Source organism: Vigna umbellata, chromosome 2 (assembly GCF_029865625.1).
Source record: "Vigna umbellata cultivar VRB3 chromosome 2, Vumbellata_1.0, whole genome shotgun sequence".
NCBI classification, from domain to species: domain Eukaryota; kingdom Viridiplantae; phylum Streptophyta; class Magnoliopsida; order Fabales; family Fabaceae; genus Vigna; species Vigna umbellata.
In genome coordinates this window covers 46,601,052-46,654,066 of record NC_142166.1, presented here as the reverse complement: position 1 = coordinate 46,654,066, position 53,015 = coordinate 46,601,052, and the positions used below count along the sequence as shown (strand labels likewise).

The 53,015-nt window shown below is 31.2% G+C and overlaps 4 protein-coding genes and 1 non-coding gene across 8 annotated transcripts; 2 read left to right on the top strand and 3 right to left on the bottom strand.

The window, feature by feature from the left end:
- The first annotated feature begins 5,980 nt into the window (after nt 1-5,980).
- LOC124845159 (ethylene-responsive transcription factor SHINE 2-like) lies at nt 5,981-6,997 on the top strand. Its single transcript, XM_047322225.2, has 2 exons — nt 5,981-6,139; nt 6,225-6,997. Exons 1-2 carry the CDS (start codon nt 6,060-6,062, stop codon nt 6,742-6,744), a joined length of 600 nt encoding a protein of 199 aa, XP_047178181.2. The 5' UTR covers nt 5,981-6,059; the 3' UTR covers nt 6,745-6,997.
- Nucleotides 6,998-20,315: 13,318 nt separating this feature from the next.
- Nucleotides 20,316-26,246, bottom strand: RDR6 (RNA-dependent RNA polymerase 6). Of its 3 annotated transcripts, none has more exons than XM_047322219.2 (3): nt 26,117-26,246; nt 21,931-24,665; nt 20,316-21,550 (listed from the first exon to the last, which is right to left on the bottom strand). In XM_047322219.2, the coding sequence occupies exons 2-3, from the start codon at nt 24,643-24,645 to the stop codon at nt 20,651-20,653; spliced, it is 3,615 nt and encodes a 1,204-aa protein (XP_047178175.2). In that variant the 5' UTR covers nt 24,646-24,665; nt 26,117-26,246; the 3' UTR covers nt 20,316-20,650. The 3 variants fall into 3 exon arrangements, with proteins under 3 accessions (XP_047178175.2, XP_047178176.2, XP_087963248.1); XM_047322220.2 differs by having other exon boundaries at nt 21,931-24,656; nt 26,117-26,192; XM_088107122.1 differs by lacking the exon at nt 26,117-26,246 and adding an exon at nt 25,966-26,074.
- An 8,274-nt stretch (nt 26,247-34,520) lies between these two features.
- On the bottom strand, nt 34,521-34,624 carry LOC124845160 (small nucleolar RNA Z279/snoR105/snoR108). The gene has a single exon (XR_007029436.1). It is a non-coding gene; the product is annotated as a small nucleolar RNA Z279/snoR105/snoR108 (small nucleolar RNA).
- Nucleotides 34,625-36,167: 1,543 nt separating this feature from the next.
- LOC124845155 (protein BUNDLE SHEATH DEFECTIVE 2, chloroplastic-like) lies at nt 36,168-37,548 on the bottom strand. Its single transcript, XM_088107121.1, has 5 exons — nt 37,348-37,548; nt 37,146-37,252; nt 36,908-36,971; nt 36,614-36,710; nt 36,168-36,458 (listed from the first exon to the last, which is right to left on the bottom strand). Exons 1-5 carry the CDS (start codon nt 37,394-37,396, stop codon nt 36,380-36,382), a joined length of 396 nt encoding a protein of 131 aa, XP_087963247.1. The 5' UTR covers nt 37,397-37,548; the 3' UTR covers nt 36,168-36,379.
- Nucleotides 37,549-43,722: 6,174 nt separating this feature from the next.
- Nucleotides 43,723-52,458, top strand: LOC124845158 (DEAD-box ATP-dependent RNA helicase 15). Of its 2 annotated transcripts, XM_047322221.2 has the most exons (12): nt 43,726-43,912; nt 44,036-44,151; nt 44,250-44,350; nt 44,804-44,976; nt 45,065-45,296; nt 45,382-45,500; nt 46,080-46,136; nt 46,231-46,415; nt 50,393-50,537; nt 50,644-50,727; nt 50,810-50,873; nt 52,144-52,458. In XM_047322221.2, the coding sequence occupies exons 2-12, from the start codon at nt 44,039-44,041 to the stop codon at nt 52,152-52,154; spliced, it is 1,284 nt and encodes a 427-aa protein (XP_047178177.2). In that variant the 5' UTR covers nt 43,726-43,912; nt 44,036-44,038; the 3' UTR covers nt 52,155-52,458. The 2 variants fall into 2 exon arrangements, with proteins under 2 accessions (XP_087963246.1, XP_047178177.2); XM_088107120.1 differs by lacking the exon at nt 52,144-52,458 and having other exon boundaries at nt 43,723-43,912; nt 50,810-52,126.
- The last annotated feature ends 557 nt before the right edge of the window (nt 52,459-53,015 follow it).

Here is a 53,015-nt window from a genome sequence, read left to right as displayed (position 1 = left end):
TAAAATATATAACTCAATTATTTGTACTAATTTATATTTTTATATCTAATTTAAAATAATTATATATTATGTTAAACAAAATTATTATCATTTGAGTAGTAAGTAAGAAGGTATTAATCTAAAATTCATACTGAAATACAAATTTGAGACATTATAATAAATTGATTATGTTCATTTTGCGTATTGTCAAATTTTCATTAACTTTGAGTATTTTTTATATGTAACTCTCTTACTCGATCAGACCCTAGTGAATGTAAAAAAAAATTGATCTTTGCTTAAAGTGAAATTAAAAAGAAGAGTTGACATCGACCTACAAACCTAAACAACAAGTATCATAATATGTTTAATTTATATTTTTATATTTATTTTTGCATGTTAAGAATGAAATATAATGATATTTTTATTCTAACATATTATATTTATTTAATTATAATTATTATTATAAAAAACAATTTAATTTTAAGTTGATTATGATGTGTATATATTTGGAGAGAAACATGGAAAGAGAATTCAGGGAGTGTATGTTTGGAGAGAGAGAGAGATGTGTCCGGAGAAAATCTAAAATAATAATACTTAAAATGGATTAGGAGTCCATTTTGACAGATATATGCAATTAATTGCGATTAGTCTCAATAATGACATTTGTATTTACTGCGTTATTGTCTAGCTAGTTGTATTTCTACAGACTCTGTACACGAAATTAAGCTTAGAAAATAAAAAAGTTTATTTCGATACAGTTTCGGTTAAAATGCTTTCATTGTACATTTGTTAACTCTAATTAAAATGCTTGATCATAAAATTGAAGTCGTTGAAGATTTAACGACGTCAGAAAAATTAACTACTCTATTTTAAAATATTTCATTATTAAATATACTTTTTTTTAACGATTTTAGGTTTTTTTATTTAATTTTTTTAAAATAAAGAAGACCTAAGAAAAAATAAATTAATTACCATGGATTACTTTACAAAGTTTATATTATATACTTGAGGATGATGATTAAAGAGGAATGCCAAATGGTCCATTACAAGTTTAAGTCAAGTATAAAAAAAGATTACAAATTTTGACACTAGTCCAAATAGGATAATGATATTTTAACAACATTTTTTTGATAATATTTTAACATCATGGTTCAAAATTACTCCATACTCAATAATAATAATTATAAACACTAACATATACTAATCACAGAATGACACGTAGATAGTGTTAAAATATTGTCAAAAAAATATTGTCAAAGTATCACTATTCGTCCAAATAGTACCAAAATTAGAATGATATGTTCAGAACTTAGTTCATTCGTTGAACTTGTGGTGAGTCAACTTATCTTACCAATCTACTCTAAAATTTAAATTATATTAAGAAAACAAAACCCTAAATTTAAACTTTTATAGTGAATTTATCTATTTAAGACTTTAATATTATAGATGTATAAGTGACACCAATGTTTTGATATTGTTGTATAAAATTTTGTTTTATATTATTGTGTCTTTTTAATATTAAATAATTTGTTTTGATAATACTAAATTTACCACTTTGAACTTATAATAAAATGGTTCTCATAAAAAATATGCTAAACTACAAGGTGGTTAGAACTTAAAATAAATATTGAAAGAAATAAAGATAAGATGTTATTTTGTTATAATTGAGAAATTAATGTGGCACCCTAGAAAATTTGCCAAAAAGTTTAATTGGTGGCTAAGAGACCAATAAGGATCTGGGACTTTTCTCAAATATTGAAATGGTAACAGCCTCCTTCTTTATTATTCATGGCCCATACGCATTTTGTATGTCTCCACTGTCGCTATCACATTATTTCAACAACAGTAGGTGAAACCCACCTAATATTGCAGGGGGTTATGACCAGATATTTAATAAAAATGCTTTTAAGAAATTAAAAAAAATAAAGAATGTAATTAAAGCTTCCAATTTTTAATTATTACATATTGTAACAAAATAAAAAATAAAAAGGAAATTTTGTAGAAGGCCCCTACAATAAATAGCTCCAACGATGAAGAGACATTTGGCTTTGTTTGTTAAACAATAAATTAAGAACCTTCTACTAACGCCAAAAGATGACGATGACTAAGTCAATTTCCATCTATGAAATTTCACACTTTTCTCAGTATTATAGTGTACATCATTATATATCCATAAATGGTACATTATGCCTTAAATCACACGTATAAAGTGGTTACCATACTCATTAATCTATGTATCGTTTTTAAAATTTTAGATAATGTTAATGACTTTTGGTCAATTGTACTTTTCCTTTCTATCCAATACTTACTAATTTCTACTTGTACAGCTTTTATGAAGTAAAAATAATGAGGTAAACTAAGAAATCCAATGCATTATTAGAATAAAGAAAGTTTGCGATATTCATGGATCTTTATGTATAATCCTTAAAAGGTATAAAAAAGGATAAATTATTTTTTTACTTCTTTACGTTTTTTAGTTTCTTTTTGCATTTAAAAGTCTTAAATTTAATACTTTATGTTAAAATAAATGCTTACCTTGCCTTTATTTTAGCGGAAAATAGAGAAAATAGGTGTATACATCTCTTTTAAGTGTTAATGTGAAGTATCAACTTTTAATTTTAACTCTTAGAGAAAAGAATAATTTTAATCGGAGAAAGAGAAGATGTCACAGTTATTCTTTTTGTATTAAAATATAATAAAAGTTTGGTTTTATAAGTAATTAAACGTAATTAAGATTTGAAATAAATAAATAGTTAATATTTTTTATTTTAGTCTATTTTATATATTTAATTCTTCAAAATATTTTTTATAAGTCATGAAATCGAAGATGTTAAATACTTGTTCAATAAGCAACCATGAATTCTCACACAATCAACAAAATATTACTTTTAAAAAGATAATTTAACTGTTTTAGTTTATCATGTATGAAGTTTGGTCGTACATATTAAATTTTGCATTAAATGCATCTACAAAGACACTTTCTTTGCATCAGATTTTCAAAAGAAGACGAAGCAAATTAAAAAAGCTCTCAAAACATCAAATTGAAGTTTTTATGTTTTTTATCTGTTCAATGTTGTGTCCAATAAATATGTTTTTCTATTGAAACTTTTTCACATACCAAAATTTCACATTTGGTTTGATACTTGTAAAATAAAATAATATTATTTGCATTATTTAACTTCCTTCTCTATCGTATTAACATAAAATTCTAACTTATATGTTTGAGGCAGTCTTATTAAACTCATATCAAATCGGTGGTGTAATGGGGTTAACAGGAAACTAATACATATAATCAATAACCTCTTCAATTTGATTATGAACTTGACTAGGTATGAGAACATTGTGCAAGCACCTTTTCTGCTCTGAATTTAGAAAGTTTCAACTTGAGAAACTTAGAAAAATAATGGTACTTGGGTTTTGAATCACACCATTGGGGCAAGCTTAAAATAAACTAAAAATATAAGGACTTATGGTTTTGTGTAATAAATAATTGCATGAAACTATTCAATAAATGATAATTAAATTTTATGTATATTAAAAATTTTATATATAATATACCTATAGGACCATATATAAGAAATATAATTTTTTTTTTCATATGCCAACATCATATACCAACACTGACATCCTAAAAACTCTAAACTTATCAAATCTAGAGAGTTAATGTTTCCGAGGATACTTGACACTTGAATTATAATATTATACTCTAGTAAACTTTGAACAATTACTTGATAATCATGGATAATTCAATATGTGTGGACTTTATGAAATATATAAAATAAGTATTTTTGAATTCAATATAGTTTTTTTTTAAGTTATCGATTTTTAAAACTATTTTGTTTTGTTCCTTTCTGTTTTTAGTGAGGTAAGAAATGTGTTAGATGCATGTGCTTTGTTTGGTTGTGGTTTTGTAATTGTGATATTTTACTTATTTTAGATAATTTGATGAGATATTGAGTGATGAAGTGATGATGGATTTCAAATCAATTATAAGATTATAAATTAATTATCAACTAAACTCATTAATCTACATGGGAGTAGTTAACCAAATCAATTATCTCAATTGGCTAATCAAATGGACTATAGACAAGACTAAATCATTTATCATTTTGAAAAATAAATTATTGCTGTAGGCAAATAATGTACCTAGAAATAACAAAATGGATTGGATATATTAAATTGAGAATGTTTCAGTAATTTGTTATTCTCTCTCTAACTTGCATGTCCATCATTTTATTTTATTAAAAAAATATTTATTTTTTAAATACTTAGGTTTAGAGTTCCTAATACATGATATTTTGTTTTTAAAAAAATTAAAAACTATACATGTATTATTGTTATTAATATATTATGTGTTCGTACAATGTGGAGATGTACAACTAGATTTTTATGTTTATTATATTTTTAACATGTTTTCTCATATTTTTTGTTGGAACCTTTTAGTTTTGATCTAATCGATATAAGTTTTTCACCCTCGTTCGACCTCTTTTTATTTATTTGGTTGATTTGTCTTTGATGTTTAAGTTAACAAGAAGTAAAAAACAATAAATACAATAATAATCGAATAATAAGATGTCATATATCATGAAGAAAATATCTTTTTATAGTATTTTATGGGTCTCTTAATTACATGGACCTAGGTTGGGTAGATGTGTCTAGGTTTAGAGTTTCCTAATCCTTGACACAACTCACAGTTGCTAATTAATTACTTTCATTTTTTTCTAGTGTTATAAACTGGTTTTTCGTGGCTTGATATTACTATTGTACAGGTGTGTCAAAGTCTATGTCGTCTCTATGATGATGACATATTTCAAACTCCAGCACATTATGTAAACTCTATTATTTAAGCATTTTAAAAAAATATTTAATCAATATTGACTAAGTTATTAATACATTACAAGTCATTTAATTAAATTTGTTGATTTAAATTAATTTTATAAAGCAAGAAATTTTAATTTTAATTTATATATTTTTACAAATTACAAATTACAATATATTAAGTTTGTACTCATCTAAGTATAGATCTCACCTAAATTCATATTTGGAAAAAAAAATTCTATTATCAAATTTCAAATAAATTTATCATCAATTTTGTATTGCCGAATAATACTTTACATGGATTGCGATTTAAATTGTTCCAACAATTTTTCAATAAATATATAATGTATCATATGATTTTTAATTTCCATAACTATATAACTCCTAATATTTCATACTATTGTTAATATTTTATATTACATTACTCATAATATTGTATAAATCTGTATTCCAATTAAATCTGTACAAACATTTTAAATAAAAATGCGAATAAGTAAGAGTATAATGCAGGGATAATAGGATTTTGAAATTCTCCATTACTCTTAAGGGCTGATCTGTCCATCACATGACATAATATAATAGACAAGGAAGAAGAAAACAGGGATCAGATTATCGTACTTGGGCAGCTATGAAAAATAGGAGATCATGGCTGCATTTCAGGTAGAAAAGTTTTGTAACAGATATTAGGAATTAGTTGACTCCTTGGCAAAAATATTGGTTGACGTAAGTGTGAATAAGACAATCCATGATAAAAGGTGTTAAGTTGTGGAAAATTTAAAAAAAGAATTTGATTGTGGAGAGAAAAACGAAAGATTTTCCATTAGAATTCACGTGATGAGAAAAGGGGGTTGTTTTGTGATGGTTTTGTGAGAGAGTTTGAAGATATATATGGAAGGAGTGAGCTGAAAAGGTGAAATTACAGGGTAATATTTTTTGACATTCCGTGTTGCGTGGAAAAAGGAAGTGTGGAGAAATGGAACACAGCTTGTGATGGCATAATGTTTGTGGGCAGAAGGAGGCCTACAAGGTGGTCATTAATTTGAGTTGTTAAGGAACCATGGATTTATCAAAGTTGTGCAGGTGAAACTTTTATTGCATGTGTACTGTTCACTTCAACTTTCCGTCCAATCCTCACCGACAACCCACATAAATTTCGTTAACACTCGTTAAATACTTACACTACTCTTCTTATTAATCCCTATTAATTCCCTTCACCTCTCTTCTTCTCTCTCTCACTTTCTCACGCGCCATTTAACAAAGATATGGTACAAGCCAAGAAGTTCAGAGGAGTCAGGCAACGCCAGTGGGGCTCCTGGGTGTCAGAAATTCGCCATCCTTTACTGTAATCATCTCATTAATCTCCAAACCAAACCAACACAATGCTGCTTCTGTTTCTCTCTTTATTTATTTATTTCTTCTCACTGCAGGAAGAGAAGGGTCTGGCTAGGCACGTTTGAGACAGCTGAGGCTGCTGCAAGGGCTTATGATCAAGCAGCCATTTTGATGAATGGCCAGAATGCCAAGACTAACTTCCCCAAGAACCAGGCTCAGCCTGATGCCACCACTTCCACCGCCCCTTCTGCTGCTTCTGCTTCTGCTTCTGATCATGACAACGCTTTCTTATCTCCCAAAGCTCTTTCAGAACTCCTCAGCACTAAGCTCAGAAAGTACTGCAAAGACCCTGCTCCTTCTCTCACTTGTCTCAGGCTCGATGCCGATAACTCCCACATTGGAGTCTGGCAGAAAGGTGCAGGACCACATTCTGGCTCCAATTGGGTCATGAGGGTGGAGCTTGGGAAGAAGCAGACACAGAGTGAATCAGCATGGTCGCCCAGCAGTAGTGCTAATGACACTGCTGGAAACAATGGAGTAGTAGTAGTAGAAGAAGAGGAGGAGGAGGATAGACTCGCTTTGCAGATGATCGAGGAGCTACTCAATTGGAACTAGAAATAATCCTTCTGCAGCTTCAACTTCTTCTTCGGGTAACCCCACAAGGAAAAAAAGGAACCTTAATCCGTGTCATATATAGTTCTTGAATAGTACTACCTCCCTTTTCTCATTCCATCTATATATATATATCTATATCCCTTTCAATTCGTTTACTTTTGTGTTTCTGTAAAAATGTTGTCAAAAGTGCTGATATGACGATGGCCAGTTTGATAGTTACTTAATACACTTTGCAATATTATGATTGGTGATATTTAAGCATCCGAATTCATCAAATTGGGATCAAAGAAAAGGAACTCGGTGTATGTAAGTGTCAATTTTAACTATTCCTTTGAAGTAACACATCGCCTGGGAAAGAATCATGGACATCATCCCAGTAACCATATATATACATGCACGGGTTTACCGCCTAACAGGTTTGGAATTTCCTAATCATAATTAAATTGAAGCAATTATTGTTAGAAGTAAATCTATTTTCAAAACAGTGACGAATATTTTGATCTTGGTCATCTGTATTTTTTTTTCTATTTTTCATTTGTAGTTCTCTGTCTGTTTCCAGAATCATATTATATTGGAATTTCTATTTTACCTGCAAGTGTTTTCACACAGTCATGCAGCTGTATGTCAAATATTTTACTAACAACTATTATTTTTTTTCTTCTTTCTTTTATCACATAATATTCAAAATGTATATCAAACTTTTTTTTCTAGTGAGTTTGATGAATAATCCAATGTGTACGGTTTTTATTGTATATTGAATGTAGATAGATAAATAGTTAATGAGTTTGTTCTTGCTCCTTATTTTCAAGGAGTAACAATATGACACGTTTCAAATCCGCTTATAAATAATATAAAAATATTAAGATTACAAATAATATAAATCTTAAATATTACATTTTTTAGAACATTTACTATGATTATGCAAATATGCAGTTTCAAATCCGCTTATAAATAATATAAAAATATTAAGATTACAAATAATATAAATCTTAAATAACATTTACTATGATTATGCAAATATGCAGACGCATATATTTTTTCTGGTCTCATTTTGAATTTTTATTCATATTATTTTATTTTGATTTCCATCTCTTCATTTCCCTTTCTTCTTAAAATACATATTTGACAAACTGTTTTGGCATTCATTTCTACTTAATAGGAATATGCTAATAGCATATAAAAAAATGCTCCCAAGTATAAATATGAAATGATTTGTTCACATTTCTAATTATATTATTTTATTGGATGAAATTTAAAGATCAATTTTAAATTTTAATAATATAAAAAATAAAATGGAAGTTGACGCATAAAACTTATAAAAATAGTATTTAAAATTGACGGATTCAATATTATTAACTATTCGTGTTATTATAAATTATGAAAAGAACATTTTCAAAACTAAAATTGTAAGGTCTTATTTAAATATTTAAATGCATCCTAGGAAAGATAAAATATTTTAACTGTTTTATCAATGAGAAAAATATTTCTGGAATTGATTACTATATAAATAAATTTAGCACCTAATTTTTCATAAAAAAAATAATTAAAATTATTTTTAAATATTTTCAATATATCATGCAATATTAAAATGTTCTAATGTAATTTTTACATTGTAGATAAATTGTTGTCATCTAAATCATTTTTAATTTCTTCTGTATATATACACTTTAACTTTTATCTGTTTCTCCTTACTTTTAGATATAAGATCACTCTCTATGCTATCTATGCTCCTTCTTGAGTTTCTATTGGTGTTCCTTGCATGTACTCAAACTACCGAAAATATTTTTTTTTTCTACAGCAGATGTTATGTCAACTTTCTTTCAAACACATTTATTTCTATTCTTATTAAATAAATCTATTTATCTATAGCAACATTCTCTCATATCTATCAAATGCATTAAATTTATTCTCTTGCTCATTTTTTCACCACCCAACAGATTCAAGAACAAAATTGTACTTCTATAGAGTGAAAATTTATTTAGTGGTACTGTCTCGATTAATAATTATAAACTCATTTTATTATTATTTTTTAACGAAATGGGAATATGAACATGGTCCTTTTTTCTAAATTTTGCAATGAAGGAATTAATATTTTTACTTTATGCAATAGTTTAAATAATATATATATATATATATATATATATATATATATATATATATATATAAAATAAAGGACATTGCTTGGAAAAATAATCTTAAAAATCTCTCTGAAATTTAATAATATTAGAAGAAGAGGAGGAAAAGTCTATGCATCAACACTGTACTTTTTACACTACCATTCAATAAAACTCAAATTGTATAAGAAACTTATTATAACATGACTATATCTTATAAACTTTAAGATATATGACACACTCAATTTATCTAGATCAAGCTTAATTTTTTTTATTAAAAATAAAGTTTAACTAACAGCAAAATTTTACAAAATATAAAATGTTTTAGTAGGGCATAAAATACATCAGCATATACCTATATTATAAAAGGAAGAACTTTGGTTTAGAATAATCTAAGAAAATCCTTGGTTTTGAAAGTTCCTTGCCTCTGAGGGTTTGGTTTAGAAATCTTGAGGAAAGTTCTTCTTCCTTATTATAAAAGGCAGAAGTTAATGTCGGAAAGGGATGCACAAAGGAAAATAACATGCATAAGGACCAAATTATAGCAAGTTTTATAGTACAAAGATAATGTTGTAATGACGTGTATTTTTCTGCTTGGTTTTGAGTTTTATGAAACCTGCATATCATTTTCATTTGCAAACCTATGCTCCAACTTTTTTTCTAAAAATTTGTTTTAAACATATTTACAAGTTAATTTTAATTTATAAAAAAATTATTTAATATTTCTTCTTATAAATATTTATAAACAAGTTTATTAAAAAGTTCTTTTGTCTAAATTACTTTGACCTGTAATCTCGTGCACAGACTGTACATGTTTATGAGTGGAAGTTCTTACGACAACGTTAAAAATTCGACTATGAAAATAATAGAAACTTTTCAACCATAAAATCACATGGCAGACTCCATTTTTGTCTAAAAGTAACTGTGATAACAATTATATTGATGTATCTAACTTCCAAGTTGAGCCATGATGGAAAGGCTGTGGGCCTTTCTTTCAAAGTATCATAAGTGTTAGTGAGTCAATGCAATGTAATACACTATAAAAATGTTATTTCATTTTCTAAAATCATCAAACCTATCTTTTCTTTAATATAATATGTATTATGATATCTCAGCAAAGACACTAAATTAAGATTTTTTTGTTTTATCTTTGCGTTGTGTTTTTAATTATGGTAAGGGTTAAATATATGTTTGTCTTTTAACTTAAAATAAAAATTGAAATTAGTCTCTTTTCAAAATTTTGAACTATTTTACTCTTTCGTGTTTAAAATTTAGTAAATTTAGTCATTTTAACTAAATTTTATTAATTTTATTTAAAGTCAAAAGCATTTCATAATCTCAACTAACATTAAAAAAAATGTGTTAAATAGTGCAAACAAATCACATATTTCATGTGTTTGAAATATCAAATAAATTTAACAAAATTTGGTTAAAAAGTTAAATCTGCACATTTTTAAAGTTGAAAGACTAAATTAGGTCAAAATTTCAAACAAAGATTAATTCTAATTTTTACTAAAATTTAAAGAACAGAAAACATATTTAACTCTTGTTTTCCTGTTTTAAAATATATTAAAAAGTTTATTAATAAATCAAAATTAATATACTTTGAAAACAAGGTATAAAAACAATATTAAAAAAGTGATAGGTCTATACAAAGATATTTATTAAAAGAATAGAATATGAACTTAAATAAGAGATTGATAATATTAAATACTAATTTTGCATATGTGAATTTTTTGTAAGGAAGAAAAAGAAATGGAAGGTACTGGTTAGAAGGCATGATCTAATTTTTGTGGCCTACATTTAGTAGAAGTTAGGAAAGAGAGATACCACTAATTTTGTAGTATATGATAAAGAAGAAATTGACATAAAGGAGGAGATGACAGAAGTAGGTGGCTAATGAATAAATGCTCCATGCATCAAGGAGCAAAGTAGTATGCACACTGTTGCCATTACTATGATAAGAAATCCTTTTATTATTTAGGGTTAAATTTCAAGGCATTGGCATTGCAGTGGTCATCATGCTATATTAATGTCATTGATTAATGGTTGTCGAAACCACCATACACGTCATCTCAAGAGTGTCTTCATGTACTTTTGTGGGGGCAACTCCTATTCAACCATTCATTTCACACAAGTTTAGTTGGTGTCCGTACATACCCATTTTCCAATCCTCTTTTTGTTCTGCAATTTCAACACACATTTTCATCTTTCTCAAATTAAATCCTTTCTGCTCAACACCACTTTATAGTTGAAGAGGATGTACAACAGTAGTTAACAGTGAAATCAATTTTCTTTCAATTTATAGGAATATATTTTAATCACTTGACAAAATCTTATAAATTAATTTTATAAGATTGAATTAAATTTAAAATTTCCTTCTTAAAATTAGAAATTTTAAAATTGAATAACAAATTATATATTTCTTGCATTGTTTTATTTTTTCAAATTATTTTGATTTTAAATTTTGCTACTTTTAGTTAGTGTTGTCAAAATATGTTAGAACCTAGCCTATCACGGGTTTGGATCGGATTAGGTTAAAATTATTTTTTAAAATTTTTTATACAGGTTAATTTTGAACTTGAGTAACTAAGAACTCGGTTTATTCAGATTGAACCTCTTGACTTGCCAATCCACCTAATTTTTCTAATAAGTACTATTTGTTGAGTTAATTATTTTATAAAATATTGAAACGAAGTTTCGTGTGAAATTATTTTTGTATGAAATAATTAGACAACATGAAAAATTAACAAATCTATGCTTAGTAACTTAATTTTTATACAAAAACAAATTTGAATCGCTATGAAACTATTAAAAATTTTGTTGAGAAAATTTTGTGATATATTTGTGTGTATGAAATCTTATGTTTAATTGATCATAAATATAATTTAAAACCCTCCCTTTTATTTATATTTGAATTAGAAAATTTTGTTTTTTTTTATTTAAAAAAATAACTTGATCCAAGATAAGAAATATCTAGTTCAAATTTTTTAGACTCGCTAATAAGTAAACTAGATTAAATTGACTTATTAAGTAACTAATCCGTGATGGATCAAACTGAAATTAATCGAGTGAACTGAAATGAACCGAGTGACTATTCTGAGTGTGATACCTTTTGTTCTTTTCTTTTTTTCTCCATAATAAACAATTTTTTTTAATAAAATGAGGTACGTTGTATCTTCCTTTTCATTTCTTATTGGAAGCGACAATACTAGGAAAGATAATAATAGGAATAATTTCAATGCATCAACATTAAATTTAAAATCCACACTGATAATCTCTTCCATGTATTTTAATTTTGCAAAATTCTTTAATAAGTATAATTCGTGATTCCTAATTTAGAAGCATATTCAAGATTCCTGGCAAAAAAATTTAAACTGTCTCGTGAATAATAAGATGGTATAGTGGGTTATTTAAAAAAAAGTTTAATGAAACCACGTATTGTTAGAGATCAAAATTTCATTCTTTTCTACACATTAAACCTTTAGCTTATGAAATATTCAATTTTTTATATTGATAATAAGTCTTTTATTCCGTTTCACAAATAATATTTTGCCACATATCTAAAAAAATTATTTTTGTGTGTGAATTTCTCATTTGAGCAAGTCAAAAAAAAAAGTCTATTAACTAAAAGGATTTCACAATACTTTGACCAAGGATGTGTTCAAAGAATAAAAAAAGTAGCAATTATTTAATGACAAAGTGTTAGGATGGGTATCGTGAGTGAGAAAACAGGTAACAAATAGATTCTTTTGTTGCGGGTCAGGTAGTGAGTAGACATTATTCATGCACGACCCGTTGTCATCCCTAGTGGCATGTATGCTCACTATCTTTAAGGACTTATTCACAATATGTTATGCAAGTCCCTCATGATATAACATGAACTTCTCAATTATTTTTTAGGAACTCAACTAGCAAGAAATCTCAAACAAATAAATAAACCCAGGATAATAAAAGAATAAAAAGAGAGAAGAGAAGGGGATAGGGGATAAGCGAATGATGTCTCTTTAGAGGAGATGGAAATGATCTATACATAGAGAGAGATATAAGACTCCAAACCAACCAAGAGAGCCAAAGACTTACGGAAAAGGTTCCTCTACAAATATTAGAAGAAGTCATATCTTAAGGAAGAGGAAGCATACAACATTCCTGCAACAACGAATGGATCGTAATGCGTAATGCTGAAATTCTATCGAGAAGGAAGCAACCAACGCCAAAAGCTTTCATGGTTACAGACAACGATTTCAGAGAAAAAAGCGAGTCTTGTGACACAAATCTACAACAATCATAAAGCCTTTTACAACACTCTAGTTTTTTTGTAACAAAAATGTCAGGACCCTTAAAATCCCATGTTAGTGGAAGACAGGTGTAGGTGCAAGGGTTTCTGAAATTCAGAAAGTGGAAGACAGGTGTAGATTGCATAGTGGACGATCGGTTTTGACGATAGTAAATAAGTCAAGTTTTCAAATTTCGTGCCACTTGTCTGCATGCACCATTCATCTTCAACCTTCTGAGTTTTTCATTTTCTCCTCCTTCTCTCTACAAAATCTTACCCTTTTTCTTCTTCCGATCATCATTCAGGCATCGCATGAGTCTTCCTGGAGTTAAGGGTTTCAAGTTGCACCGATCAAGTTGTTGGTTTGAATTGGTAAGTTCATTCTTCTCTTAGCATGGTTGTTTCTGTCACATGCAAACCAAGATTCTGGTTGCATGAGATTATCATCTTCTTCTATGAAATTCTGATAGCGATTCTGGTCTTTTATTTGGTCTAGTTTCGTAATCGGGGAACTCTAAGTGTATAAGATTAGTAGTGGTGAACTAGATACTGCAACTGTGAGCGTTCGGCTGAGTTGAGAGGTAAGGAAGCTTGTAATTTAATTATGATTCTCTGATGATGAATGGTTGCATGTTTGAACGATGATCTGTATAGTTATTTGATTGATCTAAACTATCCATGTTAATGTATGTTCGTTGGTATGCAGTGATGTTTTATAAATGGTGTGAACTGGGTAGGAATAGGGTTTGATCTTAAAATCTGTAGTATTCTATGCAATTCTGTAATTGTTGCCGAGAGTCATTCTTGACCGTTCGGGTTTTCTTTTGGGCATTCGGTCTGGACTGGATTCTTCTTCTGTATAGAATTTCAGTTAATGACCGATCGGTTTTTCTATTAGTATACTTGTAAATAAGCGTTCTGTCTAAGTATAGGTTCTTATTTTTACTTAGTAATCAGCCTAGTTAAAGTACCCAATATAACTTAAGTATTAGACACTATATTTATCCTCAGTTGTAAATAAGTATTTCATAGTTGTACGATAGATCTATTTATTCATTCTGTATAAGCTTAGTAGTGCTCGGTCTTGAACCAAGCGCTCGGTCTCAGTACTGTTTAGTCTTGTACTAAGCACTCGGTCTCGTCATATTACCAGACTATATACTTGTATTTGATACCAATAGTATTCGACCTAATTCAATAGTGGTCGGTCTAAGCTAGTAGTGTTTGGTCTAAGGTCTTAGGTTTAGGTTAAAAGCTTTTAGTATTCGGTCATGCCTAATTATAAGTATTCTATAGTGTTCGGTTCAACTAAAAATGTTTAGCCTGGTTATCACGTTCGGTTGTGTTGGTCATTAAGAATTAGTCTTCCATTCGGTCTTGTTCTTAGGAATGATGGTATCTCTTTAGGTTTTGTTCAAGGATGGGATCATATTTTATTGTTCGGTTTGAGTGTATTGATGATTAAGTATGATGGTATTTAAAATGTGATATGAATGGGATAGTATGGATATGAAAGAGTATTCCAAGGAGCAATATCTCATGGTTGGATATTGGAATGGTAGAGTATGAATGTGGTTATGCTTAGCTGGCGTTTATCCTGATATTCTGTGATTACTCATTCTCAAGTAGAGAGAAGTAAGTCATGTGTGAGAATGGCAGGAGGTCCTAGTCCATAAGGTGAACTTGGGCGGAACGGACTAACCTCGGGTGGCAGCTGTTGAGGGCATCCCAGCTACTACATCACCCGGGTGCACAAACGTCGTAGCTACACAGAATTCATACAGTCAGAGTAAAGTGGTCGGTCATTGCATGTATTGTTGTATGGTTATGGTTGGAAATGTATGATTGGTTGTTGCATGATTGACCTCTTGATTTATGTCAGATTTATGTGAATTATGTTTTACTGAATTAATTAAATTACATAAGCTTACCCCACTTTCCTGTCTTGTCATGTTGTCCGTCCGATTATTCTTCCTGTTGCAATGATCATCCTGTGGATGTGAGCAGAAGGGGACGAGTGTTTGCTGGAAGAAGCTTTGGAAGAAGTGGAAGTTAAAGTTGAACCTTAAGACCGTTCGGTCGTTATAACTAATTTTATTTTGTATAATCGTTCGGTGTAAGCATAGTTCTGGAATCGTTCGGTCTAGTTCTTCGTTTTGTAAAGTTTAAATCCTGGAGTATTGTTGTAAGGTCGTCGGCCATAAACGTACCCTTTTTCTCTCAGAACTGAACTGTACTATCATTAAGTGTGAGTATTCTATGATATGGTTTTAAACTATATTTTTGGAATGTTACACAAAAACAACTCTTACAAATTAAAAACTAAAAAATAGAATCATTATTGTGGATAATCCTTTTTCATACCTCTAATTGATGATAACCTTTAAAAACTAAAAATCGCATGAACTTGTTGAATCAAATCCAACAATGAATGGATTTCCAATTATAATTTAAAATTATACCATTGTGGATAAGAGAATTACAAAGAGTTTTTCTCTTTTATATGTATTTGTTATCATATTTTTAGCAATGAGTTTCTCCCACACATAACACAACCATAATTTTATATTTAAGTAAGTAAAATAAAGTGTTTTTATCAATAAGAATATTTGAGGTGAATGAGGGTCCTTTGGGAGGCAAATCGCTTTTCAAAAAAAGGACCAGACTCCTAACGAAACAAGAAGGGGGATTCACCTGTAAAATAATCATTGATGCAAAAGACTCTTTGATGTTTAAGTTAGTAAAAAAAATATGAATCTTATGAGTGTATGAAATATTTATTATTGAGTAAGAGTTATCTTTTTGTTATGGAGTACTTTTATTTATTTATATATATATATATATATATATATATATATATATATATATATATATATATGGTTTAATAAGTCCATCAAATATGTTAATATTAGATATGTGATAATAAGATAAAAAATAATAATTATATAACAAAAAATATATAATAAATTATCGCACAAAGTGAACTTAGGTTGTGTTAGTAATCCCTTTTTTCAACCCTTTTTCATTTTTGCAATTTCAATATACATTTTTAAGTTTCTCAAAGGCTTAAATATTATTATTTTTTTCCTATTTTTGTTGAGCTTTTTCAATGTGGTCTTATTTATTTTTTGGTTCAATGAAGTTTCAAGTTTTGTTAACTTTTATCAATTTAGTCATTTTTGCTAACATTGTTTAAATAGTTAACAACACAGTGTACAGGGTGGAAGTTCCTTTTATGTGGCCCACTTTATATACTATGTGACTTAGATATGTAGTTTTAATTAAAATCAGTGTGAAAAATGTTTTAGGGTTTCAAATTTCATTAGATCGTTCATTTGTGATAATTGGGCTCTATCAATTTGGTGGAGTTTGGACATCTTCTGTTCAAACTCGAAGGGATTGAACATCGAAGATCTGAGTTGCAGTTGGTAATTTGTGATTATCAATTTCGATTATGGTTAGTATTTTGTTTTAGTGTTTAAGATTTTCGTCACTTGCATTGTGTTTTGTGGTCTCAAAATTTGATGATAATCCTTTTTGCATTATGTGAATTAAGTAAATTTGTGTTGCCTTTGTTAGTAGATTACGCTTTGTTGTCCCATTATTTTAAGTTCTATGTTTGTCAGTTGTCGATTTTGACTTTAGTCCCCATACTTTTATGTGTTTTTTAATGTGTAAATGGTCCCCCGTTAGTTTAAAGCATATTTATATTTAATAGGCTTTAACTGAAGTTGTGGTCTTCCATGGTGAACACTTTGAAAACAATTGAGCATTTAAACATTATGGTGGGGAAACTAGCTGTTCATGTGACCCATGATAAATGGAGTTACTTGAAGTCTTAGGTTCACTTAAGGATATGGGATATATTGTTGTTTAGGAGATGTGGTATTCCATTAAAAAAATGGTGCACATGTTATTTGATTACAATGGCGCAATTAATATGGTGAACATTTTCAGGCGTTATGGTCAAGTTCACTTGTTTATGGTGCACGGTGTTGATGAACCAAAAATAGTAGAGAATGAATTGGAATAGTAGAGAGAATGTTGGCACTGCACCACAGGCTGACAAAGAGGGTGATTATGATACTCTACACAAGGTGAGCCTGAAATCAAGTTGGGTTGATGATGAGGTTGGGATTGAGGCTGTAGTTCATGTTAGGATGCAATGGGGATTGAGACTATAGGTGAATGTCAGGATCATGTGGGAGATGAGGTTGATGATGAAATGGAGAGTGAGTTTGAGTTCCAGAGTTGGATTTTTTCTAAGCTTGAGTTTGTTAGTGAAAGTAAGGGTAAGGATTTGAGTAAAAAGGAGAAGAGGACAGTGTATAACACAACTAAAGAGGGTGAAGGACTTGTTGATGTTCATATAAATGTTGACAGTGTTATAAAGAATTTTGTAGAAGAGAATGTCAAAGTTGAAGTGGGTTTAAAGAAAAAACACAACGATGAAGACAATGAAACGGTTTGTCATGAGATTGTCAAACTGAATACAAAGGATAGATGACTGTCTAATAATGATTAGCAATCAGAAGACTTGGTTAGTTATGAAGGCAGTGAGAAAGATAACTAGATAGGAGACGAGTGAATGGTGTCTCTTCATAGGATAGTGAAGTGATCTATATATAGAGAAGTCAAAGACCCCTAACCAACGAAGAGAGCCTAAGACTTATGGAAAAGGTTTCTCTACACAAAAAAAGTCATATCTTAAGGAGAATGAAACAAACAACATTCATACAACAACAAATGGATGCACCTTCCATAGACAACAATGTTAAAATTCATTCAAGAAAGAAGCAACCAACATGGGAGACTTTTATAGACAAAGACAAGGATTTCAAAGAAGAAAACGAGTTGTGCAACACAAATCTAAAATGATCATTAAAATACTCTAATTTTTTTTATAACAAAAACAACTCTTACAAATTAAAAAACTATTGACAACTACAAAATATAATAACTATTATGGATAAATCCTTTTTCATACCTCTAATTGAATATAACCTTTGAATAACAAAAATCACATGAATTTGTGGTTTAATTTGATCTAATAGATTTCTAATTATAATTTAAAACTATGCACATCATGACGAGAGAATTACAAAGAGTTTCTGTCTTTTATATATTTGTTATTATATTTTTAGTAATGAGTTTCTCTCTCACATAACACAATCCTAATTTTGTATTTAAATAAGTAAATTAAATTGTTTTTACTAATGAGAATTTTCAAGATGAAGATCTTTTGGAAGGCAAATTGCTTTTCAAAAAAAGGAACCAAGCTCATAATAAAGTCAGAAAGAAGATCTACCAATAAAAACTCTTTAATATTTAAGTTAACAAAAGAATATAAATGATATAGATGTATAAAGTATTCACTATTGAATGAAAGTTATTTTTTTATATTATGGAACATTCATTCATATATATTAATAAATTCATAAATTATGTGATATAAGATAACAAAATTAATTATATAACAGAAAAAATATAATAAATTATCATATTAACTAAACTTAGGCTGTGTATTAAATCGAATATGATCAAATCGGGCTGAGTAAATATATAAATAAACTTTGTATATAAAAGAATATAAAAAAAAACTCAGCCATTCATCATGATACATTAACTATGTCACCCATTCTAAGACTTTTCTTTAAGTCGTCTAGGCGATTGATTAAAATATGTATTTTATAGATATTTGTGAATTATATCACAGAACATTAATTAAGTTCCATTACTTTACGAATAGAAGGAGGTCCCGCAGCCACCAACACTATTCTTGATGTATATCTACGCACATGATTTAAGACTCTTATATTTGTCTCTATCCTTGTGCAGATATAAACCACATGATACAAACTATAAGCTCTTTTCAGTCCAATTTGCACTGTCTACAGATATTTATTTATGTTTTCAGTCTTACAGCCGAATACATAATTCACTTATGATGTTAATTTACTTACTTTGGATTATTTTTTAACGAATATTTATAAGAAAAAAATAATAAAATAAGTCAAATTTCTCTAAAAATTTAAAATAAAGTGATACACATAAGAATTCTAAACAGGAACTAAAATAAAGTTATCTAAACAACTAAAAGCATCTAAACAAACTCCTAATAATACATGAAAATTATTAAATAACAACAATATTTAGAGACACAAAATATTTAGTCATTATATTAATTAAGTTAAACATCATTTTATAAATTAAAAATTATTAATATTTAAAATAATTTTTACTGTTAAAAAAATTATAATTATTTTGTGAATTAAATCTAAATTAGTTTCTAATGTTATTAAAATTGTAATTACTTACTATATTATTTAAAGTTCAATGTTGAATTAAACTTAGTTATAATCGAGATAAATTAATTTAAATTTCATCATACGAAGTCGAATTATCACATTAGATTAAGACCATACCAAACTAAGATAAAAGATTCTCACATTATGTCAAGTCGAATTTACTTGATCCAAATTAAAAAGAATTGATCCAAACCCATGATCTAAATTATGAAAATTAAAATTAAAATGTAAATTTGAAAATATGAAGAATTTCAAATTATTATTTTTAGTGAAATTTAAAATTGTTTTATTTTAAATAATCTAGTTACTCTAATAAAATTTTAAATTTCAGTTTCTTTCTGAATAACATATTTTGTCATAAGATATTTAAAATTCTCTTAAAATAACATATAAAAACAATTATTAGTGTTGTAATATGAACAAGTAATACCTTTCAAAAAAGTTTAGGAAGTGTAAAATTTATATTATTTATCTATCCTTAAATAGATATTAGAGATAGAAAAAATAGTGATTTTAAATTTTTGAAGGAGGAAAAACAGAGAAAAATATCTTTCAAATATTAAAATTAAAGTTCATATATTTTATAAAGATTAAAAACAGAGATTCCTAAATGATTTCTAAATAAAGAAAATACAGAAATTAAAATAAAAACACTCGTTGTATAGAGAATAAAGATATATTTAAGCGAAAAACTTTTCATAATACACTCTGAACTATAGAAAATAATAATATATCTCGTATATTTTTCCGAGGTAAAATACTTAGTAAAGCACAAAAATCAAACATAAATGTATCCATGTACAGTGTATGCCAGAGGAACCTCATTGCTAACTCATGACCCGCTTTAATTCTATGACATGTAGTTCTTAGAACTTTAAGAATAATTATAAGCTATTGTCTACAATACATATGAACACTTCACTCAAAGATCTCATTGTACAATGTATGTTTAAAAAGCTCAAGCAACATAATATTTGAAATCAGACTCAAAAGACTAGTAGTATTAGAACACACAGTCAACCTATCAAATGAAACTAACTACAGTCTCAAAACCAAATGCAATTCCTGGCTTGGAAACAATCCCAGTCACAAATAAAGTAGTTTAAGTGAAGACACATCATAAGTGATATACAATACAACACAAGCTCACGAAAACATTCGGGAATGGCAGAGTGGCCTTGTGGCAAGAGCAAGATAGATCAATGGAACTATAACCTTTCTGATAGATACTTTGCCAGAGAATCAACTGGCTTAGTTGAATCAAAATTTCCAGATTTCCGATGCCGTTCCCTTATCTTTGTGCGAGCAAGGTAATCAACTGCAATCCAAGGGAAACTCAACATCACCGTGCTTCCCAAACCATCAGCCTCTTGGTTCTCTGGGGATTTATCTTTCAGATCAAGGGACTTTCTGACCCAACGAGGATGATATGTCACCTGATACCAGGCCGAAGCTTTCTGCTCATACAAGGAATTTTTTTCTTCCTCGCTTAAATCTCCAACATGTGAACTCAATCTCTCAAAAGTGTGCCTAAATTCCTTTTTTAGGGCACTGTATGAGTGCTTCAGCCTCTCCTTAAGCTCCCCTTGCTTCCTGCTGTTGTATTTTGGCATGGACCATATCTGTCCAGTAACAACTTCCTCTTCTCTTTTAACTTTGTATTGACCAAGTAACCCACTCAACTGGCCGTCATATGCACATTTTTGCTCCCACGAATCAGCAATAAAATCAGCAGATCCTGGAACCTCAAGATCTTTATCATATGGTATATCGCCAGACACAAAGTTCAAATAGGGTGCATCAATATCTTCATCATAAGCATCTTTGATACGCCTGTAAAGTCTACCCAGAATTTTCTTCGACCTGTACGACTGGTGATTCTCTTTCCCCATAAAATCAGGGTACAGTTTTGGTTTCAGCTGATGAGGCATAGTGACAAGCTTCCCGGTCTTTGGAAAATCAACAGCAGTAGCAGCTAGTTCCGCTAAGTGTATGCATTTCTCATCCAATGCACCATAGTCACTGGAATCAGCATGCACCACATGTGCGTTGCAGATAGCACCCAAATTTTCATTTACCATGTTTCTGACAAAAAATTCTATGATGTCCTGCAGTGTGAAAGACAAAAACTCTTTAAATTGCGGGCTCATTTTTGCAATACATTGTCAACAAGAAAAATCACACCATATGTGACACTAGACAAACTAGAGAACAATATGAAGAGCATATAAACATGTGCAAGAAAACACATTTGCAACATATAGCTCAAACTCTATGATTCCATGAGTCGTGTGTAGAATTAGATCCAGCAATATGAAATGTTATTACTATAAGAAAGTCTCATTCAAATTACTAACCAAATGCATGTCATTATAATTCATGCATAAAATTAACAATACTAATTTAATATTCTCCGTGTATAGAACAAAGCATATATACAGCTAGTTAACTGGGGAACTTAATGCAATGACATTCAAAAAACACGTACTCGAGTCATGACTTGACGTGTCAGAAGTTTGCTTTCTGCAGCGGCATACTCCATAGGTACCCAGCTCCTCTTACTTGGTGGAATGAGATTTTCATCCCATGTGACAAAATATAGATCCCCGTCAAGGTCACTTCCAGAAGCTTCATTTGTATGTGGCCTGTCACCCTTCTGAGGGAAAACAAGACAATCGCATAAATGATGTAAATCGGGGGCATCAACTGCCTCCAAAACTCGTACATCACCTGGATGAAGACAAGGATTTTTGGCTATAATCACAAAACCTTTAACTACTTGCAGGTTCTTTGTCTCTGAAAACCTTGACCCATGCTTTGAGAAACAATTCTCAAGAGAAGGAGTAGACACTTGAACAAAGCACTGCCCGTGTTCAAGAACACCCAACTCATCTAAGACTCCCATCAACCATCGCCCGGATGGTACAAAAATCCTGGACTTTTCTCTAAGTCCCCAAAGCTGTGCAGCACGTGTAGAAGTTAACATACCTCTAAGATGAGGTTCTGTTTGGGGACTGAAGCCACAACTTAACATTATTGCTGCAGCATTCCCATGCTCGGCACATGATTTGGTAAGAACATCAAAAGCGATATCTGCATCCACAAGCATTTGGTTTAACTTGAAAAGCATTGCCTCCTGCATTTGCCAAAATATTTCATCAGGCACACCCAGTGCTGAAAGCAATGTTATAATCTGCCTGTTAAGAAAACCAGGCTGAAACCTAGTCCAAGCACAGATCTCCAAGATAGTATGAGAAGACTGAAACTTGTTCATACTAGTCCTCAAAGAAAGTCTGATCCCATCCCCTTTAGCAGGCCAAGAAGCCACAACCCCTTTAAAACCAGCGTATCTGATCTGGTAAGCAGAGGGTATATTGTCCAATTTCAGTTTTTCTGCTACTTCCCTTGCAAGATCAGGAGAGAGCATACCAATTCCATCAGAGAAAACGTAATTATTCCGCTCAACATCAGGTAGCGCGAAGTTCACCTCATTTGCAACAACTTCAACTGTTGCATAGGTAGATGAGAAGCATTGTCCCATCCTAGCAGCACACTTTGCAACATTCTTCTGATTAAACCTGCCCATCCAACTCCGTATTTCATCACATCTTATCTTTCCTTCAGCAAAAAACCAAGCAGAACGATCTCTAAGTTGATTGGATGAAAAGGCTAAAAATGAATATTTTCGGCCACAAAAGGAAAATCCCTTTTCCAAGATGGTCTTCACCCTCTCATATATTTTTGTCTTTTGAGGGAACGAGTTTGATGTGATTTCCTTCACAATAGGAGCAACATAATAGTTAAGGGCATTCACATTAATTGTCTGCATGCCTTCATCCATAAAGGTCACTCTCAAGAAACAATCTGAAACTTCTCTGAATTTTCTGAGAACCCTGTTGGAAAGTTCAACTTCAGGTGGTATACAATACGCTTTTGATGGAGTAATAACCAATCTCCTAACCTCAACAATATCATCCAACTGTTTAGAGATCTGATAAAGTTTTGGGTTTCTAAGCAACCATTCTTGAACTACTTTTAGCCTCTTAGCTGCATCAAATACTGGGCGCTTGTAAGAACATAAATGCTTCAGGGCAGCCACATTGAGCTCCTCAGATTGATTTCTTAGCAATTCGAAAAAACTATCAGACAACCTGTGCTGATTGAATATGCCTTTATGTACAACAGCATTAACCAAAAACATTATGTCAAAAGCAATGCCCTTCTGATAATCTATATAAAAGAAAGCATTTAACATGGGCCTGCCAAAATCAGGTTCATTCAGTGTCCTTAGGGTCTGTTTAAGTGGAAGCTCATGTATTTGCACTCTCTGACCTTTCAGATAAAGCATGGCCTTCATCAATTTTGCACCATGCCGAGGAGGGATTGAAATTTTATAAAAATTGCATCGACCAATTGCCCCACTAGGAGTAAAATCAGTGGTTCTAATCCAAGGATCATCATCATCCAGTAAATCAAATGGTACTAAATCTTCAATGTCATCCTCGGCAGTTCTGTACCAAACCCAAGGTGAAGAAGCTAGGTGTAATAATACAACGAGATACGATGTATCATTATATCTCCTCATCTCATTAATGTCTCTAATCAGGAATCCCACCTGAAAATCACACTTTATAACTGCCTTTTTGTCTATATCCTTGAATGAGAATGCAGTATCTCTAGTGAAACAAAACCTGCACATGCCATCAAAAGGATCCACTAGAAATTTTACTCCTTTATCAGGTCCTTTCCAAGCAACAGAAAACTCCCCTGGGCTAACCAATGTCCCAATTTCAACAATTACATCAGACATCTTAAAAGGAGTTGTAGTTCTCCTCCTTTTGTTCAGGAAGTATGGATTTTCAGGTCCACAGCTGACCTTTAAGGGTTCATTCTTTAAAAATATATCACAACGACCTGAAGCATTGAGGGCAGCAGTCACTGACTCTGAAGATGCAAAATGCACGAAGGCATGAGGCTTGACTTTCATATAGTCATCTGTTCTCGTAATCTTTGCAGTATCAGTGATATTAAATTCCGGATATGACTCTGGAGGGGTCCAAGAAGTCTTTAACCTACACCTGTAGACAAGTCCAATTTTATTCTCCAAATAATTAACCAGATCACTTGCTTTTACCTCACTGTCAAATCCACCAATGCTGATCTGAGTCACCACTGAATCGTTTTCACTTGCTTCTAAGTTCATGTCTCAATAGTCTGCAAATTCTAAGCCACACAAATTTGGCAAGTTAGATTAACCTTTTGAAATAGCCACATAATCAAATATTTGAGGACAAAAATACAGTGTGGGAAAGGGGAGGCTACAATATTAGCCAAAAAAATACTCATCTAATGAACATTCAGAGTGAGGGCTTTAAGAGCATGAAGAGGTCACAGTATTATCAGCTCTAGAAAAATTATAGAGTAATTTTGGTTACAAAAATATATTCAAATATAACTCAACAAATCAGTCATCAAAAATACCAAATTTAATGAGTATAAAAAATTGATAAACAGGGGGAGACAGATGCACGTAGAGAAATGGATTGGAACTCTGAACGTAGAGAGCATTTCCACTAACTGATTTTTTTGTTTCTTCAAACCTTCTTCACAGACAGTCACCACATATCCTACCTCACCACTTCTACATTATTTCTACGCTCCAAAAAAGTATGCACTAAAAAAGCTATCCTTTCAGAAACAAATTGCACCTTGAACAGCCCATCATGGCCCGACAAAATATGAGAACAAATTTCCCACTCAATAGTTTATAGTGCAGCAGAAGAATGAAACAATTTGACTCAAATCAAGAAGAATTTGATTAAAATTCTTTAAAATAATTACATTATGAAGATTCAGGTTGATTAAAATAATTACAAATCAGAGGCTTTAATCATGTGTTTGAACGGGCTTATGACAAATTGATTTTGAATGCAAGGTTTTAAAAAACTGACGGCAATGGCCACAACTTCTGACATTTTTGACATCATAAGGCCGCAGATTTAGGAGAATTCAGAAGCAAACTTCATAAAGAAAACTCATAACAAAACAGAAAAAGAACATTTGATTTTAAACTCTGGCTCAGTTACCGAACCAATAATTTAAGTAAAAATATAAGAATTTAATGAGCTTCCTGAATATATAAGAAAGAGTTTAACCGTTACTTAACAAGAAATTTTGGCAACAATAACTTTTGGAGTACTCACTGCTAGACCTGGTTTTCATTTAGTTGAAAATCCATTAGTTAGGCGGACTGTTAGACTATCTGTAAGTTCTATACATAGGGTTAATTCTCTATCATTTTGTATTTTTTATCATTCTAATCAAAACACTTAGTTTCTTTATTGGTACTCCATTACTGTTCTTTGAGTTATGATTAGTGGCCACATCAAATGGCTGTAACATGCATCTCCTATCATAATTCTGACCCCCACAATTCAAAACACAATGAAATACCAAATCCAATGCCAAAAAGAAAATCTGCAGACAAAAGAAGAAAGCACAGCCCAGAATGCCAAAAGCTTACCCACTAACGAAACTAAATTCAAGACACCGCTGTTATGAAATCAAGAAACCGCTGAGTATTTTGTTTAAGAAGAAATGGTTGATAAATTGAGGTTGACAATGTATGCAATTTGAAAAAGGGAAGTGGACGATGAAGATAGAAAGAGATTTACCTGTTTGCTTGAATTGCGATTGGGCAGTGGAATTGAAGTTTGACGGGTCAAGTGTGGTCTTATTTATGTTTCTGATACCTTCCTCACGAAGTTTATATTATTTGAATACATAAAGATTCTGTGAGTCAGTGTCTTTTGTCCTGTTTCTTTTGCATTCAACCGCCACATTGCGCTCTCCAATCAGTGTAGCCAATTTCATTTTCATTTCCATTTCTTAGGGCTAAAAAAAAGTTAATTATAGTTAAAACATTTGTTAGAGAAAATAATGAATAAAAATCATTAATATATATATATATATGATTTTATGTAACTTTGTGTGTTATATAAAAATAGAATAATAAAATATAGTATTTATTTATGTGATATTAAAATTGTGTTATTATAAAATAATTTTATTTTAATAGAAGTAAAATTAAAATATGTGAATTTGGGTTTATTTTCTCATTATTGAGCAAATTATGATATTTTATTAAATGATAGTGTTGTAACTTGATCATAGTGTCAAGTTTATTTTTAAAATAATTATTATTAAAATAAATGGGTAGAACCTTATAAATAATAAATATATATTTGATAAATAAAATATATTATATAGAAAAATGCACTTTAATTTGTGTATAATGTGCTATCTTCTGTTTACAATAATACTATATTTTTTACTCGTGGTAGACAGAGAAGTTTTTAAAGTAGAATTTGATAATTATTAATAAAAGTAGTTTTTATACAACATGAAGAGATTAATAACATTATGTATTATATTTGAATTTCAATAATGAAAGTAAAAACAATTAAATTAACAAATTGTTAAAAACACATTGCATATAGTAGAATGAATTATAATGAAAATTTTATTAGTAAAATCATTTGACATAATTTGTACGTTCAATAAATAAATAACCTGCGAATAATTGTATATTAATTGTAATAAATAATTTAATTATTTAAAATAATTTCGATAATAACAAATAATATAGAGCATAAAGTAGTCAAAATTGATATTGCTTTTTTGCAAAATTGAAATAGTTAACCTATTCACGAATAATTAATTTAATGAAAATTAAATGTAATTTTGTTTTGCAAATTATCTTTGTATGATTTTGACTTAAAAGAATTATGGATAATTTTAAAACTATTTTATATATATTATTTTTATCTTTATTAGTTTGTTTGTTATTATTTCTTATTTGTATTTTGAGTTTAGCCATGTTTCTTCTATTATAAATAGAGAATCAACGTGTATATTCAACGCAAGATAAATTAATTTGTACACATATTTTCATTATATTCAACAATTATCAACCTTATTTTCATTGAATAAGTTATTAAGAAATTAAGTATGATCATAATTAAAAAATATATATTTCAACTATACAAATATTTATTTGTGACACGAATAATTATAACATTCCAAAAATTTTACATTTAACCAAAAAGATAACAAGGTCTTTACATAAACAAAAGAATATTGAGACCAAAATTCTTATTATATGTCTTAACTCCTGTCTCCTAACATATGTTCACCCTTGACATTTGGTAAGCTCTCACCATTAACATAATCATTGCAAAAGAGAAAATAAACACAAAAAAAAACAAAAATAACAAGGGATGTTAATATCAAAAGAATAAAGCATGGAATTCATAAATTAAAATATATTATATTTCACTTTTTAAATTGAGCAGAACACTTAAACACATCATAAAAGTCTAGACTCAAACATTGGGATATATGTATTATTGTCGAATTATTGTGGATTGTGCATTTGTGGTGGCTACTGCTCTGTAAAGTTATTGCCAATGAGTTTCATCCTACCACACACAAGGTTAGTTTGTTAAATAATGCCCTAGGCCAAGGTAAAACTCCTATACTAGGACCTCCTCACCATGTATCTCACCCTTCTCTGCTTGAGAATGAATTATCATTAGAGTGTCAGGATAACCCCCAAGATTGAGCTCCCTACAATAATACATACATTAATGGAAACAACCATCAAGAATTTTCACTTGGAACTCTTTTCAAACCATACTTGACCACATACATAACCTAATGCATAAATCATCATATAATTCAATATTTATTAATAAACAAGTTTTAAAGTACCAATACAACTCAAAACCCAACAAGAAACAAGAGAAAAGAAAACACAAGCCAATACTGCACTTAGAGCGCACAATGGCAGCATTTTGGCGCCTAGTGACACACTACTCAGCCACTAAGCCTGAGCCTGATCCAACGCCCAGCGCCCAAACCCTACTATAAAAGTGGTACTCAACGCCAAAAATGGCATTCAGCGTCCTAGAGCCTAGTGACTCTCTGTTTTGGCAGCATTGAGAGCCACACAGCGTCGCTCAATGCCATACTAAATGACAACATGTTGTTGTTTTGATTTAGATGCACCTTGGATCTATTCAAATGATCAAATTCACTTCCTTGACAATGGATTGATGTAAAAACATGTTTATTGACGAAATTGGGTACCTCTTTGCTCATTTGGTCAGAAACAAGATGCACTAGATCAACCCAATCACTCAAAAACACCTATAACCAATTGTACACATTATAAACCATAATTAAACAAACTAAGGGTATAAACAAGTCGCAATTGTCTCAAGAACAAACCTAAAACCTTCAATTTTATCACAAACCTATTCCTTTAGACTTTCACATGTTAAAACCCCTAAAATAGACCAAAAACAACTTAAAACTCAACATATTAACTACTTACCAACTCAACATCATATTTATGGTTAATTAAAGTCCTAGATAAGTTTGTAATATCTACAAACAGCTACCCAACATTAGTTATAGTTCCGAAATCACTCTTATAAAAATTCACATAACAGAACCTCAATTTAGATTGAAAATCAACCCAACAACACTTCCATTTCACCATTTTCAATTCTAAAACGGGTTTGTACCTCCTAAGACTCCAAAATAACCACATCCAAAGTTCAAGTAAGCACTAATTCCCAATCATTCACAACAACATTTATCAATAATCCAAATTCATTCATCAAACAATTCTTATTAAAATAATTATCTCAAATGGTAACATATTCAATCAAACATCATTCTCACAACTTAACAAAAAAAATTTCATACTTCTTACCTTACAAAGGACCTGACTGCTCTACAAGAGCTAAGACGACTTCACCAGCTCAAGGAACTCTATTTGAACATACAACTCATAGAAACATGATCAAGGTATATATAATTAGAACCACTAATTAATTGAGATTCTTTTAGAAGACTAAGATGACATATGCAAAACACTACAGTTCGCATGCAAAGGAAACAAGATAGATCAAAGAAAAAGAGTAGAAATTAACTTACTCTTTTGAAAAAAATGATTAGTTAGACTTGAAGATCTCGTCGTGGTGATCACTTAGGTGGTCTCTAACATTCGAACAGATGAACACACGAGAAGAACTCCTAAAGAGAAGTGAGAAAACAGTAGAAAAGTTATTTATAAAAAAGTAATATGTTTTAAAATAATGAAACTCGTTTATAACTAAACTATTTATATTAATTTAATATTAAAAGTAATTGGATCTCACTATTTTTAACTACTACCATTTCTAAAATGTTATTTTCTAGGTTTATCCAGTAGTTAAGTGTTATATATCTTTAGCTTTAAATATTTGTACACTACTTTTTTTGCATTGTATTTATTATTTTCTATTTTTTATCTAAAATAAGTATTCTATTTTTTTTATTCTAAAAACAATAACATATATTTGAATATGTAAAAGCTGGATGCAAAATATAAATTTAATTTCCGAAAATAATTAACTTTGACTTTTATTATTGTCATTGAAAAATTAAAAATATTAAAATTTGTCTTTAAAATTTGAAAGACAATTATGAGTAGAAGAGAATCAAATTCCTTCTTAGAATAAATATTTTGTTATCAATGTTTTATATACGATGATGACACTGAGAGATATAACATATTTGCTCAAATTATTAACTGGTAGTATTATTCTTACTTTTTCAAAATATTTGTCAACCAAAACTTTGCAATAGTGATATCAAAATGGATAATTTATTTTGATATTTAAATAATACATAGACAAATATGTCTCGTAAGAAGTGTATTAAGATAATTTGGATAGGATTATGTTTTAGCATGATAGAAATGCACAAAATTAACTCATACTTGAGATAAAGACTTTTAAAAATTCAAAAGTTGAAAATCCTATGTTGAAAAAAATAAGAAAATTAAGTAACATATAAAAAAAAATTAACACACATTGAGCGTTAATATTCCATGTTAAAAGGTAATATTAAAATGCACTAAAACATAATAATGAATTCTCTTAATATATGTTGCCCATTTTGACTAAATTTATTTGGAAATATTTAATCTCATATTTTTAAAATAATTATTATTAAAACAAACAAATAGAAACTTATAAATGCATATTTAATAAATAAAATATACTATTACTAGTGCAGAAAGGGCTATGTTATTTTGGACTTTTAACGTCTGATCTATGTCTGACGTCTATATAGGTGACGTTAAGGGTGTTGCTCCCTCCACCACCACACCTTTCTCCCTCCACCTCCCCTTTACTATTTTGTCCCTCAGTAAAATTTTATTTTTAGAGTTATTATTTTTTAATTTTACCCATTCACAACCTATTTCACTAATAACCTATTCTAGTCCCGTACATGAGTAAAATACTTTTCTTTCATTTTAACATTATATTTCTTCCTCTCTTTCTTTCGTCGTTGTGAGATACTACAAGTTGCAAAGGTTGGTGGTGGTGGAAAGAATTAACAAGCAGTCTCCCTCTCGTGGTGCAGTGTCGCTCTCGTGGTGCAGAGTGTGTCGTGCTTCCTTGTATTCGAATAAACCTTGAAATAAAACCCTAAAATAAAAAACGTAAACGGAGGTGACATCCTTCAACGGATGTCAACATCCTTCAACGGATGTCAACATCCTTCAACGGATGTCAACATCCGTTTAAGGAAAAAGGATGTCGACATCCGTTGAAGATGTCACCTTCGTTTAAAGGTTACGTTTTTTATTTGAGTTTGTTTTATTAGGGGACATTCGTTGAAGGATGTCACCTCCGTTGATGTATACTTCCTCACGTTGGTTGATGCTCTGGATGCTCCTCGATGTTCCTCTACACCATGGCGGCAATGGAAGCTTTCAAACCAAAAAAAAAAAACTAGGAAGAAAAAGGAATGGAAGTGCGGGAGGTGGGGAGGTGAAACGAAAATGGGGAATGGGGAATGGGGAAGAGAGTTCCGTGGGTTGGTGCTGGGAAAGTAAAATTAGGATTTCAAATTATTTAAAATAGGGTAAAAGTAAAAATCTTTTTAACTTAAGGATATAATTGTATTTAAAATAATGTGGGGAGGTGGAGGAAGTATAGGGTGGTGGTGGAGGGAGCAACACCCGTGACGTTAATGAGACGTCTGACCTAGGTCTGATGTCTATATAGACGTCTGATCCATACAGGTCAAACGTTTATATAGACGTCTGACACTATAGATCAGACGTCTAAAACGTCGTTGTATTTGATTGAATCTTTTTCCGCTTGAGGCCTCTCGGGTTGCTCTGGCTCATGCTGATTCGAGTTTACAACTTTATATTTTAGTTGAAAAGAATGTATTATACGTTTTTTTTTGTATTGGATAGTTTTAAAAACGTAGTGGAGAGAATTGGAGGAGGAGTGCAAAACGCAAGAAATTGTCGCCCAAGGACACGAGCAAAACTAACGAAAATGCATTTTAATCGGTTCAAATGAAAGATAATGCATCAAAAAGTGATGTAATCGGAGTAAAATTAATTTAAAACGGTGCAAAAGTGAGAAAATGAACCTGAAAAGCGTAACTCGTAAAGAGAAAACGCGAGGAAGATGATGAATATTAAGTGGGCGTAACTGCTGCCTCGCGTTTTCAGTGTTTTAATGCAGTCATATAGAAGTCGGTTCCCCCCACATCAGACGTTTATATGGCTTTAGAAGTCGGATTTGCGAGATCTGACGTCTAAGTGGAGTTAAAAAGTAACTTTTTAGATTTCAAAAATGAGTATATAGAAGTTGGTTCCCCCACATCAGATGTCTATATGGCTATAGAAGTCGGATTGGCGGGATCTGACGTCTAAATGGAGTTAAAAAGTGACTTTTTAGATTTCAAAAATGAGTATATAGAAGTTTGTTCCCCTTACATCGGACGTCTATATGGCTGTAGAAGTCGGATTGGCGGGATCTGACGTCTAAATAGAGTTAAAAAGTGACTTTTTATATTTAAAAAATAAGTATATAGAAGTTTGTTTCCCCACATTGGACATCTATATGGCTTTAGACGTATGCTACCGCCAGAACAGACGTCTATATGGTTGTTTTATTTACGGAAAATGTCATCGATCATTTTTTACGTTGGATATTCGAAAATCAGACATATAAAGAGTTACGTTAAAGGTCTTTTATGCAATAAATATAACATTTTATATTGACCTTGTATCTTCTTCCAATTGCATTAAGTTATGCACTGAATTACTCCATTCTTTTATTACTCACGTTTTGACATTAATCTTCACTACGACTTGAAACATCCTTATATACAATCATGAAACATCATCCTATAATAAAATATAATGAACTTTTATTATATATTCATTCGATTTGATAGAAACTGGACCATGTTAATAGAATAAATTACACAAAGTTCAACTCAACCCTATTGCAACACACAAAAATTTAAATGGATTGATTCTTGCATTGAGTGCAACCCAATTTTTGCATATCCAAAACAAACAGAAAATAAAACCTACAACACAAAAAAAAAAACATAAAAAAAAATTGAATTGTGCTTTTAGGAGATTTAAAAACTTTCTCTAAAACCCAGAAAATATCATGTATAATTTCAACTGCATATAATAAAAAAAACATATGGCAATTGTTACGAAAACAGCTATTTTCACAAATACTATAAAATTCACAACTATTAGTTATGAAGATTAGAAAAAAAAATGTAGAACATTAAATTTATATTTGTTTGTTTTTTTTATCATACTATTATGTCAAATTCATGATAAATTTGTCTTCCTTTACTATTAGTTAACAAAAACGAATAACTTTTTTTATTTTTTATTGGAATATAATTATTCTTTGTCTTCACTTACAACACATCTTTTTAAGACTCAAAATTAATCCCTTTCACAAAGTGGATTAGTCACAGATTAAAAAATTACAAATATAAATTATTTACAAAAATTAAAAAAGCAAAATTTAGAAGGAGAATGATATTTTATGTTAGTTTGTCTCAATTTGATATTACTTTGTATCATTGACATGTAACCACAAACTAATAAACATGAGTATTCTTTATTGTCATTCTTAACTTCGAAGTACAATATATTTTTTTTTATGTTCACTCCTAATTTATTAGACAAATATTAGGTTAATGTAATTTTAAAATTTCTATAATTTGTATAATGTTTTTAATCAAGATAATTAAACTTTGCACTTGAAAGAATAGGAGGAATAAATTATGTATTTTTAATGGAATAAGATATATGAATTTATTTTGATAAAATATTGAGTTTTTTCAAAGTTTTTTAGAGTGTTAGGTTATAAGAATTTAAATTTAATATTATAAGAGTCACGAAATATTAAAATAATTACTTGCTTTTCATTAATTAAAGATCAAATGATTTTTATATATATCATTTTATAAGTTATGTAAGGTTGAATATATACTCAGAAAATTGTATAAATTATGTAAATATCATTTTGGTTTCTGTTTTAATGAAAAAAATGTCGATCCGAAATTAATGAAAAGAAGTAAATTTTTGTTTTAGTCAAAAAATAAAATTGGTTCTCAATGAAAAAAATATTTGTTCGGTATTCAAAAAATTTAATGAAAACAGTAAACTACAAATTTTCACAAAGATCAATTTTTCACAAATATAATAACCATTAACGTTTTTAGATAAAAACAAAGACCAATAATAAAATCTTATTTTTAATATAACTTTTTCAGTGTTTTGACAACATTGTTATTGATTGTGGAAAAAATTCCTTAATTTTATCTTGTCAAAAAAAGAAAAAGAAAACAAAAGAAAACCTTGATTTTATATTGGAGGGTGTGTACATTAGCCCACCTTTATCTTAAAAAGTCACAATTTAATTCAACACATGCAATAAGAGATTAGGTTAGTTTAGCATAAATTTAAACAAAAGATAATCAAATAATTCTACATAAATTAATTACAAAATTTGAAAGATGAAGATAAAAAAAAACAAATTAAATACCAAATAAATTTATTAAAATAAAATTAAGTTAACAAATAAAGTATAAAATATATAAAATAAATCAAAATTTAAGAAATTTTGAAATAACTTGAATTTTAAAAGTTTTTAAACAAACTATTACTGGCATGGATTAGGGATCAGATAGGTCAAAAAGAGAGTGCCTCATAGTCGTAACCAGGCTGGGGCGGACACCCCTCTTGCATATTAAGTGCAAGCATTTACCACTCATCATATCCCATTAACTGCCTGAAGGATCATACTTTACGAGGACAAAACTTTAAATTGTTATAGGTCTTAGTTCATCTCTATATTATAGTATTGGTCGATGTGGGACTAGTTTACCATAACACATGCTCCTCAAAGCATAATAGATAAGAAAAACACATTGAATCAAAGTTAAAACACCGTCCGTCTAATGGATGCAAAAAAGTCTATAGCATTGAGATTATTGTTTGATGAATTAGTATAGAATATTTGGATATGATCCATCCAATTACAGGAACTACAGCATCTGGTTCATTCACTACAGTACAATTTTATGACTAGGACACCGATTTTGATCAATCCCAAATATCCTGTAGTAGTAAGGAAAATGTTCCAGACTTGAGGTCGAAAGTTGAAGTATATATTATTTTAGCAGTTTCAGGTCTTCACAGTATTATACTGTTATCACTCACTAAAAGTTGAAACCCATTCCTACTGTCTGTGGAACATTAGAGATGTTCCAACTTCAGTATTAATATTCTAATTCCAGAACCCGAAAAATAGCATTTTTTTTTCCTTTTTTTACTTTTATTCTCATCCACTCAACTATACTAACATCCTTGTGCAAAACCATGCAATTGATTAATCATTAGTAGAGTTGCTGTCATAAGTTCTGGAGGATCCTCAAGAAGCAGATCCAGCAGTTCTTGTCGAAAAAGTCTTGGAGAAACAATTGAAGGCAGTGTCCCAAAGATGCTCTCACTCCACTCCTTGAGGATGCTCATAAGCTCAACCATTTCCTAACCCTTTTTCTGATTTTATGGAATTGTGAGGGGGTTTGGTGATGAATTTGTAAGCAGGTCTAGGGAAGATATTAAAGAAATATGACAAGTGAACCGGTGCACTACTTGGCTTGTTTTTTATCCAAACAAAGACGCTGATGCATATTCCAAAGGACTTTCTGAAATTGATGACACGAAGAACACTTTCAAAAAACTAACTTCGTCACCTCTGCATAGCTTGGAAAAAAATTACGAGTAGAATTCAACTCTAAGCATCTTCTCATTGCCTCTTCTGCATGACTAGACTTTATAATAGGTTTATGGATTCTTTTACTTATATACTACTTATCTTAGTCATTTTTACTTAACAATGACTTTTTTTCACCTTCAAAAATCTTGTATATTTGATAATCATCATAAAAGAAACTGACCCAAAATTGAAGCATGACTTATACAAGAGGATCCCTTTCCTGTCTATATTATACTTAGGAAAAATGATTCTTTGACACACCTAAATTTTTTACATTGATTTGACACTATCCTTACTTATTTTTTACTTTCTTCTTTCTTGAAAAAATACAAAATTTTACACTTTTAAGACTATTTTACCCTTATACTCTGTGTCAAATGAATGTAAAAGTGTGTCATAGTATCATTTCTCTTATACTTAGGTGTTCTTATTCCCCAAGTGCTTAAAATATATAGTCCCCCATTGGGTTGAGTAACTTTAAGTAATCTCGAAAGGACTGCCAAAGCTAATATGATGAGTTTTGTTTAAATGAAAGGAATTTCAGAGAGATGTGGCAGCTACCACAGTATGTAATGGATAGATAAATATGATACTAAGCTCTTATTTTTTTGTTTTTAAACAACCACTAAAGTCTTCAAATGAACTCGTAAGTACCAACTATAAAATCTGCAGAGTGAAAGTATTGAAGGCCTTAATATACATGTATATGTGCACAGACATATAATAAGTATTCTCAGCAATTCAAGGACTCTGTTCCTACTGATCATGAGTGCTCAAGAAGCCACCAACAAAGCCTGCCCCGTTGCAATTTCCACATAACATCTCCTTCCTTCCTCTACAAAGAACAGAAAATACTGAGATGAATCCAATGTGGAAAACAAACAACACTCTTATTATCCTACTAGGTCAGAAATGAAGAAGTGAAATTTTAGAATGTATGAGATAGAACATAAGAAAAATGATATGGAATGGAATGGTTTATTTAGGTACCCGCAAAGCCAACAGGAGTCACCAGCTTTAAACTGTCCATTGAAAACATCAACAGAGTTCACTCCATTACCTTTGCATTGAGAGCATTGAACAGCTCCTGTTAATCACACAACAAAACCAAAACTTTCAAATAGTAGATACTTTCTCTTTCTTTTCTTTTCTTTTTTTGTCTTTTTAAATGTACTATTTCAAATCCTTTATACATCTTCTGGTTAGACTAGTTCATGTGTTGCAAAAAAATGAAAGAAAATTACTTTGCATCTACCAGTCATGTAAAGTCACAAGCCATCTTACCATTCCCATCACAGTCAGCACAAATCATACTATTCGTTTTGGTGTTTCGGTCTTCTTTAGCAGCCTATGTGAATAGAAACTGACATTAGCTTATGCAGACATAACTACCAACCTCAAATCATGGGATTTGAATCCCTTGGTGTGTCATTTCTGAACAGTGAAAATTGAGCTCTTGATGACGTAATTGCTTAAAGAAACACATATTTTAACTAAAGTTATTTTGCATATGAAAATGTACCTTAGCAATGACAGGGCGATATTTGGCAGTGAGAGGGCCAATAAACACATAATTGACTCCAATATGCTTCGAATTTGCATAGCTTTCTATACCAATACCTAAGGATTCTAAAGTTTGAGTACAGAAATAGCTTAGTTAGAATCAAACCGAGAATATAAAGAGATAACACAATATACAAATTAACATATGCACACTGGTGAACCTGATGGTGGTGTGGTTTTGGGGGAACTTAGGCACAGAGCAGGGAACATTGGAAGACTTAGAGTATAGTAAGACTGTAATTTGTTTAATTTGACGACTGGATAATGAACAATTGAAGTGATAAGGATTAGATAGTTTGGAGCTGTTGAAGACTCAGATTGAGGGACAGAATAAGAATAATGGATTGAGATATTAGTCAGATATTTTCTTTTCTCTGTATGAATGGAGCTCAATTGTGTTATGTCCCAACTCGTTTTGGTATCTGGAATGATTATTCAATCCTGTAGGACCCACTTTGAAGGCGATGTGGTATCGAGCTTTAAAATTTGAAATCCACTGTTTTATTTTGTTTGGGCTTGACAAAAATACTAACCAATAAAACTGCTTAATTTCTCATTCATAAACAATATTAAAAAAAATATTTTTAATTGAAGGATTGTAATTTTTAATACGACCTTTAGAGTTTGAAAGAATTTGTGCACACAGGGATTAATTAGGATTGTTCTCACTGCATCGGGTCATATTACACAAGTAAAAATAATAAATAAGAAATCTGTGTATATCAATTTTCATTTTAATACATGTAAAATAATTAAAATATCGAAACTGTTTTTTTTTTCTAACTTTAACTAATAAAAAAACATATATTAAAGTTAAAAATAATTTCGAATATCAAGGTATTTCTGGACTACTTTTACAATTTGCGAATATTTATTAAAATAAAAAAGTAAATACGGTGATAAAACTAAAATTAAATATTATATTGTATGTATATACGTGTGTTTGTATTTTGATTGCTATTAAAACAAATTAAAAAAACGCATCAAACTTTCACCTCAAGTGTAACCCATTACTTTTATATACTATTTTACAAAAGTGTAAGCATTCTTTGTTCATATTCTCGTACAGGTGTACCTATTAAAACCACTTTGATACTCTTATGTTAGTGATTATTTGATTGGAGTCACAGTAAAATTTTATTTTAATTTCGTAATAAATGTAATTACTTATCTTCTTACTTTTAACCTTTATTTATAGGTTTTTTTGTGATTAGTGAAATCCTAATTGTGATCCAATCACGACCCATTTCTGACTAAGTAATTCTTACCAGTAATCTTGATTAGGATAAATATTTAGGGGTTCCTAGTACTAGGGTCGTCCAGTTTATCTGTCTCTCATTTCCATAGTCGTGCGGTCAATTAGTATTTAACGGATAGTACTTAACAACATTGACCACAGCCCATTCGGATCGATCGTCCCCTCTCGCAGTTGTATCTGGTCCGTCTATGGATCTATATTGTCATACAATACATATATACATATGTTATTTATAAGATCTCATAAATATACATTAATTTTTATACAAAAACATACTCTTTTTCTTATTTATAACATTAGTAAAACTACTTTAATATATTATATTCAAATAAATAGAAAAAGATTTTCAAACATAAATATTTGAATAATTCTTCAATAATTTGTTATTACTTAGCATTATTTAATTGTGTTAAAACATGGTCAACACTTATCAAAATATCACATCTCATCAATATATAAAATAATTATTAACCTAAAATATTATGAAAGAAGTTGTTATAAACTCTATGGAATTGGAGTTTATGTTAAACTCGTATAATTAAAAAAAACATTACTTAGTTTCTCGTCACATGCTATTTTCATTTACATCTATGTTTTAAGTAATTTAACATGTACATTATATTATCGATCATAATTTATATTTTAAAAGGGTTTTACAGTTATTTCCATAAATAAAGTAGTCCATAAATCATTATTTTTTATTTAATATCAATTAGCCACTTGATATTAACATTTACTTAATCATTTATACATTGCTTCTAACTCACCTTCTCGTAATTTTTAAAGATTTTCATTCTTATCATTGACTATGCATGTCTTCTTTTTTAAAAAAAAAAAACACAATGAACATCAAGAGTTACAGTACATATATTCACTGCATTTTTTTTAAGATAAAGAAAATAACAAATTATTTCAATGCGATAATTATTTTGAATGTTCTACTCTTGCTTAAATATTATTTCTTCAAATACGAGATAACTATCTTTATATTTTTCTCATTCAAACTTTTAACTACCATTTAAACTTCAAAACTACTACAGGAGATGCATCTTTATGACTACAACATCTTTCTTGTCAAAGTGTTAACCTATCTTGAAAAATCAAAAATCCAAATGAGAGATCATATAAGGTTTTTATGTATTATGTGAGGAGCAACATACTCATTAATCGAATAACCAATAATAATTAATGATAAAATAATAATTAAATTAAAGATAACTTGTTCGTGATAATGATTCTATTTGAAAGATGTGGCATGATAATAGAATTTATATCTATATACATCTTTAATAAATAAATCGTTAATAAATAAATAATGTAGATTTCTTGTAAGTTGTGTGTTTCTTTACCTAGATCCATAAGGTAAGAAATATTAATGGTCAAAGAAAGTGAAACCTTTGATCATCGTTCATATAAGTTGAATCTTATAATATTGAAAAATTATCTCTCGTAAATAGTTGAGACTATTTATCTTGTTAAATCTTTAAAGTATTAAAAGATAACCCTTCATGACGAGATGTGTATGTATTTTTCAACATACACGCACGTATGCATACACTCACTCACACCCACACATACGCGAGTCACTCGGCGCATGGGGCCTACCACTCAGCACAAGTCTTCGTAAACACTAGATTTGCTCTCTGGAATATGCTCATTCAGCAGTGGTTTTGGACACTCAACGGTGAGCCCTTTGGAATGCTCTCACCAGCGGCAAGAAGGTGGCGCCTAGTGTCACCTGGACTTTGAGAACTTCCTTTTTTTTATGTTCTTTTTGCTTCTTTGGGTTGTCAAGCTTCTTTGATTTGGTAGATGATATTTCTAACACAAAATTAGTTACAAAAGGAGGGAATTAGAAGTATAAATAAATTAGTGTAATCCAAAATGTAGATATTTACAAAAGTAATGTAAAATTGAGGAATTAAGCAAGTTATAAGCTATAAAAGAGATAATTTTATTAATAAAGTTAGGCTTAGATAATGACAAGAATTAACATCATAAGTTATTGCATAAGTAAAGAAAGAAGAGACACATAAATGCAAAAGTAAGCTAAATTTTCATAAAAATAGTCTCAAATAGAAAGAGATCATATTTATTCACAAAAATTGTCAAATTAAAACTTTGAAATATAATAAAATCAGTTTACTAAAGTTAATGTTTTGTACTAAAAGACATAAATTCAATCATAAACTTAGTGTTCCTCCTTTTTCCAATTAACATCACTCAATTACTAATTCAGCAAACATTTTCCATAAAACAAATCACATCTCTTTACAAAAATTGACAAAATAAAGCTTTGAAATAGAATAAAATTAGTTTACTAAAGTTAATGTATTTAACTACAAGGGCATAAATTAAATGATTAACATAGTTTTCCTCATTTTTCCATTAACATAACTCAATTAGTAATTCAACAAACATTTTCCATAAAAAAAAATTCAATCCAACTACTCAAATGGTTCACATTCTTTAAAACCAACTATCCAACCAACTCATTCAATTTTATGCTAAAATGGATCAAACAACAATTTATTCATTATATAAACTAGTTAAAAAATGTAAACAAATCACATTCATGGCTCAAACAAATATAAGTACAAAGTGGTTTAAACAACACAACGAAATTATACTCTACTCGAGGAAAATCAATGTATTGAATGAACTCGAGAGATTTTTCACCAATCATAATGGTCATCCTCTTTTCCTTTTCTACAACAATAATTTGAGTGGAACATCATATATTTTTAATATATTGTCTACCTTGTTAGGCTTATTTTGATTCTTACTATCTAGTTATCATCATTTATGTGAGTTAAATACTAGTAGAGTTAGGATAATCTCACATTATAAATCTCTTTCAATACACTTAAACTCATTCTAAATCAACATTTACCCTTGAAAATAATTAATTTGACCATCTCAACACTCAAATATTCACATATACTCATACATTGTTAAACAAATTGTTTCGGTTGTGGGGTTGAGTAACTGAATACATTTACAATTTGTCCTTTCCTGTCGCTCGATCTCGCTCCCTGTACTTCCGTTTGCTCATCTGTCCAGAGGTGTACCTGCTAAAAGCACTCCGATGCCAAAGTCAGTAATTGAACCGTTCAGTAATCCAATGTGACAGTGACAGTAATAAATACACAGTAAATGTCATCACCTATCCCTTACCTTTGACTTATATTTATAATTTTTGGGTGTGAGTCTAGGATTGACAATATTTTAATCTCGGTCCAATCCCGGTCGAATATCCTTAAGCACGATTTATCTTAATCTCCCTGAGATTAATCATTCGTGTTGTGAGGCCGTCCGTCCTTGCCAAGCGTCCCTCCCGGTCGTCTGATCACACGGTACAAATGATAGAACAATCCTAATTATAAAATATAACACTTTAGCAAGATTATGTTTTAAAAGAAAATAGGACTTTTATGAAAAGCTGTCACATAATACTTGTCTAAATAATTCTCATTCCTAAATCAATCCCATATCTACTCCATAACAATCCATTCCCTTTAATTTGTATTATCGACAATTAATAGAGGAGACAATTCATTCTACATTTCTGAAATAATTTTTTATGTTGTTTACTCAAAAAGTTTGTAATTGCTCCACTTGAAACATACCAAAGAGAATGAAAGGCCAAATCCGAGCATCCTCCTCTATTTTCCTATCTAAATACCTTGTGTTCTTAAGAATTAAAGACAAGTTTGTTTTCCACTTTAGATTTGTATTAGTCTGTCATCCCATTATGTCAGTGGTTTTTTTCTAAATATAGGAAAAGTAACAACATAGAATTTAATTAATGGCTAAATAATGACCTATTTTAATAACATAATTATATCTCAAATTTAAAGACTCATTATGGTATTTTTAGATTTAATTTAAAAAGACTTTGTTATAATTTTTTCTTTCATGACTTTTAAAGACAATTAATACTGTACATATAAGTCAGTTACAATTTTCAAGTAGATTCTGTATTAAAATTAATTTGAAATATTTAAAATCATGCATACATATTAAAATGAAAAAAATAAAATAAAGAGTTAAACACAATGTTGCGATATTACTGATAAACCACAAAACGCATACCCTTATGTACACTTTTGTTAGAAAAAAAAAATAAAACCCGAATTTCGATATATAATCAAGAACAGTTACTTGTGAAAAATGTTTAAACACAAAACGCATGCCCTTGTGTACATTTTTTGTTAGAAAAAAAAAATTATTAAAATAAGAAATTTGATATTTAATAATAAAAAAAAAACTCTAGATGACGCCACTGACCCAAGGCGCGGTGTTGATCTAGCTCCCAATGCCCTCAATTTTATTTTTTATTTTTTGAAATTTAATTCTAGACGAGGCTTAACGATTTAGGTCAATCTAGTTCTCTAAATTTATTTTTTTCTGACTCCCAAAATTCACAAGTTTTATCCAACATTATATTAGAATTGGAGTTGAATAATCCATATAAATTAATCCATTTATCTAATTAATTATTTTTACTCTCCTCAACCACTAAGGTAGATGCAATTTAATTCAAAACATTATCCGTAGTGTACATTAACTAATTTGATAACATTGTAATTCAAATTCAAGCATTATACGTTTTTCATTTTTCAAATACTAATAAATCAAGACAAATATTTTAACTCAACATCTTAAAATCGAATATACTAAATCATTATTTCAACAATTTTATTCTCTTTCCCAATATAATTACAAAATTTGATTATTATATTTAACTAATTTCTTTTAGTTGAATGATGAAATATTATCACAAATAATTCATTTGTCCCTAAATATATAATCACGTTTTTCAAATCATAACTGAATAAACATTTATTTAAAACTTTCATTAATTGTAAAACTTAATTATCATATAACTCTTACTATATCTCTAATATTCAAATAATCCCCCAATATTCAAATAATATTCAAACAAATGAAGTTAAAAATATAAATAGAAACAATCCTTACATAATCCATCTTATTTATATTTTATATATTATATACTAATTTGATCTCACTATGTATTTTAATATGTCAACTTTTTTCTTTATTTTTGAATTAAAGTTCAATATTTTTTAAAAATTAACTGATTAGAATAACTTTAATCATAACATAAATTATTATCGGAAATTAAAAAAAATATTTTTATATTAAAAAACCAAATTATAAAAAATTGTTATATATATATATCCAATCTTAAAAAATACGGGGTAATACAATAAACAAGGCGGTGACGGCTTTCTATAAAAAAGCTTGTGCCCCTTAACCCTATTGTCACTCGCTCATCCACTAACTGCGACTCGCTCGTTCCGTGGAGGTTTCGCTCTCTCAGTTTCTTTTCCCCAAATTGTTTTTCATCTAACAATTTACTTTGCAGCCTCTCTCTCTCTCAATCCTTTCTCTAACCCTGATACCCAACCTTCCAATCTTTCTTTCGATCCATCATCTCGCAGGTATTTCCCTATTCCAAAACCCTACAAATCTATATCTAGGGCAAAACCCTAGCTCAATTTATCCACTCGATTTTCATAGTATTCCGTTTCAAGTTCTGATTTAATTAACTCCGTGATTCGCAGATAATGGGAGAAACCAAGGACGAAGCATACGAGGAAGAGCTTATTGACTACGAGGAGGAAGAAGACAAGGCTCCCGACTCCGTCGGAGCTAAAGTCAACGGCGAAGCTACCAAGAAGTAAGTGTACGATTTTCTTTAGTTAAGGCATAATAAATCTACGATTGCCTTTGTTTTGGGTATTAATCTCCTTTTTTTTTTTTTAATTTCTCTTGCAGGGGCTATGTTGGAATTCACAGTTCAGGATTCAGAGACTTTCTTCTGAAGCCAGAGCTACTTCGGGCTATTGTGGACTCGGGATTTGAGCATCCTTCTGAAGGCAAACTATCAAACTATCTTTATCTTTCATTTACAGTTATTGTTTTTCTAGGTTGTGGCTGTGGCTGCTGTTATTAGGATGATTTTGGGGCATTTTAGATTTGTAATGGTTATTATAGCTATTGTTACGAAACATGTAATCTGCCTTTTCTTCCACCATGAAATTGTTTGACGCCCTTAGTTTGTTTCCTCACCGTCCCTTTCAAATTTGGATTTTGGGAGGTTTTAGCTTTCGACAGAGTAGTTGAATATATGTTACACATGTTTCTACTGTATCATCCTTATGTTTATTTATTCTTGTTTCTTTTTTCAGGTAATAATTGTATCACAAATCTTGTTTTGGAGAACTAACTTGCTTTGGTAAAGCTATCAAATGAAATTAAAAGCGTCAGAAAAAGGTTTATTTTACTTACACTCGGTTCCTTCGGCCCTGTTTTATTTGCTTCATCATCAGTGCAACATGAGTGCATCCCTCAAGCAATTCTAGGAATGGATGTGATTTGCCAAGCGAAATCTGGAATGGGAAAGACTGCTGTCTTTGTTCTCTCGACTCTGCAGCAGATTGATCCCGTTCCTGGCCAAGTTTCTGCTCTTGTTCTGTGCCATACTAGAGAATTAGCATACCAGGTACTCATGGGCGACGTGATACATCAAAATTATTGAACATGGTATTCTAGTTGTATCCGGTTTAAGTTTTGCAACCTCTTTAATGCAGATATGCCATGAGTTTGAGAGGTTCAGTACCTATTTACCCGATCTCAAGGTTGCTGTCTTTTATGGTGGGGTCAACATCAAAGTTCACAAGGATCTGCTGAAAAATGAGTGCCCTCATATTGTTGTCGGAACACCTGGAAGAATACTAGCATTGACTAGGGATAAGGATCTTTCTTTGAAGAATGTGAGACATTTCATATTAGACGAATGTGACAAGATGCTGGAATCACTGGGTATGTTTCATTGCTGAATGACCACTCTACTGTTTTTAATTTTACTTTCGTATGGTTTTTATTGTTCCTTCTATGGTTTCTCCAGATATGAGGAAAGATGTTCAAGACATTTTCAAGATGACTCCCCATGATAAGCAAGTTATGATGTTTTCCGCAACACTCAGCAAGGAAATTCGTCCAGTCTGCAAGAAATTTATGCAAGATGTAATGTCTCATGGCCAGTTCTACTTGAATTAGAAGTCTCTTTTACATACTGCTCACAATCCCTGAGAGTTTTCAAGATATTTAGAATGCTGTAGTTTCATCGTTTTCCTTCCCACAGGTTTTTCTTTTAGGGTTTCTATTTACACTACTTTTACTGAAACACCCAGCCGGTAGGTGGAGTTTAGTGGTCTGATGACCGGATATTGGGTTAGGAAGAAGTTTTGGATGGGATATTTTAGGTGTGATCCTGTTTGTGGCTGTATTCCTTCGACTTTTGGTTCATGTTAGAAGTTTGATTCATCTATAGTACGTAGTTTGATTCATGGTAGGATTCCTTTTCTTTTAAGAGGGGAAATGGTATTAGGGTATTTTGGTTTTGTTTCTGCCAGTTTTCTTTGGGTGGGTGTCAAGTGTCCGTGCACTTGCTTGGCGTGACTAAAAAAGTTTCTGCAAGGAGACAAAACAGAGGGACAAGATCTGTCATTCAAGGGATCTGCATCCATCATTAATTTCGTTGTGGATTCCTTTAGCTTGAGGAAGGACCCTAATATGATTTACTGTGAAATTTGTTCCTTTCAGCCTATGGAAATTTATGTTGATGATGAGGCGAAGTTGACACTTCACGGACTTGTGCAGGTAAGTCTTTTGTTCTTGAATTATTATTTTCTTTATTTAAGTTAAAGTGTCATTTGTATGGCTTACATTGATACATTGATGACTGATATGGCAGCACTACATCAAATTGAAAGAAGAGGAGAAAAACCGGAAGTTGAATGATCTTCTTGATGCACTGGACTTTAATCAAGTTGTTATCTTTGTTAAAAGTGTCAGTAGAGCAGCCGAGCTGGACAAACTACTCGTGGAGTGCAACTTTCCTTCTATATGCATCCACTCTGGCATGTCCCAGGAAGAAAGGTTTGTTTGATTGATGTCAATGAATGTTGTAGGAGTTTGTTTTCATTCATTATTTTGGCTGACGTCTCATTTTTATTGGCTTGATTTATTTCGATGTTTGATTATGAGAAATTATGTGTTTTCCATGGAAAATACTGTTTGGATTCAACAATATTTGATGTGGTCTTGCTTTTTATCGAGGAATCTTAAGTAGAAGTTAATAATGAGGGGCATCTCACATGTGCATTATGTAATTAATTGCACTGCACGTCTATAATATTCTGAGATAAGGATTGTGCAAAATTAAGGTTGTTTTCATGTCACATACGGTGTGGACAATATTTGACAGAGGAATGTAAAATATAAGTTAATAATGAGGGGTATCTCACATGTGCATTATGTCATTAATTGCATTTGCACGTCTATAATCTTCCTAGAACAAGGATGTTATGAAATTGAGGTTTTTTTCTTGAGTGAATTAAACTTCTTAGAGTTGCCTAAATTACATTTCTCCCTCTCTATTTTGAATTGTGCACACTTTTTTCCTTGTGAGATGAATGAGTTGCAATTGTTTTGCAATAAATCAAACCTCTTAATAGTGATGAATCATTATGGAAGCACCTATCAAAAATATTGTATTCCTTTGCAATTTATAGTTACCAACTAGTTTTGAGAATCCTATTGTTAGGCCATTACTTGTATGCAGTAGAAGGAAAACCGGTACACAACCTAACTGCCAAGGCAGATAGAATGGGTAGTTAGGAGGTTTCTATATAAGGGCTGTGAGAGTAGAGTTGAGGGCTAGCGAAGTAAATACTATTGTTTTGTCAGGGAGAGGTTAGAGTTGAGGGCTAGCGAAGTAAATACTATTGTTTTGTCATGGAGAGGTTAAGCTCTCTGCATTGTATCTCTAATTCTTTTGTGAATAAAGAAACCTTTCAGCATTCCTGTGTTGTGTTTGAGTGAAGAGAAGTGAGTTTCCATTAGGTTCTTGATTAAAGAACCTAACATTTGGTCCGACCTCCCGGATCCAAGGAGGAGGAGAGGAATCAGGTGGAGGGAATCAAGGAGGAGACAGCGGCGATCAGGCGCACTATACAACAATTGATAAAAGGGATGGGTGGAGGACATAATAGTCAAGGGGGTGACTCTGAAGGAAGTAACAGCTCTGTGAACGACAACCAAGTAAGGCAAGACAGCGGGGAATTCCCCAAAACTGGCGGAAAAGGGTTGAGTTACCGTCGTTTGAAGGAGTGGAACCACATAGTTGGATTAACCGGGCTGAATGCTTCTTTGATACCCAGAAGGTGGCAGAGGAAGTTAAGGTGGAATTGGCCTACATTAGCATGGAAGGGAGTGCGAGTTAATGTTCTAATATTGGAGAGAAAAGACCAAGAACCGTTCTTGGACGGGTTTGAAGGCTGGAATGATTAACCGATTTGGAGGAGGGTTTAGGGGAACCGTATACGAACAATTGGCCACATTGAGGCAAGGGGGCATAGTGGAGGAATATGTTAGGAGTTTTGAGATGTTATTGGGTCAGACCCAGGGGTTATCAGATGAGTTGTTATTGGGATTCTTCCTAGCTGGGTTACGAGAAGAGATTAAAGGGCAAGTGCGAATCCAAGATCCCTAAGGTTTCATGATCGCGATAAGGGTTGCAAGGGATGTGGAAGACGTAATGAACCGCGGGGTGTAGTCTGGAACGGAGGAAGGGTGAATCCGGTGAATGTACGAGTGACTTCGACAATCATTAGGGGAGACGGGGATCATAACTCTGTAAGCCGATCCAGTGGGGTAGAAGGAGGAAGAGCAACCCGACAGAAGGAGTCGTCAATGGCCAGTAACACCAATGCAAGGGGAATACGATTGTCGGAGATTGTCGGAGGCGAAGGTGGAGGAAGAATGGTACGAAACTTACCTTACCTGGAGTACTTGAAAAGTAGGGCAAAAGGTAGATGTTTCCAATGTGGGGGCCGTTCGCTCCCGGCCCTTGGTGCTCAGAGAAGAGCTTGGGAGTTTTACTGTTGGTGGAGGACGAGGAGGAAGAATCGAAGGAAGACACAGGTGAGGAAACAAAACCGATGGAGCTCTAGGCATGTTCTGCGGAGGGGTTAACGCCGCCCAAAACGATGAAGTTGACGGGATTAATCGGGGAAAAGTGAGTGGTGGTCCTCATTGATAGTGGGGCCAGTCACAACTTCATTAGCCGTCATATATGTGAGTCTCGGTGATGGGCATAAAAATGTGACGAGGGGGAGATGCGAGAAACAGCTGTTGAAACGGTGGCGTAGGATTTGGTTACTAGAGATGAAGCGCTGAGGCAATTACAACATCTTAAACAAGCGCAGGATGCTATGGTGAAACAGGCGAATAAAAAGAGGAGGGAAGCGGATATCAAGGTGGGAGATTGGGTTTACTTCCAAAACTCGCAGCACGTTATTTTGGCCCTTTCCAGGTGTTACAATAGGTGGGAAAGGTTGCTTTTCGTCTACAGTTGCCAGAGACAGCTAGGATTCATCCGATCTTTCACGTGTCTCAGTTAAAGAAGGCGGTGGGAGAGAAGAGAGTAGAAAAGGAATTGTCGGTGGAGCTGCAAGGCTGAGGGGCCCATGTTTTGGCCTGTGAGGATTTTGGAAAGGAGGCAAAGGCAGTTGGGTGAAGTTGCAGTACCACAAGTTCTGATAGAGTGGCAAGAAGGGGGCGTTGAGGAAGTTCTGATAGAGTGGCAAGAAGGGGGCGTGAGGGAGCGACTGGGAAGATGTGGCTACCATTAAGTAACAATATCCTGAATTCAACCTTGGGGACAAGGTTGTTTTAGGCGAGGGGGGTATTGTTAGGCCATTACTTGTATATAGTAGAAGGAAAACCGGTACACAGACAGATACACAACCTAACTGCCAAGGTAGTTAGGAGGTTTGTATATAAGGGCTGTGAGAGTAGAGTTGAGGGCTAGCGAAGTAAATACTATTGTTTTGTCAGGGAGAGGTTAAGCTCTCTGCATTGTATCTCTGATTGTTTTGTGAATAAAGAAACCTTTCAGCATTCTTGTGTTGTGTTTGAGTGAAGAGAAGTGAGTTTCCATTAGGTTCTTGATTAAAGAACCTAACACCTATGATTGATTTTAATATAATTTTTGTAGTACAATGAATGCATATGCATTCTCTTTCTACATCTTAGTGTTTAGAATTACTAGAATGAACTATATGAAAACCAGCGTCGAAATCTTAGGGATAGTTGGTGTATGCATAGTTCAGCTACATGAACAGCACAGGTTATGTGCGCATTTAGTAACTATGTCACGTGTCCCTTTTTCCCTGCCTATATCTGTTGTAATGCATTATACTGGTTTAATCCAGATTTTTTTTTAATAAGTTGGTCTCTGAAGACTTCATTCAGCTCGGTGGATTAATTTCTCCCTGGCTGCTATTCTATGGCAGCAGTGGCATTCTGGGTTTTGTTGCCTCATTTCTTTTAGTGGCCATGGTGAAATTGAAGATATAGATGAAAGGATAGGCGCGTGGTGGAACTTGTTGGTTTGTCTAACCTGACCCTACCCAGCCACACATTAAAAATTAAATCACTCTTCTAAGAAGTAAAACCCCTGACAATTCATCTTTTTCCCCTTGCAATGAGTACGTTCAAGTTACGAGCAGCAAGGGACCACCAACAGAACTGTTTTTTGTGGCGATGACTGTGATCTCCAGTGGTCTTTCCTTCTTTACTTCCCTTGATCTCATTCCCGTACCCAGCTTCTTGTTTGTGCCTTTGGCTCAGCCTCTTCCCATGACCCTCTAGTGACTCTGATGCATCTCTCTTCTCTTGACAACCTTTTTTTGTCTCTCTGATTCTACTTATGTATTGTAATTTTATTTCTGCAGTCACTCTCTGCCATACTTCTGCTATAAGCTGCTTTACCTTCTTTTTATTTTACTGACGTGATGTGAGTGGACGAGTTGTTGACATTTATATATTTTCTTTGCTTATGTTATTTATAGGTTAAAGCGTTATAAAGGTTTCAAAGAAGGGCATACAAGAATTCTTGTCGCAACGGATTTGGTTGGAAGAGGGATTGACATTGAACGTGTCAACATTGTTATAAACTATGACATGCCTGATTCTGCAGACACGTACTTGCACAGGGTATGATGAGATAAAATCTGTTTTTGGTTTCCTATCTGTTAGCTATTTTATGTCTCTAAAATCTTGTACAAGATTGACTCATTGTTTTTGGGGGGATTTTTCGTAGGTTGGTCGAGCTGGAAGATTTGGCACCAAAGGCCTTGCAATTACATTTGTTTCTTGTTCCACCGATGTTGATGTTCTCAACAATGTAGGGGACTTGTTTCTTCAAGTTTATTCAATGTGATATATATCCTCGTGCGTTTCTAATTTGTGTTTTGGGTGAATTCCAGGTTCAATCAAGGTTTGAGGTGGATATAAAACAGCTGCCAGAGCAGATTGATACCTCAACTTATAGTATGTGTTTTTCACCCGTTGACTTTTCATATAATGGATGCTTGAATCTTAAGAATTATATTTTTTATTCTAATTATTTCAAAAATGAAACTGAATTAGAAGCATGAAACTTTAGTTGAATACAAATTATTCTATATGCATTATTAAAATTAATTGTAGTTTATGCAGAAAGCCTATTTAATTTTCAAATAACCTAAAAAGTGATTTTAGTGACTTTTCAATTTGTTGTTACACAGATGAATCTGATAATATTAATTGAGCACATAACAGTTCCGGGAGGTTGAATTGGCAGTTCTTTTACGTTGTTACTTGCGTGTATAGTATTGTCAAAATGGGTCATAATGGGATAGTATTGTCAAAATGGGTCATAATGGGTCATCCGATCCGAACCGACTTCTAACAGTTTACTTTTATCAATCAAATTGAAACATTAATTTGATGTAATTGTAAGAGTTTGAATTGCAACGTTTTTTATTTCATTGAATAATTGATTAATCATTTAATTAAAAAAAATAGGGGTTGGTGAGCCCGAACATATGTGGTGGCTAAATCGGTTCACTGGTTTTTTAACCTATTTTGACAGCACTACACCATGCAAAACCAATTTTGACAGCACTACACTATGCATATAAGCTTACCGTAGTTATTTTGTCATTCTTTCGAATTTTAATGTGAAATCTCGATTCTTTTTTTGATATGGCTTTGAGAACTTGAAACTTTGTAAGTGGTTATTTGAGTTTCATGCTTTACCATGCAATATTGTATGATAAACGTGTTTTTGTTCAATAAATTATTTGTTAGTGTTTTATCAATGCTTGCAATTGCGTTTCATTCTATTTTTTGTAAAATATGGAGTTACTACACATTTCATGCTATTTTATCAATGATGAAATATGGAGTTACTACACATTTCATGCTATTTTTTGTAAAATTTCAAAATGGTGTTATCCTTGTATGCATTGTGGAATTTCACATAAAAGATTTAGTCAATATTCCAAAATACTTCAATCTGAATAATTTTTATCAATGCTTGCAATTGCATTGTTTTTTCATGTTTACAAATTTATTCTGTAGTCTATGAAAGTACCGACGTTTCTCATTTCAGTTGAAGTTTTACTATTCTACTGTTTTATTTGTTTTTTTGTCAGTTTTAAAATGTTGACAGTTTTTTTATTGTCTTTTGTTTCCTTCCTGTTGGTTTTATGTTTCATTTTACATATTTTGTGGCACTGTTAACAGTTTTCTAAGTTGATCTCTCCTTGATCTGCAGTGCCGTCGTAGTAGATTTTTATTTTGGGAGCAACGTTGACTGCTTGTGTCATGAGTAATAGTGACGCAGGATAATTTGAACGGTGCAGCGGATGATTAACCGTGCTGATAGATAGCAGAGTCTGTTTACAGACTAGGCCATTTTACCGGTATTAGGTGTAGTAGTATAATGGCTTATGTATTTATGGGGTTTCACTTGCTGTATTTTGTGTGGCAGCTACGCTGTTTTCATCAACTTCATGTTTTGAGTTAGTGTTACTACGACGTTTTTACTTAATACTCTTGTTTAATTCGATAATATGGTTCTTTTTTATTAGTTTGATCTTTAAACGGATGAAATGACTCCAGGTATGTCTTTTTAACAAAAAAATATAGGATGGGGATCATAAGAATCACCAAAGTCTTCTTGTCGCCTTCCCCATTCTTTGGACATTTGTCTATTCATTTGAACTTTATGCATATGCATATTTTGTACTCACAAGGGACGTTTCTTTATATTTTAATGAAATGTTTTTATTCTTCGAATTGTAGATAAACGTGTTTCTGACATTTTCAGTTTGATATTAATTGGTAAAAGGATGTTTTACTCCTTTGGAATTATTTCTTTTCAATGTGATCGTTTAGGTTTGTTTCATAATTTTTTTTTCTTTTATCTTTATCTGTTCTCATTTAGTCCATTTTTTCTCGCCTTATTTTTCATGTATCTTCTCGCCCACCTTATTAGGTCATTTTCGGGGACGATAGTATGGATCTTCGTTTCTTTCTCCCTTCCCATTTTATAGTCTTTTAATTTGTAATTTTCCTACAAGGACGAAGTTTTTTATATATGCATATTTCGTACGAATCAATCCCAAAATTTTTTAAAAATGATAT

Excerpts from the sequence above, each read along its gene's own strand:
- LOC124845159 (XM_047322225.2), top strand. The coding sequence starts at position 6,060 with ATGGTACAAGCCAAGAAGTTCAGAGGAGTCAGGCAACGCCAGTGGGGC. Across the intron at positions 6,140-6,224 it reads GAAATTCGCCATCCTTTACT|GAAGAGAAGGGTCTGGCTAG; the intron begins GTAATCATCTCA and ends TTCTCACTGCAG.
- RDR6 (XM_047322219.2), bottom strand. The coding sequence starts at position 24,645 with ATGAACTTAGAAGCAAGTGAAAACGATTCAGTGGTGACTCAGATCAGC. Across the intron at positions 21,551-21,930 it reads CACGTCAAGTCATGACTCGA|GACATCATAGAATTTTTTGT; the intron begins GTACGTGTTTTT and ends TTCACACTGCAG.
- LOC124845155 (XM_088107121.1), bottom strand. The coding sequence starts at position 37,396 with ATGTTCCCTGCTCTGTGCCTAAGTTCCCCCAAAACCACACCACCATCA. Across the intron at positions 36,972-37,145 it reads ATCGCCCTGTCATTGCTAAG|GCTGCTAAAGAAGACCGAAA; the intron begins GTACATTTTCAT and ends CTATTCACATAG. Across the intron at positions 36,459-36,613 it reads GACTCCTGTTGGCTTTGCGG|AGGAAGGAAGGAGATGTTAT; the intron begins GTACCTAAATAA and ends TGTTCTTTGTAG.
- LOC124845158 (XM_088107120.1), top strand. The coding sequence starts at position 44,039 with ATGGGAGAAACCAAGGACGAAGCATACGAGGAAGAGCTTATTGACTAC. Across the intron at positions 44,977-45,064 it reads CTAGAGAATTAGCATACCAG|ATATGCCATGAGTTTGAGAG; the intron begins GTACTCATGGGC and ends TCTTTAATGCAG. Across the intron at positions 46,416-50,392 it reads GGCATGTCCCAGGAAGAAAG|GTTAAAGCGTTATAAAGGTT; the intron begins GTTTGTTTGATT and ends TGTTATTTATAG.